At 35.9% G+C, this 72,089-nt stretch overlaps 3 protein-coding genes and 1 long non-coding RNA gene across 8 annotated transcripts in view; 2 read left to right on the forward strand and 2 right to left on the reverse strand.

Moving 5' to 3' along the window:
* Nucleotides 1-943: 943 nt before the first annotated feature.
* On the reverse strand, nucleotides 944-16,233 carry LOC126758840 (transmembrane protein 94). 5 transcript variants are annotated; one of them, XM_050473243.1, is made up of 10 exons: nucleotides 15,852-16,233; nucleotides 15,028-15,661; nucleotides 13,966-14,692; nucleotides 13,081-13,240; nucleotides 9,183-9,279; nucleotides 5,909-6,689; nucleotides 4,359-5,587; nucleotides 2,711-2,834; nucleotides 2,398-2,647; nucleotides 944-2,329 (listed from the first exon to the last, which is right to left on the reverse strand). In XM_050473243.1, the coding sequence occupies exons 1-10, from the start codon at nucleotides 16,028-16,030 to the stop codon at nucleotides 2,257-2,259; spliced, it is 4,254 nt and encodes a 1,417-aa protein (XP_050329200.1). In that variant the 5' UTR covers nucleotides 16,031-16,233; the 3' UTR covers nucleotides 944-2,256. The 5 variants fall into 5 exon arrangements, with proteins under 5 accessions (XP_050329200.1, XP_050329199.1, XP_050329197.1 ...); XM_050473242.1 differs by having other exon boundaries at nucleotides 5,891-6,689; XM_050473240.1 differs by having other exon boundaries at nucleotides 5,669-6,689.
* Nucleotides 16,234-19,434: 3,201 nt separating this feature from the next.
* On the forward strand, nucleotides 19,435-43,090 carry LOC126758850 (protein tweety-like). The gene is given in 9 exon segments (XM_050473261.1): nucleotides 19,435-19,627; nucleotides 30,244-30,857; nucleotides 33,141-33,318; nucleotides 36,203-36,510; nucleotides 36,594-37,357; nucleotides 37,417-37,586; nucleotides 37,788-37,799; nucleotides 37,842-38,619; nucleotides 41,892-43,090. Coding segments are annotated over 8 exon segments (2,988 nt in total). The 5' UTR covers nucleotides 19,435-19,627; nucleotides 30,244-30,716; the 3' UTR covers nucleotides 42,529-43,090.
* An 8,262-nt stretch (nucleotides 43,091-51,352) lies between these two features.
* Nucleotides 51,353-72,089, forward strand: part of LOC126758851 (uncharacterized) — a 151,397-nt gene continuing 130,660 nt past the window's right edge. The window contains exon 1 of the long non-coding RNA XR_007666902.1: nucleotides 51,353-52,924. This is a non-coding gene — a long non-coding RNA (uncharacterized LOC126758851). The remainder of the gene's footprint in view (nucleotides 52,925-72,089) is intronic.
* Nucleotides 53,241-59,273, reverse strand: LOC126758842 (pyridoxal-dependent decarboxylase domain-containing protein 1). The gene is made up of 9 exons (XM_050473245.1): nucleotides 58,853-59,273; nucleotides 57,887-58,783; nucleotides 57,307-57,378; nucleotides 57,029-57,232; nucleotides 56,010-56,078; nucleotides 55,733-55,933; nucleotides 55,153-55,668; nucleotides 54,804-55,000; nucleotides 53,241-54,748 (listed from the first exon to the last, which is right to left on the reverse strand). The coding sequence occupies exons 1-9, from the start codon at nucleotides 58,916-58,918 to the stop codon at nucleotides 54,436-54,438; spliced, it is 2,535 nt and encodes an 844-aa protein (XP_050329202.1). The 5' UTR covers nucleotides 58,919-59,273; the 3' UTR covers nucleotides 53,241-54,435.

Below are 72,089 nucleotides of genomic sequence, written 5' to 3' on the forward strand. Positions count from 1 at the left end.
AATATATAGAAAATTAAGAAAATTTTTTTTTGCTAAAAAAATTAAAATTAAGAAAATATTATTTAAAAAAATGAAAATGAAAAAAATATTTTTTTTCCAAAAAAAAATGGAAAATTAAGAAATTGAAAATTAAGAAAATGGTAATTTTCTGAAAAAAAAACATTAAGATATATAGTTTTCTACAATAAATGGAAAAATTAAAGTCATTCAGAAAAATTGTCTTTTGATTTTTGTGTATGTGGGCGTTATTTTTTTTCCAAAAATATTTTTGGAAAAACAATTTTTTGTATTAATTAATTTTTGTGAAGAAAATTGATGAACGAAAATATGAAAGCATTCGTACATATGTATGTATGTATATTTGTATGTAAAAAATTACGCACTATTTTAATTTTAAGAGTTTTTTGTTTCAAATTATAATTCGATTCTCAAAGGTTTTATAAAAAATAAATAATAATAAAATATGAAAAGATAAATTTCTAAGCACCAAAAAATCACAAGCAAACTCGAAAAATTATTCATTGATTTTATTTAAAAAAAAAATAGGTTTTTATGTTTAGAAAAAAAAGTCTGAAAATTTTAATTCTTGCTTTAAGTATTTTTTTTTTCGATTTTTCACATTTTTATTATGTTACCGAAAAGAAATAAAAAAGTTTTAAATGAAACATTATAGTACGTACATACATACATATGTACATATGTATGTATGTATGTATTTTTGTATGCACATTTTAATATGTATGTAGTATGTACGTGTTTTTTCTGTGAAAATTCACAACTTTTAAAAACAAGGTGGTTCCCAAAAAAAGGGAAAAATAATAATAAAAAAAATAATAATAATAAAAAAATAATAAAAAAATAAATGATAAAAAAAATAAAAATAATAATAATAAAAATAATATTAAAAAAAAGAAAAAAATAATAAAAAAATTAAAAAAATCGGTCGCAGTATTAAAAAAATATATATTTAAATATTGTAATTATAAATATTATTATACGTTTTGTTTGTTTAACTTGTCTTCTGCGATATCTTCTATTTTTGATCATCAAACATAGTAAATTCTACATAGCTGTATATGTTAGTAAGTGAAAAAATTCGTAAACACTTTTTGTTTCGTTAAATATATGAAAATGCGTTAAATATATACAATAAAATACAAAAATATGAACATAAAACACAACGGTTCATAAAAAAGTGTACACATGTACTTAATTGCCTTAACAGCACACACTAAAAACTATTTACTTAGAAGCTACGATATTTTACTTAATATGCCATGAATGTGAATGCGCGCGAGAAACAGTCGAAAATTTTAAGGAAATGCGTTTTTTTTTATTGAGAGCAAAAGCTGAAATCAATTCTTTTAATGGCACAGCACACGGTCAAAGATGAGTCCCAGGTTAGCGCCGTGACTTCAGAGAATCTTTACATACACATCTACGTATAATTTCAATCTGCAAGCTATTATTACGGGACCGTAACGGTTATTATTTTTACTTAGAAAAAACTACGATTTAATCGTTTTATTGGGTTGGAATTTTTCCTTTAGTTTTATTCATTTTGGTCGTCACATTCGGGTTTTTACTATTTCCGGTTATACTTTATCGATAATTTTCGATTTTTATTTTGAATTAAACCGATATTTTTGTGATTTTTATTATTTTGTCCAGATAAAATGGTGTTTTTTTCTAAAAAAAATATATGTATAACCGATATTAATCAGAACAAAGAAATATTTTTTAACGAAAAAATAGTAAAAATATGATAATATAGTAATGTGAACAAAAAAAATATTTTTTAACGACAAAATCTTCAGCCCGAAAAACTCAAAATAACCGTTATTTTCGGTGCCGTTTTCTGGATTAGAAGCTTTTTGCTCTTAAACTTGGAATATATTTAAGTAATAGGCAGTGTCAGCGACGCATTCACATTTCACTTTCAGCTTACGGCATACATAGTAGTTACATACAAATTTATGTTTAATCTTAATTGCTTTCGTTTTTTGTAATTTTCTTGCTTTGTATTAAGTTTTATAGCAACTTTGGCACTACGTCTTGAATTGCTTATCGTTTATTATTTAAATATGTTTTTATTTTGCCTTTTTAGTAAGTAATTAGGGTCTTTTTTATTGCGCATTTTGCAACGTTTTCTTATTTTTGTTTCTTTGATTTCGAATTAGTCTCTTTAGATTGTTTAGCAATACTCAACGCTTACATGTTCAGTCGCAATTGTTATTATGGTTGTGTAGTATGTGTTTAAAACGGTGAATTCATGCCCAGTTTGGTGCCAAAGTCAAGCCTCGCGCGGCGCTGATAGCGTGTGTTAACTCTGTAAAAGCGAAAACAAAAATAAAATATAATAAAAAGTAAAAAATAAATTCAATTTAAGAAACTCACTTAATCTCCTGCCATTTGCAAATCTCGGTGATTGCCAGACTTATAAAACTGCCGCCGTAGAGGAACGCGATCGCCGGCCACATGCCGCATGCCTCATCGAAGAAGTTGTCCTGCAGTACTATTTGCACCGCACAGATCACGATGTGCACGAGCAGCGTGCAGCCGCAGGTGAAAGCCCAGATGTGATTGCGGAAGGGATTGCGCTGCCACAACGAGTGATCGCGGTGCACGAAGCAGGCGGAAATCACCACTGCAAGGTAAAAATGCTTGAATGAGTATTGTATCTAGTAAATATGCTAACAAATGTGCTCACCGAAATGCACTAAGATGCCGAGAAACGAGAAGATACGCGCGATTTGCAAGTTGATATGCAATTTCTCCTCGTCAATGTCCATGAGCTCGATGGGATGCGCCATAAATGTGCAATAGGCGAAAATCTGTGGGAGAAATGAAATAATATTAGGCTAACAAGAATATATTTCCAGGAAATGTTTTCAACTAGAAACTCGGGTATAAAATATATATATGTATGTATATATATATATATATAAACTTTTATGTTAGAATTTTCATTACATTTACTATTTCTTCCTTGTTATGGAGATAATTTCGTAATTTCTTAACCATTTGCTTAGGTTTACTTATATAATCCAGCAAAGTAGAACTCTCCTTTGGATTATTTTTGTATTGATAAGAATGATGGAATGATTTTTTAGTCAATTCTGTTCTATATTATATTTTTCCGGTAGAGGGCGCTCGAAAAACTACACTCACTAAACAGCTGGAACGTGTTTAACGAGCGACTCTTATTGGTATCAGTGGTGCACTACGTTCAACACCAACAATGGAACTTAATGCAATTCTACATATAGCACCCGTGGACGTAGCCGCTAATCGCATAGCGGCATAGGTTGCTATGAGACTCTGGGAAGCTGAACACATTAAGAGCCCCATAGCGGAATATTCCGAAAATTTCCCTCACTTGGATTGCATCCCTGATAACTTGGATGACTGCGTCACGGAGCTTACTTCTGGCGACATCTGCAGATACCTCCGAAGGATATGTGTATAGGGCGGATTCGCTGCAGAAGAGGCGCGGTGAACCTTTTCATCGATGGACGGAGGTTTAAGGGGAAATTTAGAGGAGAGTCTTCTGTCGGGAACTCTCAATCAACTCTTGGCATTCTGAACCACATCACTTTAGTGTCTTTCAAGCAAAAGTGGCAGCCATCAAGGTAGCAGGAGATGCACTTCGCTCATATGCCGATTTTTTAAGGGAGGATAATGAGCTCAAAGCTGGTCAAGGAGTGTATGACCTCTCTAGCAGTAGTCTCAAGATACTCCTTATTAAACTTGTCGGGGTGCCTGGCCACAGCGAAATAGTCGGAGACTATTCGAATGCTGGATGTGCGGGGCTCGCGCGAGCTCAACAAGCATTAGTCAGCAACCAGCAGCTGTAAGGTTGCAAAAGCCTTCTGGTCGAGAATGGAACGTAAAACGTCCATTGAACAAGATTCACATCACCGAAACGACAGCTGTACTAACTGGACACTTTTTCATTGACACTCACGCGATGAGGTTGGATGATGATGGAACTTTTCAACGTTGCAACGAGGAAGATGAGATGATCTAGACAGTTTCTCGCCATCTTCGTTGATATGCTTTCGACGAACTCTAGGAATCGGCGGGAATTTACATTAGACACCTTAATAAAATTTAGGCTAAAATGTTCTAGGCGCTTTCTTTTTGATCCATACCTAGGAGTTCTAGCAGGCGTCTCTAGCTGTCCAAGTAGTATTATTCATGGCCTCAAATCAAATCAGCTCATTTACCTAATTTAACCTAATTTATAGGATCTCCTTCTGGGTGTTGCTAACTTCGTGACAAAAAAACTATTTTAAAGTATAACATTCATTATACTAAGGTCTTTGGATAGATTGCAAAACAAAATTCGTACTTACCATAATCAAAATGGGAGCGATGAATTTGCAGCCATAACACCATATCACAAAACCGAAGACCTTTGTATCATACTCGGTCTGCTTTTTGCCCGTGGCACGATTCATAATCTTCGGATCGACATCGATGTGCGCCAAGGCCAGCGCAATCAACGGTACTGGCACACTCATCAAATAGAGCACCATAAGCGGCGTCAATAGTGGCGGCAACGAGAGGCAAGCACTCAAAATATTGATCATCGAAAGCGCGCCGGCACAGCAAGCCCAATATTGTATGCAATTCCAAAGGCCAGCCGAAAAACGACGCGACAATTCGATAATGGACACCAGCGATAACGGTTCATCGCGACACACCGATATGGAACAGGGCAACGAGTTGAGCAGGCGACCTAAGTATACGGGAGACACTGTATTGCCGGCAGCTTGCATCGGACGCATTTGTGGCTCATCATTGCCATAGAAACCGCTTTCGAGCAGCTCTTCGGTGGTGTAGGGTTCATGACTGCCATACTTCTCCTCGCCATTGAGATCCTTCTTGAGGCGCAGCAGACGCAATTTGTTGTTCGTTAAGTTGCCCTCCGTATAGGCGGCAATATCTTGACACACTTGCGGATAAAGCGGCTCGACAGCTATACTGCAATCGGCTTGCAGGAATATATTCGCATTTGAATTGCTGGCCGAAGAACCGAGACAAACGACAATCTCACCGTACGACTGCATAATGTCGAGCATTTGGCGCGTCGCCTCGGGCGAACAGTCTGTGAATAGCGACACTTGCAATGGCACATTGTCTACCTGCTCCAAATGTGGACGTATATTCTCGATGCCGCGTGGCAATTTAGCGCGATTCGACATGTCAAAGTGCACGGGTGCGCTCTGCTCGGTACTCTCTGTTATGATGCTCATCGAGCGACAATTCTCATCCATGGCAGAGTCCTCCGATTGGCGGTGCTCATCGTCGGCGGCATCAGCAGTAGCTTTGCTGCCGCCATCCACCAGATGTAAGGGCGCGTCTTTGCCGTTGCCGTTACCTTCACCACCACAACTGACGCTACTGCGACGCGAGGGCGGTGTTGAGCTAAGCTGCACCGCTTGGTAGTCATCGGGATTGGAGATGGCGCCCGGTGCTGAGGAGCTCAGCGTTTTGGAAGACTCGAGATTGGGTGGCGGTAGCAGATGATGCAGATCGCTGCCTTCGTCGTCCGCGTCGTTATCGGTGCCACCTGTACCGCCTGTAATATTCGATGTATTTAGGTGCGTTTGATGTGTGGGATGCGTGCTACTAATATTACTACTATTGTTGTTCTGATTACCTATGTTGATGGTGGTGGTGGTTGTGGTGTTCTGCGTGCTGGTGCACTGATTTATGATTTCTACATTATGAGGCAATGAAACATTATTGGTGGTTGAATTGATGGTGCTTGTGGCAGTGTTGTTGTTTTTGTTGATGGTAGTGCTAATGGCTGTCTTGTGATCATGTGCGGACTCAACAATGTTGATGGTATTCTCATTATTACTCTGCAAACTTTTGTTACCCGAACGCCCGGACGTACCGCTGGTGTTGGCCTTATCCGCAGCCGTATTCATTGAGGCCTTATCATCCGCCTCATTCAAAAGGGATATGTGACAATTCCAACCGGACTCCAGACCCATCTTCTCGGAGAACACACGCGAGCGCAACTCGTTCTCTTTGCTGAAATGTACGAAACGTATGCAAGCGCGCTCCAGCCGCTCCACCAGCTGAACAATGTCCATCTGCGCTTGATACTGCATAGTTACCATACCGATGAATACCTGATGGCACTGCATTTCGAAACAGCCCTCCACATCGTTGATGTCATCGTCTTTGCTTTCGCTGAACAAGAGCGAATCAGTGCTGATGCTGTGGCTCAATTTCGTATGTATATGACCGCCGCTCTCGAAATCGCAATGCGCGCGATCGACATGCTGCATGCGGATTTTCGACTCGGGCGGTAGTTCTAAGTATGCAATCGGTCCGCCGGTGTGCTGTGCGCCGCTGAGCGCCCCAATGATGCCATGCCGTAGCGGACGATACGAGAAGGCCGTACAGTAAGCGGTGAGCGCGCTGCGTTGGTAGAAATCAAGCGCTTTCTTTCGATCTTGCGCCGACAGAGGGCGCAAGTCCTTGCCATCCCAGAAATCATCACAGAAATCCATTATAATGTCGGCGGTGCCTTGGGTGAAGAGCGAGAGGTAACCGGCAGGGTTTTCCCGCATCACCACCGACAGTGAGTGGGGAAAGGGTACCTTCACTTTAGACGACAGCTGCAGTTGACGTGCGAAGCGGATGTCACGGCGCACCACCTCCGGTTGCTGGATGTGTGTAAGAGAGGGAGCAAATATTCATAGTTTTGTTAATTGTATCCCACGATTTTTCATAAAATTTCATTTTATTACAAATAATTTTGTTATATGTTGCACAGAGTTAATAAGTGGAAGAGGTTCGAAACCACGAAATATTCAACCCGCAAACACAAAATACCCAGAAATAAAGTCCCCAAATTGAAACCGAAAATTATTTATGATATCTTCATGAAATCAGGTGCTCTTATTTCGAACATGATTTGATCGGCTATACAAATTAAAAAAATCGGTTCAAACCTTCCCTTAAACTCCATATAGTTTTTATACCAATTGCAGCCTATCTTCTTTACTTAAACTGTCTTCGATTCACCATTTCTCTGCCATAAAAATACATGTATCAGCTTCCAGGTGAGAATAATTTCTAGACGTGCATGGAGAAGAGGTTTAATACCGACCGGTCCGAAATGTTTTGTGGAGCAGGGACAGAAGCATACGTCAAGGATCTTGAAATATCTCTCCTCATTCGTCTACCAAACTGAGTTAACATCTTCCAAGCGGAAGTAGTAGGCATAGAGAAAGCCGGGAAGATAGAGAAAGCTACCTTCTACACAGATAGCCAGGCGGTTTTGTTAGCTTTGTCGTCGCCAAAAATAAACTCCAGCGTGGGCAACAAATTTAGAAAGGCTTTAAAGCGGGTGACAGGTCAAATTCATTTGTCCATAATTTGGTTTTCCGGTTTTAGAAACATTTTCGGTAACAAAAAGCAGACGAGTTGGCCACGTCGGGAGCCTCTCTAGACAAGTCAAAAGCGGAGACGAAATTGTGCCCGCTACGAATATTAAAGAGCGAGCTAAATACGCAATTAGAACAAATAGCTCAGAATAGATGGAAATCTACAACCAAATGTAAGATAGCGAAACAGATATGGCCAAATCTTATGAATTTGATATTCTACATATTCGTAAGATTGGCGCTTTTGGCGCTAATTGACCAGAATTAATATTGTGAATGGCTCAAATGAACTAAAAATTTATTATTATTGTTTATAGAAAACAAAACTAAGGCGTTACTAAAACGTTTTTGAAGCAAAAATTGGAGATAAGGGCGAGCAGAAAGAATGACAACATAATTACGCATGCGTCACACTTGTTTACGAAGGAATGCACTACAAGTGCTAGCCTCATTGTTATACTACTTTGGGCAAAAAATAGTATGACTTTTTAATTTAAAATTTCTCGCGAAAGTCCATTTTTTTAGGTTGGTATGACAGTCAGTCTGCTGCCGCAACATTTAATATGTTGGATTCGTGTTTGATTGGTAAAAATTATTCAAAGAGGGCCGAGAACGCGTTGACGACGAACCACGTCCAGGATCCCGTCAACATCAACTAATGATCCCCACGTCACTACAATAAAAGAATTGGTGCTAGAGAATCGACGATTAACAGTCAGAGATCTTAGCAGCACCGTTGGAATAACGGAAGGATTAGTGAAAACCATTTTGAAAGACCGAAAAGTGAACGCACGATTTGTTCCAAAATCACAAAATTTTTTCGAATAACAGCGTCGCGTGCCGACTACCAGAATGTCATGAAACGTATTATTACTAGCGTGAGATCTGAGTTGATCTTTGCTTACGCCCCGGAAACAGATGATCAATCGGCCAAATATCGAGGCAAAAGTGAGCCGAAGCTGAAAAAACACGTCAAAGCAGTTCAAAAATCAAGCTTATGTTGACAGTTTTCTTCGATTATCGAGGTGTGGTGTACTCCGAATTTCTTCCGACCGGCCAAACTGTCAACAAGGAATATTATTTGAGTTATGCGTCGTTTGCGCGAAGCTGAACGTAAAAAGAGGCCGGAATTGTGGGAAGACAACTTTTGGTTTTCGCACCACGGTAATACACCGTCACATACTGCATTAATTCTTTGTCAGATTTTCGCGAAATTTTCAACCAATATCGTACCGCAACCACAGTATTCGCCTCTTTAGCTCCGTGTGACTTCTGGCTATTTAGCAAATTCAAACGATCGCTTCGGGGAAACCGTTTTGAGTCAATTGAAGACATTAAACGTGAATCGCCACACGCATTGAAGGCTTTTCTGGGAATTTATTTTAACAACAGTTTTGAGGATTGGAAAAAAACGTTGGCACTGGGCGACTTTGAGGATGAAAATTTTGAAGAATAAATTAATAATTTTAAAATTATGAACAATCCTCTTTCATTAGGATATTTCAATTTTTACTAAAGTTACAGATGGATTGGATGAGTTACACACAAACATACACACATAGAAGTGAACTTAATAAATGTGTTAAAAAAATGAGGGAGATCGTTCCATAATCCATTATCGTTATTCACGTTAACGTTAGTCAAATTAACTTCAAAGTCGATATTTTCAAAGCCATGTTAAGTGAATGTATCAACTATTTACATATATTTATATTTATCTGAATCATAGTTAAAAGTACTGATTTTCACAAAAACATATTCACTACTCACCAAATGTCTGTAAGAAGCCAACTGACCCTCGAGTGAGAAATGATCTGTAGCAGAATCTTTAAAACCGATTTGTTTGGCCAATTCGCAGAGGCAACGTCTGCACACAATTTCACATTGCAAATAGTAAAATTTAAAATTAGTAAAAATCATTTTGGAGGAAATGCGGTTTTTTGAACGTGTAAGGTTGAATACAAGTAAATATGGGCTAAATAAGTTGCGTATGTAGAAATGTTCTATGTATGTAGGAATGTGCCAATGATGCGCTGCTTACATAAGTAACGGTAAAAACTAAGTGTGAATAATTTTCAAATACAAAAAAATAATAAGAAAATGTTCTATGTTTTTGTTGAAAAATTTGTAAATACACAAACACTTAGATAATCGGTGACTTAAATACGAAGCTATGATCACAAATGGATTTTGTAGAGAAGAGAAAGTTTACGAATAGAAATTGGTCAGTGTTCATACATACATACATATACAAGTAAGCTGCTTGGCATGTTAGTTAAAAAATAAAGATATTCGTATACTTGTATAAACGGTAGAAACTGAAATGAGTTTCAGATATAAGCATATAAAATAAATACATATATTTGAAAAGCGCTAGAACTAATTAAGGGGTTATAACCACTTGAAAATCAGAAAAAGAGGTTATAACGGGGTTTTCAATAAGAGCGCTACAAAAGTAAGTAAGTAATGTTGTATTCCTGTGAAAGTACATTCGATGGCATTATGCATGGAACTCGATTTCTTTTTCATGGTCATCATGGGCACTCTTGCAGAATTCCAGACGCTGAAACCAATTTTCAACGGTTTTAAAGCATAAATCGATCGATACTGCTGCAATTTCACGTTCAATATTCGCACGAAATTCATCAATCGCCACTGGCTTGTTGGCATATACCATAAACTTGACTTAGCTCTATGGGAAATAGTCTTAACGGCGTCAAATTGCACGATCGAGGCGGCTAATTGACTGAGCCGTTTCGTGAGATATCACGACCACCAAACTTGGTTTGCAATAAATCGATTGTTACATTCGCTGTGTGTCTTGTGATGCCGTCCTGTTGGAACGACATATTGTCCAAGTCCATATCATTGAATTCGGACCAAAAATATTCGGTTATCATTGAGCGGGAGCGATTCCCAATCACAGTAACATGACGTTCTTGGTCATCACGGAAAAAGTACGGCCCAATGACGCCGTCGGTCCATAAACCGCACCAAACCGTAATTTTTTCGGGATGCAATGGTGACTCTTGGAGTACGTTTAGATTGCTGCCTGACCAATAACGCCTATTTTGTTTGTTGACGAAGCCATTCATCTAGAAATTAACCTCATCGCTGAAGTTGAATTTTCGATGAAAATCCAGATTATTGTCAAGTTGTGGCTCAGCCCAATGCACGAACATACGACGATTCTGGTGGTCAATAGACTTTAGTTCTTGCGTCAATTTGATCGTGTAGGGATGTAAGCTAAGATCTTTTCGCAAAGTTCGCCACAACGACTTCACAGAGATGGCCAAGGCAGGAGAACGACGTGTGAGAGTCTGATTTGGGTCTTCCTGAATTGATGCGCTAGCGGCAGCAATATTATCGACCCTTCTTTGTCTCACTGACAGGGGAACATTTTGTACTGTGCCTGTGGATTCAAATTTTTCCACTAGACGCTCAAGTCTTGATCTGCTCATAAAGTTGAGGCCACTGACTCCGAATTTCGGTAGTAAATTTTAATAATTTCGACTCGTTGTTGGATCGTATATCTTTCTATGGTGAAATGGCAAACCTTACTGGAGAAAAATGTCAAAAAAGTGGGAAAAAATATGGTGTCGTTTGCTTTCCCTATCGGTCTACTTTTGTAGAGTCCCTATTGAAAAACTCGTTATTAGTTTGCAACGAAGTTTGTAATAACCAGAAGAAAGCGGCCGACGCTATAAAATATATATATATATATAATATGATTAGCATGATAACCTGAGTCGATTTAGTCATGTCCGTCTTCTGTACGTCTGTTCGTCCGTCCGCCTGTTAAGATATCGATCTGAAGTGAAGTGCTTGTATGAACAACTTTTTAATTGGTCGAAATAACTTCACGAAATTTGACATAGGTTTTAGTTGTTGTTGTTGTGGGTGGCAGAAAACATTACGGAAATTATTTCAAGGAATGGTGCCTAGTTGAGAGACCTTGACCGGATAATAATCCGGGTCCGTTCCGGTTACTTAGAACCAATTATCGTGGGAACGCACATGGTTAATTGTTTAAGGCAATTGCTCAGATCGGACCACTAAAGCAAATAGCTGTCATACAAACTGAACGAAAGAAATCCAGTGCATGAATGGTAAACTTTTTCATTTCACGAGATATCTTCGAAATTTTGAAAGGATTATTGTCCAAGATCTATGAAAGTCAATGGTATATATGGCAGCTGCCACCCAAACTGACCGATTAAAATTTAGTTCTTGTAAGAAATCTTTGGTATTTGTTATTGTAGCGGCAAAATTCTGCCGAGTTGACAGTACTTGGACGGATATAAATCCGGGTCCGCTCCGGTTACATAGACCCGACTGTCGTGGGAACGGTTCTTTGGTATTTGTAAAGGGCTTTGGTGCAACCGAAATCATATAGAGAATATTCTTCAATATACATACATATGTACATTCGAAATGTATATAAAAAAATCGATTTTTCGAAATTCACAAGTGGATATAACCTCTTAAACAAATATGTGATAAGTAAATAGTTTTTTTTGAAAATAGTTCTTTTTTAGAAAAGCAAAAGAAATGTATAGATTCCCCTTCTTTTTCTATTACCTACACCTTAACCGCTATGGAAGGAGAAATTAATTTTGATTTTTTTAAATACAATAAATAACGTTTTTATATGAAATCAATTTAGTTTCATAAAAAATAAATAATTAATCAGCGAATTGTTTAAACAATTACAAATGATTAAAATGGCGAAAATTACTATAATAACAAATATGAGTGTGCGACATGAAATAAAGTAATATTTTAACTGTTTACATACATATACATATATAAAATAAAATAAATAATGGTTATTGCAATAAAATATGAGCTTTTATGAAGCAGTTATTTACGTAAGAAATTTCACAACAATTCAAGATTTATAAAAATTTTGAAAAAAACATGCCGAAAGATTTTTAATTAACAATTTGGAAAAGTAAAGCGAATAAAAAACATGAGAAAATATACATATTTTATTCAGTGCAATTAAACCTGTTATTCATTTGTGGCGTTAAATGCTTCAGCGTAGCTTTTTGTATGAGTACAAAAGTTTTTTTCCGTTAAAAAAAACAAATTTGCATTAAAAAAGTATGATTAAATAGCGGCGAAAAATGTTAAATGGCGAAAATAATGCAAAAAACCAATTGGATTGAGTTTTGTTGCTGTTATTGTTGTTGTTGGGTAAGTGCGTTAGTGTAATGCTGTGGAAAATAGCTTCGCATCTTACATGAATTTCAACAATTCGGTCAAATGCGCAATAAAACTTGGCATTTTTGTGCATAAATCAGTTTATGTTGGCGCTTCAGTAGCAGTACGTAGCACGCTTTCTGCTGAGTTTGCCTTATTTCAATGGATTATATACATACAATATTTGTTTTTGTTAATTTGGAATTTGGCGCTTGATTTTCTTGTTTCTTTTGTTTGCTTTAAAACTGATGGTTTTTCAAAATTGTTCGCTTCATATTTGTGCAAAATACAAAAATTTTAATTGAGAAAATTGAAAATTTAAGTTTATGGAAAAAAGAATTTAGAATTAAATTGGTTTAATATTATAAATATAGGCAAAAAATATATATTTGGAAAATAGTAGAAACCCAAAAGAGTTGAAATCAAAAAGAGAAAAGGCAAGCTTCGAAAATGAACTACGTACCCATGCAAAAAGCTAGTCAAACTGGAGTCAACGTGGGCATACCGATTTGTGACTGGCACCAAATCTTTATCCAGCATCGCCACGGCGGTTACATGTCCACAGAATTGTGCGTAATGTGCATGCGTCAGCGGCGAACAAGTATTCAACAGTATTGCGAGACCTAAAATGGGGATTTTTTTAGATTTTTTTTATTAAAAAAAGATAAAACAGGGAAAAACTTTTACTTCGGTTGCGCCGAAGCTATAATATTCTTTACATATGAAGGAGTTTTCACAGAGAAACTTAATTTTGATCGGTCAATTTGTTAGGCAGCTATATATTATAGTGATTCTATCGAAACGATTTGTTGAGAGATTGTTGCGCTGTCTTGGACAATAATCCATGCCACATTTTGTGCAGATTTCTTGTCAAATAGAAAAGTTTTCCATACAAAGACTCGATTTTGAGTGATCAGCTTATATGACAGCGCTATGCTATAATGGTCCGATCTGAACTATTTCTTAAGAGCTGACTTGGAACATAACGCGTAACAAATTTCGTGAAAATATCTTGTCAAATAAAAAAGTTGTCCATACAAGAACTTGATTTTGATCGCTCAGTTTCTATGACAGCAATATGCTATAGTGATCCGATATCAGCCGTTCCGACAAATGAACGGCTTCTTGGTGATAAAAGGACATGTGCAAAATTTCAGATCGATATTTCAAAAACTGAGGGACTAGTCAGCGAATATACAGGCGGACAAAACTAAATAATTGTTAATCATTTATATATATACTTTTTAGAGTCTTCAACGTTTCCTTTTGGATATTACAAATTTCGTGGCAAATTTAATATATCCAGTTCAGTGTATAAATATGAAATAATTTTACATTCATTACGCACCCAATGGTTTAAGTGATGTGATATGCGACTTCCACTCATGATCATCGAATTCCAAACGAAATGGACAGTGTTGATCATGTGTTAGATCGAGCACTTCAGCAACAATACCACCGTTTTTACTCTCCGCCTGACTCGTATGATTACTTTCGGTATTCAGCGTTGAACAACTTGTGCTGCGATCGTCTAAGCGATCATTGTCGGTATCGTGTAGGAAGAATACCTTCTCAGCTGTTGGATTTGGCCATGAAAGTATGCCTTTCTTGTCAATGCAGCACAGTGCTGTTATGGAACCCAATACCTGTACTAAATTCGATGAACGAGGTAGTAGTTCACTATCACCATGCCACAGTTGCCACCAATTGCGAAAAACATTTGAACGCAACAGTGATATATTGTTATAATCAAAAGTTGGCGCATCCAAGTCTTCTTCGAACGATTTTTCCGAGTCTTTAGTGATGAGCACTTGTGGTATTTTGAGAAAGCACTGTAGTCTTGCCACACCCCATAAATTCATCGATATCCACATGATGGGGAATATGAGAGGCAGTAATGGTATAACTGCAGCGGCTGGTGTTTCCAGGAAAACATATTTCCAATAATGTTGCTCATTGGGATGTGTGCCGACATTGGGCGAACTGCTCAAGCCATTGATACGCAACATGCCGGCGAAAAGCGTCAAACAAAGTGCACATATGAAGCCCCATTGTTGTATGTATTTCGTTACAAGCTGTGTATGAAGAAATAGTTTGAGTTAATACATTTTAGGATGTAGTTTAAACTAAAAGAAATAAAATGTAAACAAAAAATACTTAAAAATTTTAAAAATAATATTTAAAACAATGAAAAGTGGTTAAGCACGGATTATTTTCATGTAAATGACATTATTTTCAAATGTGAACTACACTGATTAAAAATAATATCTTATTATAAAAAATTACAATAATTTTATGCGTCTGTTCGCGCACATGTAATTGAAATATAGAATTCTTCACATACACGTCATAATTTAATTAGCACTTCAGTGGAAAAGCAAACATTCCAATAGAACACTAGACTACCCACCAAATAACGTTGCTGATTGTATATCGTCGATGGGCGCTTCAATGAGTTTTCCAAAATCACACGCAAATTATCCAGAAAAGGCGTCGTCTGCAATGTGCATACTAAGTCTGGTAGAGGTGCACGCGCCAAAGGACGCACTGGCGGATCATTCACCTGTGTTGGGCCATATATTTCATGCATTTCAAATGTGCGCTTTCCATTCACTTCCGTACATGGACCGGGCGTTATGTGACCCGGTCGTAGTACAATGTGATCACCGCGTACCAATAAGGCCCACGGTAAATTCACAATATTACCATCGCGATATGTCCACTGCAGCGACACACAAGGTGAAACTGGACAACACAGATGCGGATAATTGCATGGTTGCCACTCGCCACATAGATCACGTTCAGCGAGTCGTATATCGGCGAGTGCCTGGCGTGTCTTGCGGTAGATTTCGGTGCGACGTAAATGATTTTCGCGCACCACCACGCACAAATCCAATGATAAGATAGCCGCAACACAGATCGCCGCCAGATATGCCTCAGCAATAAGCAACGCAATCATAGTGAATAACGTTGCTGTGATTGCAGGCCATCCCAATGGTGTGTCGCTTGGTTTGAAGAATGCCGAACGCAGTTTGCGATAGTAGCTGCAATAAACAACAACACGAAAATTTGGAAATTGTCCAAATATTATTAATAATTAAGTATGCAAACAGTCGCAAGCAATATGTACATAAATAACACTCTTGACTAGACTAAAACACATACATACACGTACATATGTATATTTACACAAACAGTTACGCGAAAGTCTAGCAATGTTCCTTTTGCACTTACCTCTCTTTGGCGTAGGTGGCCTCATGTTCACGCAACAATTTTTCAATATCGTCGTGCAGACGTGATAATGCAACACGCGTAGTTAAACCATAATTAGGTTTTTCATGGGAAACTCCTTCACCGGTCGCATTCCCCATTGTCTCCGTAGCAACGGCTTTGCGTTGTGACTTTACCGACATCGTTGCTACTAACCGATGCGTCTAGCGTTTACATTGAACTCCGCCGCAAACTGGAATTTTATTAATTTGTTTGTTTTCTTTTGGTCTTTGGCCTATTTAATCGGTCACACACTCTGTTGCAATTTAATTTTTCAGCGCATTTTTGGCAATTTACTTTACACTACTTTTCCAAACACAAATAAATTGAAACTCACTCACGATTATTGCTGAGAACAAATGAAAAGTCAAATTGGTTTGACAACTGTAATTTTCAGAGCAATCAGCTGTTGCCAATCTCTTATCAATTGCACAGGGTTGCCAAGGCTAAAAACGAAGTGTATGCCTTTGAAGTGAAAAATTTCTAATTTGTTTATAAAAATATATTATTTATTTATTTATATCAAAATTCTCGTATATTAGTTGCATTTTTAATTTTTTTAATAACTGATACATTACATTGCAGTAGTGGTCATTAGATGGAAAGTATATGCTTCAGATGTATCGTAATTCATGTTAATTGTCATGTTATGATTTTGAAATAAACAGTAACTAAACCTGAACCACGAAGTTACGAATAACAGCCAACAGGAAACGTCGGAGTCCTTACAAATATATAACTATATTATTATTAAATTCAACGTGTTATTTAGCATAGTTAGAATGAATCCAGTAGGATGGAGTCATGTGTAGAAGTTCATATATGTATATTCATTCAGGAATGTTCCCTGACTGCTATTCACTTGGGAATGGTTAGAAACAATTTACATATGGATCAATCAGCTCACGACTTCCGATCCTAGACCAAGTATCTTCTGGGTAGCCAAAGAACATCCGTTTGAAGAAGAGCTAAAGTGAGAAGGCGAAATATTCCCTGTTGTGCGCTGGGCTTGGGACCCGCCACCTAAAAAACGCCCCCAAATGAAAATAACAGCGGCTGCGCTGACTAGGTCGCACGTACGGACGAAAACATTCCAGCTCTGAAAGTATTCGATGCAAATCTCGCCGGGGGAAGCAGAGGAAGAGACCTCCACTCCGTTGGAAAAACGAGGTGGAGAAGGATCACTTCGGCTCGATTGCTTTCTTCAGACAATTGTTGACAATAGAAGTGCAAAGTAGATGATGCCTTGACCGGCCCACCACGCACATAGCAAAGCATTCTTCATTGTTCAAATCAGCATTCATCCGTTTCTGAAATTCCGTTCAAGAGGCTTTTCGGATTTGACGATTTGTATTATTTCACCAATATTTTCGACCTTAGCTTTCCAGAGTTTGGTGAGTTTTTGGTATTAAAATTATCGGAACGGATACGACGAAACCAAAATTACGGGTGATTGCCTGTTGCAGTATCAGCAGCATAAACACTATTCATTGGTATCGCTGATGACCATCTTTAACGCGGACTTGAGTATTTGAATAATACTGAGTCAAAAATGGTATCGAAAAACTGGACGTTGCTTCAATAGTCATAATATTTTAATATTCTACTTGGCGTAATATTTAGTTATCCAAATATAATACTTTCCTACTTGCTTATTAAATTCATGAATTATTTCTCTACTTTGCAACACGTAGTAAGCTAAATAACGGTATCAACTCTTAATTGCATCACTTTTGAGGTCAGCCCAAGTAGCATATTAATACGACTTCAAAGCGCTCCTTTGAAAGGGGAACACATTACTTCCGGCATTGCCAAAGTTTCCTTCCTGTCATCAATGAACAAAGCATTCGCTTTGTGAGAGAGAAACCGCACGATTACAATGGCTTACAAATACAAAAACTGCAAAAAATTATTTTGAAGCAATGCGGCGAATTGATAAAACTTGAGAAGAGAGCAGCAGAGATTATACAGAGGCTGTAGATATACAGAGATTGCGGCGTTGCCGGTCTGAATTTTTCGTGGCAGTTTCCAGCCGGTCCTTGTACACCTTCATTTAAGAGGTTCATTCATTAAACGGGTCTTTACTAGTCAAGCGGTCCAAAACAACGGCAAAAATGAAAATTCGCTGAAAAACATCGCAGTCGAGGCTTATAAAAAATGTATTGAAATTTGGAACAATAGTTTTATGTTTGTACTGGCTGAGAAGCCTTACCATTTACTGTCAGTACGAATCAAATTGATCAGAGCTAACAGGTTAATTGAAAAGTCCCCAGCCCGACACTTAGATAGCGCTACTAGAATTAAATCCATATGATTTTTAGTTAGTTCTAACCTTCTAAAACCGAGTGTAAGAATTTAACAGCTGTTGGATCCTTTGTTATGGTGGAAAGAAAAGATTGTTACCGACGGAAACGTTGAAAGGGCCAACAAAATAATTTTGGATGACCGTAAAGTGAAGTTGTTCTAGATAGCAGGCTCTTTTAAGATATCTGCTGAACGTGTACATCATATCATTCACGAATATTTGGATGCAGTGCTTGGAGATGCTCAAGCATTCACTCCGAAGTCCAGTCGACCGTCATTTGAGTGAAATACACACGATGACTCCGCTTCAAAGCGTGGAAAGAGGCTAAAGTTGGCTGGTAAAGTTACGGCGTCTGTATTTTGGGATGCGGATGTAATATTGTTTATTGACTACGTTGAAAAAGGAAATACGATCAACAGCGACTATTACATAGCATTATTGGACCCAAATCGTCGACAAACGGCCGCAATTGAAGAAAACGAATTTGCTGTTTGACCAAGACAATGCACCGTGTCTCAAGTTAGTGAAACCGAAGGCAAAAATCCGTGAATTCTGCTTCAAATTGCTTCCGCATCCAACGTATTCTCCAAATCTGCATTCCAGGGCCTATTTCCTGTTCTCTCATCTCAAGAGAATACTCGCAGGAAAGAAAATTAATAGGTGATCGTCGAAACTGAGGACTTCAAAAGTGGTATCGCTAAGTTGGAGGGTCGGTATAAACAGTGTATCACCCTTAAAGGGAACTATTTTAAATAAAAAAAGCGATTTTTTCAAAAATAAATGTGTTCTTCTATGATATACTGGGGACTTTCCAATTGATCTGTTAAACATTATACATTACTATCGTAATATAAAGCTCTATATAAATAATTTTTAATAAGCCATATTTGCACTTGTTTCCTCTTAAGCGAAATCAGGATACTCGTCAAGTACATAAACAAGTTGCAGTAAATTACATAGTTAGTGCTTGGTATCCTGTCTCTCACAAAATATTCGCTGCGAAACTGTTAACTATTGCTCTCGCTCGCATCTCTCACTCTTTCGCTCTCTCTCTCTCTTTGAATTTCCATTTGCACAGCGTGCTTTGAGTCCTGATTCCTGTTCCGTAAATTTATGCTCGTAATATCCCACAATTTGTACATAAAATCAACGAATACTCAAAGCTGAGCGTTCGTATGCCCAGCGATAGAGGGTGTGACCGGGTTAAAAGAAAAAAATTTCATACTTAGTTCGATGCTCAGAATGTGTGGTTCATGCGTTACGGTAGCCGTTTGAAATCGACCGTCGGATACAAAGCAAAGTGATTGTTGGAAAATTCACTACATTTCATTAACTCACGAAAGAAAAATAAATAATTATGAATTAAATATGCATAAATGGAGAATATGTGATTGAAAAAAATTGAAAAATAAAATCGTTTGTGTTTGGAGGAAAAGTAAGTGTTTGGCAAAAAAGGCAGCAATGGCTGTGAATTTATGCTTTTCCAGCTACACTACAAGCTTATACGAATATAGTTCATAGTTTTCTGCTTGCTGTAGTCGCGCTGAGTGCATTTTGTGGGGCGAAAATTATGTATCCATAAAAGTTTTGCGAATGCAAAGCACAAAATTACCATTAAATATAATTGAAGATGAAATAAAATGTAAAATAAAATGTAGTGAGTGTGTATAATTTCAAAAATATATAATGAAAAGTGTAACCAAATATGCAAATAAAATTAAAATCGTGCTGAAAATTGTGCAAAATAAAAATAACGGTTAAGATACCAGTTACATATATTGGCTGAGTGTGTAAAAACATATATTTTTCTGTTTAAAAATTATTTTCATGCCAAAATTTATTTAGTACACGCAGAAAAAGCTTGCCGCAGCAGCAAAATCAAGTTTAAAGTTCACACTTAAGTGTTTGCAATGTTGCCAGAAAAGCACTTTAATTGCATTTTTTAATTAAATCGCAACAACTACAAGTCCACTCCCTGTCTGCCTGTGTCTGTAGAAGATTTTCTAATATTTGTGCATTGCAGCCACACACAAAATGACTTACAAATGTATGTATGCGCGGAAATACACACACACACACATCTATATCTAACGCTGCCTCTAATGTGTGTGCTTGTTTGTGTGCGCGCAACGGTAAAGTCTATAGACAGTGCTAACCCTAAAGCAGCATCCATGCGAGCAACACACACGCACACTCCGAAAGCGCTTGCAATTACTCAACCAGCAAAGTTTTGTCCTTACACCCGCACTACCCCACACAATCACCACTTGCCACATTTATCCCGCAAACACAATGGCAACGCGCCTGCCGCAGTCTCAGCCGTGCCTCAGTCGTAGCCGTCATCTTGTAGGCAAGCAGGCGAGCAGTCAACCTCACTCTCCCTCTACACACACACATACATACAAAAGTATATCTGCATTTGCCAAACAACGGACTGACTTCGACGCCCGCCACCGTTAGTTGCATTTTACGAGACTCATACGTGTACTTGTCAGCCGCAAGCACGTCCTTATTGATATTTGTAAGCATTCACACACACACACATACATAAAAATATACAAGCGTATATGGCTGTGTGTGTGTCACGATTCGTTCGAGTCAAGGCGACCCTCGCGCAGGACACAATAGGAAGACACATTGAAATAGGAACAGGAATATCACTAGCAATACGCGCTGCGCATTCGAATACTTTAACGCCACCGCTGCTGTCGTCGTTGTTGTTATTGTTATTGTTGTTGTGTCGAACTTCAAACAAACAAAAAAGTGGATTTTTTAATCAATACATTTTATAAGAGCACTGAGCACTTGCCTGGCTGGCTCTAGCCCGCTGATATGGCAACTGTATGACAGGATAACCAGCCATTGTCGTCGCGCCGTCGTGCTCGTTCGCGTAGTCGTCCTCAAAATTGTTGAGTGAGAGCATAGCACACAGGATACGAGATAACTTTTTGGCACTCACTAACCGGGAGGCGTAGCCTTTAACATGCCGTCTAACCTCAATGTGAGAGCGTGGTCAATTAGAGTCAAATAAAAGTTAGTTTATCACAGAGCAAAAGTTATCTGCATTTCCTGCTCTCACAAAACGCTAACACAGGCACTCAGTTAAGGCGCTCGGGCCTGGTGCGGCGAATTCGCTGGTTATTGCGCAAGAATGCACTGCCAGTACGGGATAATACCGTTGGCGTAAATGTAAACAAACAAATGGGCGCGATAAAAATATACTTTGTGCATTTGTATGTATGTGTGTGTAAGTGATTTTAATTCATGTGCGCTCTCGGCGACTTGATTTAGGCGCTCTTTTTGCTCAGCATTTCATTGAAGTTTTGCTCGCTTCGAGTATTTGTCAATTCCGGGATGAAAATTGTATGTGCCCACATATACAAACAAGGTAGCTGGTGATTTGATTCGGCTTTAAGTACTATAATGAAATTATCCTTTTACACACGCACACACAGACACTCAATATATGTATACGGTTATAAGTATTTGGAGGAGGATTTATCCGCAACGAGACTAAACACACACAATCCCACAGACAGGCGTTAGACAAAGTTTATGTACTTAGATATGCTTTGATCTACATATATGTATATGGTAGGTAATTTTAGGGAGTGTAAAACTGGATTAATTTAAAATCAGAAATTGAAGTTCCTTTTCATGAAGAAGGCAAACATTTTGATTCTTCTACCAGCAGAAATATTTCAAAATAATATAATAAATATCATCGGGGAGTTCTATACATACATACTCGTATATGTGTATACGCTTCAATTAATGCTCTATTGTCAGCTGGTATTAAAATTGAAGAAAATTTATTACAATTGTCACTCTGAACAAAGTCCGGTAAAATAATGTCTTCCTAAGATCTTTTTTTATTTGTTCCGCGTATTCCATTTGACATTTTGTTTTCGACAATCGGAAAAAACATCCTTCCTCCAAGTCTTTGAGTATTTTATCTCAAAGATCTGTGCAAAATTTCATGAAGATCGGTTGAGTAGTTCTCGAGAATTCTTGCCAACCGATATCAAAAACACAGTTTCGAGAAAAACGCGTTTAAAGACGGCGCACTTAGCCTACCTAGCATCGAGCGCACAAGTTCTCAAGGCTGTATCTCTTAAACTATTATTCGGATCAAATTGAAAATTTAGGTAAATATTCCAGAGGTGTTGCAGAATTTCATAAGACAATAAAAAATGTCGATGTTTTGAAACCCATAAATCCAGTTAACGCCATAATGCACATTTTTATGCGAATTCTTATAAAGCTGATTGAAAGTGTGTGTATGAACCGATTTTAAACCGGGTCTTAATAATTATGACAAGTTCAAAAGCCTCTTATTCTTAAAGTTGAAGTTCAACCACATTTTTCCAACAGACGGCAAAGTAAACTGTATCTACGTTCTATAATTTCAATCGGGCTATGCTATGTATATGGGTATTATGTTATGTTAGATGGCTGAACAAAGATTGCACGTGGACTGCTATACAAGTATATAGTCCTTGGTGAAACCTTAGAAAAGAAGAACTCCTGCGATTAACAAAACGCTTAGTAGCCAAAAATTTGCACAGGCGTTTAATTTTTACTTCCGCCAGTTCGGTGGTATGTCTGAAAGTATGCGCTGCCAAGCGTTTAAGTCCTAACCTCCCAAATGCTGGACAGTCAAGAAGGAAATGCTCAGTTGTTTCCACCTCATCTTCTTCCATACAGCTTCTGCTGCTGTCTGGTAAGATTTCCAACCTAGACGCTCTGGTATGGACGCCAATAGGGCAACTAGGAAATGGCTATATCAAAGAGATCACTAGATATCTTGCGATCGATCTTGGGTCAAAAGGATTTTGCGACAGCGCATGTACCGATGGAGGCCCAGCTTCCCCCAAGCCCAGCTATCTAGTTGTAAGATATGATAGTAGTAAGATCAGATTTTTTACTAAAAAAAAATTCTTTGGGAGTTTTGTAATTGCTCGACTCAGTATTGTTTTAAACACCATAAGTTTATATAATTATTAAACAATATTCAATATTTCTATGGGCTTCCTAATCCATTATGCATATCTAGTACAGTCATAAGTCCATTATATTATACCTCCTTGATAATATACCCATACATAATTACATCGTACACCCTGTCCTGAAGCTCAGTTGATCACAAACTGAAATATATAGTTTGTACCCTAATGTAATACAAAAAAATATGGAACCTACAAGTTTTAAACCGATTCAGAAAATTTTGAAAATCTTCTTCAATCTAAAATACGATTGAATATTTAGGAGGGCCGACAGTTGTTAAGAACAACAACATTTTCGATAATGGTTGGAACAGAAATCGAAACCAGGTAAAACTTTTAATTAATGACAAAAATTTATCATTTATATCGAGTCGAGTTAAGTAAGATTCTAAGGCGCTTTACCAGCTTTCTGATCTAGGAGGATCAATCAAATCGATGGGTGTGAGATCTTCAAGATTTCAGGTATTCCTTATAACACATTCCAATCAACACACACTTCTAAATTTCCGTTTTTAAGGTTAAAATAAATCATTCGATTGTTGAAGCAACATTAGCTTCATTAGAGAATTATAGAATTATACATGGTATAATATGTTCAGACCGACACTTAATCACACGATTTCGGCTGTTGAATGGATTATCCCACTCATCTTAAAAATTTATCAAAATTTCGCCATACAAAAATGACAGTTCCAAATCACTTCATTGAAATGTTTTGAAACTGATCCACGCTAAATCTCTCTGTTCGACTCTGATTTTGCGCAATCTACTTGTTAGCACTGGAAATCTGTTACTATATCACAGCTTATTTAGACACTACAAAGGGAAAAAAATGTAAACAAACAAATTTTTTTTAAAGCAATGAATCTAATTTCATCAGAAAATCGACTTAACAAATGAAAAAATGCATCCATTATTTCTATTATATGGAAAATATTAAAAAAGCCGCCTTTTTATTTCAAAATACTATATGACAATCTTTTCTTTTGATAAATATTAAGCGATGTGAATTCTTGAATGACAATAACAGCTGTTTTTTGATCTTTCTAACGGCAGTGAGAACACTGTTGGGATTTCATAACCCTCTCGCTTAAATATAATCTAATCTTTTAAATTTTCGGTCTGAACATGGTATTAGAATAGAGGCTATGTTTTTATTGATTATCTTGTGGTACTCTAATGTTAAAGATTATAGAAAGGTACTGGTTATCTAATCGTTTCATAGTCGATAATTCATTTTAGTATTTGCAGGGGTAGAAATATGATAGTAAGTACTTATATATCTCTTTACTTATTAATTGCATTGGCAATTCTTATCTAATCATCCGAAATTATTCAATGAATACGTCACTTTTTAATAGCTGTAAATATATATCACGTAACTATAAATATGTTTACTAAGTTCCATCTATTTAGAGTGAGAGAATTGAAAATATTTTATAATACTCACTAGAGTTAGAGTGGCACCCTTTCCCCGATTTTATCAGATTGTGAAGGAATGGAATCGGGATCTATGAACATCCTGTGAACTTAACAAGCCCTGGTTTACAACTCAAAAAATTGTATGTGGCTGCAAGATCCGCAGAAAGGAATGCAAGAGATTCTCTGCACAACTTTTTATACGGTTTTACAAGATTTTTTCAGCTTTATCTCATCGCAATAGTGGGTCTTCTGACTGGGCACTATCCAAAGGCTAACTCGTAGTGAAATTAGATGGAAGACAACATTGAATCGTCTGGGTATTTTCTTGTCAACTGTCCAGCTTTTTTCCACACTAAGTAGACAAAGCTTCTGCGAACTTGCTGAAGTGGCTTGGACTGATATTTGCAGTCTTAAAAGTTTTGTGGTAGGCTCAAAATGTTTCGTCGATCTATAAGGACCTGGTAATCTGTTTCACATGGATCAGCGTTTACAGCTATTCAAGTGAGATCCTGCGTTATCTTTGATCATAGGATCAGCCCTAGCCTAACCCAGCTATATACTAAAAAAACATGTATGCTTTATTAAAGCTTAATCTGCTAGACTCTCAAACGTTTTATAAACAGATACTTTGTGGTATTAGAAAGAAAAAAGTAGGATTGTAATGGAAGTTTGCACATTCAAAATAATCACGACAGAAAACGTAAAATTTACTCTTTCATTTTGTGCTTTATATCACTTGCTAACTCTTCTAATCTCTTGTTAAGCGCAGCCAACTTCATCTTTAGTCTTTAATAAATCCAGCATCTAATTACACAAATAATGGCTGGAAGTTATTGTTTACGGATGGCTCCAAGTCCACCGATTCCACTTCGTTAGCAGTTGTCACTGCCACAGGAGAAATTATTTGCAATTGGATAAATTAATTCATTTACCAGCTGAAGGATCTGTTCCTTCATGCAGTTACATTTAAATAGATTCCTCATCTGTACAGAATGCACCGCAAATCGTGTATGTCTGCAATAACGTCTCCTTCCAATCGCAATCCCAAATCGAAATCAGAGACGCGGTCATTGGTACCCTCAGAAAATCCAAGTATGTGGATTGATAACAGGCAACCAATTTAATGCTGGATCCAAATACTACGTCTTATCCAGAGCAAGACATTCTTAACCTTATTAAGCAAAAAGGCATCAAAAACTGCGATGAAAACATTTAAACATCACTCGGTCATAAACTTAGTCAGAAATCGTATAATCTACTCGTCAGCAGTTCCAACTAGCACAATGAATACATATACTCTATTAAGGACTGGACACACTTACTATCGGGTAAAAGCCCATCCATTTGCCCCCTTTGCGAGGACACCGCTACTATCAAACACTTACTCACACTCTGTCCGATGCTTCACCCAACAGCCCACAACTCTGGCAACATTGATCTCATAAAACTACTAAGTGAACCTTCAGAAAAAAACGTGATGATTGTATATAGATTTTTAAAAACTAACGATTTGTTAAAATATATTTAAGCAAATTACATCTTTACTAACCCTTAGCAATTAGAATTTTTCACCTAGTTATAATTACAAGACAGCTGAAGGCCTCGTAGCCAGTGCTGCGTTTATGTATTTATATAATAAAACTCTTTTTGTTATATGAATTATTATAAATAAAAATAAATAAATAAAAAATCCAGCAATGCCAATAAGAAAATATGAGACTAAGGTCCGCATATTTAACGGACCAATCTAACTTAAAGGATAAATTAATTCATCCAGCTATCTGTTCATAGCAACATTTAAATAGATAGGCGAGGAATGCACCGCGACCTTAGGTCTGTTGAGCCCTCTCCTAAATCGCAAAGACTCACCTAGCTCCAGCATATTGATAAAAACTAATATAATGCTGGATCCAAACGCTGTTTTCAGAGTTGGTAAGAAAATTTCTAAGAAACAGCTGGACTGATGACTTGAAACAACTCTCTTAGTCAGTTGCCTAATGATTTAAGAAATATAATTTTAAAAACGATGCTTTTAGAAAACCGCCACTTGGCCAAAAAACACATACAATTTTTACTAGTACCTGATCATTACTGTATTTACTTTTGGATTTGAGATTTTCGGAGGTCCTCATGGAGATCGGTTACAGCATTAAGGGATTCCAAAATTTTTAAAATCATGTACCTCTTAAGGGGTTACATGGTTTTACGGGTTTGAAAAAATCGATTTTTTTATTGTCTTATACACCTCTAGAATATTTTCTTAAATTTTCAAGTTGATCAAGTTGTAATAGTTTTGAAGATACAGCCTTGAGAACTAGGCCCCTCGAATCTTTAAACGCGTTTTTCTCGAAACTGTGTTTTTGAAGTTAGTTGGCAAGAGTTCTTAATTAAGGTTTTAACTAAAACACGTACTTTAAATGATTCCTTAAGAAGTTATCTTAGCGCATCTTTTTTGCGAGGGGTCAACGGAAATGGCGTCGCAATAGAAGTTTAATTTTTTTTCAAAAATTTCTGAATTTCTTTTGTTAATAGTGTGCGTTTGTAATAACAAAAGATTCTAATAAAATATTTCGTTTTTCATGAGAAAAATTTGTTGAAAAAGGATGTATTTTACCCGAGGAAAGCCATGTAACCCCTTAATAAAGTACACTGAGTTCTATAAATTTTATTTGAAAAAATTTTGCGAAATTTATTTATTTTTTACTTACAAGTGAACATAACCCCTTTAACCGCCATTTATGCTGACTGGGATACTGTTACACAAGTGAAGTGTTTGACCCCGCAATGTAGGCAAATAAACTCGGCAGCCTTTCAACCGAAGGGCATATTTATTTAACTTTCAGATTCAGGCTTAGAGCTGCTGCTGCCTCACTTGGGTTGCTCTTTGCTTTTGAGCTATGCGCCTGAATAACTGTATGTGTGCATAAAAAGTAGAAAAGTAGGTGTGTGTGTGTGTAGGTGGGTGGTTAAATCTATTCACATTTCCATACCAATTTAGCCATTAAAGAATGCATGCAATAAATCTCAGTTAGATACAGCAAAGTGGGCTATTTAAATAGCAAAGTAAGCAGTAAAGTGCGAGAAATATGAATTGGAAGACGTCCAAGTAGTATGTAGTAAGCAGTTAAGATGATGGAGTGTAATATTGCACTGACACACACATATATATCTATATACATACATTTTTGCTCCAACAATAGCGTTACAGCACCTTCATTCATGCGATTCGCTTTAATGAAATGCATTAAGTGCTAATGAGTGTATATACTGAGTATATAAAATATGTATGTAATCACGTTTCTATCAGCGAAGAATCAAAGTTAATGAGTGCCGTAGTGAGTGTCATTTAAATGCATCACAAGCGATAGTAAGGGAGCAAGACGTGCACCGTAACCAACGATGCGGCGGATACCTGTCGACGAATTGGAAGAATAGAATGTCAAAGGACAGCTGCGAGAGCGTAAATGAAGGAGTACAGATTTCGAAATGCTGCTTTTACAGCGGCATATCTAGGATTATTTTTTGGGACCATAATTTTGAAGAAAAATATTTAGGATCATGGGTCTCCTCGGGTACAAAACAGTCTTTTTCCAACATTTTGTTCCATACAAAAAAGAAATGCTAAAATTTTTGGAAAAAAATATTTTAAACTCGGCCATTGCCACGCCATTTCCGGTGATTCCTCGGAAAAAAGAAGCGTCCGCGTTGGCAGGATAATTCCTTACAGGATCATCTAAAGTGAAAAAATACGTCGTTTAGTTAAAACCTTAACTAAGAACTTGGTGGAAGAAAAAAAAAACTTAAAATTGAATTTTTAGACAGACATTTTTACAAAAACAATGCAATTGCCAGTGAAAGTTTCGGGACTTTTTTTTCAAATGTTTGTAATCGAAAAAAACAAAAATCCTTCAACCAAGTCTTTAAGAATTATATCTCAAAGACCTGTGTAAAATTTCATGAAAATCGGTTGAGTAGTTCTCGAGAAATGTTACCAACCGACTTTAAAACCACAGTTTCGAGAAAAATGCGTTTAAAGACGGCGCACTTAGCCTAGGTAGCCTCGAGCGCCCAAGTTCTCAAGACTGTATCTCCGAAACTACAGGGTTTGTCCGGAAAGTAATAGGACTGAGTCGATTTAAAAAAATGTACTGAACCAATTGTTACAAAACTTTCAAAATATGCTCCTCCTGCGTCGATGAAGGCATCTCGCAAGACATTCTCTGGAATAGCCTTGAGAGCCGAGGTGCATGCTGCTTGGATCCCTTCTGTCGTCTTAAAATGCTTGTCTTTTATCAGCCTTTTCAGGCAAGGAAACAAAAAAAGTCCGGGGCCACATCTGTAGGGCGGCTGCGGAAGCATTGGAATGTCGGCCTTGGTTAGGAAACTGTTCACAAGAAAGGAGGTGTGAGCCGGGGCATTGTCGTGCGCAACTTCCAATCGGCTGCGATGTCCTTTCGTTTGAGTCTCTTGAGGACTTCCACGTCAAACTTGGCGTTGACGGTTTACCCAGGACGAACAAATTCATGGCTGACGATGCTTTTGATGTCAAAAAAGACAATGAACATCGTTTTCACTTTGGATTTGCTCATTCTTCCCTTTTTTTATCGAAGTCGCAGTTCTCCCAGCACGGTCTTCATCAGCGACCTCTTTCCGGCTCTCCAAAAAGACCTGGTGCCATCGAAACCACACCACACACCACATTTCTTGCTAAAGCAATATCTGGGTAAGCCTGCTTGATCACATCAAACGTCTCTGTCGCAGATTTACAGGATTTTACACAGAATTTAATCTCGTACGCTGCATTTTCGGCTTGCACCACTCAGAGAAACACGGCGCGCGAAAATGATGAATGACCGCTTGAGCTAACCTAACTTAAACTATCCTAAGCTATCCCTTTACTCATCTTAATTTCAGAAGAAGTTTCTCTTGAAGTATTATGATTTAGAATAACCTAGATGCGGGTTCGTACCCTTGGTCAACAGGATGTTGGTCATAATACTATACTAATCAACGGTTAAACAGTTAGTTACTTCATATCGAGGCTGAATTATAGTTCTGATCTTAATTAGATATGGACCGATGTCACATTTTCAGCTACAATTATAAGAAAAATCTTGCAAGAAAAGTATAACGTAAGTTCGCCTTAAATTTTAAACAACAAATTTCAAAACATCTCCGGAATAAGTAATTGCACCCTTTCAGCTCTTTGCGCAGTACTGTTATATACGCATCTTACATCTAATACTGATATAAGAAGGAATCGTGAACAGAGCGACATGTTGAGGACATGACTGAATGGCAGTCAAGCGACGCCGACACTTCAAGTAGCACTCGAGATCATGATCTCAGGGTGTCTTGTGGTTGTTGCCGTACATCTTTTACTAGAATTTTGTCTTTGCATTTGCTTTTCTTGTTGTTTTTACTTTGTTGCACTCTTGACACACTTCCGGTACTTTGTCAAACACAAGTACATGTGTGCGTGTATGTGTTTACGGGTATGGGGGGTTTCAATTTGAATATGTGTAGGTGTGCTCCAATTCACCAAAACAAAAGAAGTTCTCTTTTTAAATTTCATATTTTTTTCCTACCTTTTCTGCTTTCTTCCCTCCAACAATGTAACCAGTGTAAAGTGTTTCGGTGTGTGGCTTCATTTCCTTTTGCGAAAAAGGTTCAGCCATTAAATAACACAACGACAACAACAACAACAGCACACCCATCTACCACACAATCGCAGCATTAGCATCAGCATCGGCATACAGCACAGGAACCTCCTCTGCGCTTTGGCTTGATAACATCGGCGGCGCTAACATTGTCACCTCGGTTTATTTGCTTGCGGAACGCCGCGTCTCCGCACTTCACCACCGAACGTCACGTACGCGTGTACCCTCTCACCTATGCGCCTCTCGGACCTGATAGTCACCGTGTGTTAAAGTGTGTTGTTGGTTTTGTGTTTGTGCATGAGTATGTACTTAAGCTCGTAAACGGATTTAAGAAACTCACAAAAGGGGAAAGTGGCTAGCGAGTGAGAAGAAACCGTAACGTAACGAGAAGACGTTGCGCAAGAGACATTAAATTAATTGGGGCTTTTGTGTGAAAATGGGTGATTATCATCATGAATATACGGACCAATATAGGGTGCCGGTCATCGCGAAGCTTTTGCATGCATTGCCGCACTACAACATCACTTTCCACAAAATCAACAGCACATTTCGCCCGAATGACGAAATCTATTTGGAGGTGAGTACGAATAACTGTATTTATCTTTCTGATTATTTATGTGATATAATTATATGATAAGCAGAATAGGGTAGGCTTTTTGTATCATAAACTCTAAAGTTCCATATTCTATGGAGAGGATAACAGTCATTAGGCAAGGTATTTGAACGATGGTCTTTTTTATATTATACGGCTACTGGCAAAATTCGGTATAACTCAGTACCTCAGTAGTTTTTATGGACATTTTCAGTAATTTTATGAACCATTTCCATATACTGAATCCATTGCGGATCCCTATCTCGATATTATCGTAGAATCTATATATCCTATCATCTGCCCTCCCAAAATAAATCCTTATTAAAAGACCATTGGAGATAATTTTCTTCCTCTGCTATCATCAACATTCATCGACGTAAAAGTAGTGATGAAGGTTCTAGTCCAAAACCACTGCAATATAGTAAAGATAACCCACACACAACGACCATATATACCATTAAAAAGCCAAAAAGCCTTCTATCGTGGGTTGGTCTGAGCCAAGAATACAAAACTTCGCCAGTTGTCCTTTGCGACAATATCCCATGAGCAGGCAGGTTCCTATGCACTTGGTCCTCTCATTGAATGTAAGGAAGTAGTTCACTGGAGCGTACAATATAGCTGAAGCAGCACATTCGTTGGATTTTAATGAATCTCACTTCATATATCCGTGTCGCATAAACTTGCTCACGCAGACAGCTTTAAAGACCTTGCGGAGAGCTGTTCCCTCGAATGCTCCAAGTGTTTTATCATCTCGGTTCGTTATCGTTCTTGTTTCTGTGCCGTAAAATAGCCCAGGAATGATACGTAACTTATAGAGTGTGTTTTTTTTTCGTCGAGAGTGGAATCTGCTTATCAATTGCCAACCAATTTCAAAGTTACACTTGTTGTTAAGAGCTCTTCTGTGCTTATCTCCACATTGTCAAATTTAGAGCTGTCAACAGTGACTAGTTCACAAGGCTTGAAAAATCTATGTTTGTAGCCTCTGGGTAATCTCAGGGTGGCGTTTTCCTTTCAACTAACGATTGACAAAAATGGTATTTGGCCGACAGGAAACTGAAAATTTTGGCGAGTGCGTAGCAAAAGGGGTGATTTAATTGGAACGTTATATCCGTTGGTGGACTAAAACTCTTTTCGACAATTTTTTTTTGGATCACCAAGCTCGGTAGGGTTGGATGACGTCATGGGAAGAAGGAAGGATGCAATAACATAGGTCGCAGTACATACCTTGGAATTAACTCAACTATCAATTGAGTTCATTCTGGTATTCTAGATGGATAAATATCGTAGACCGCTATCATTACTATACTGGCACTATCGTTAATTTGTATTACAAAAGATAAACTATCATAGTCGAGTGAACAGCGCGCCAGTCGTTTCTTCTTTTCGCAATGTGGCGCCTATTGGAGATTCCAAGCGAAGCCAGCTCCTTCCTAACTGGTCTTCCCAACGGCGTGGCGGTCTTCCTCTTCTTCTGCTTCCCCCCGTGGGTACTGCTTCGAATACTTTCCGTGCTGGAGTGTTTTCATCCATTCAGACGACATGACCTAGCCAGCGGAGGATGAAGTCACGAAGTTAACGCAAGTGAGGAAAGTTCTCTGAGGGCCATTAAGTGGCCAGAAACGATTCTTTTGCATATGGTTCAAGCAGCTCACGACTTCCGATCTTAGGCGAAGTATCTTCTGGGTAGCCAAAGAGCATCCGTTTGAAAGAGAGCTAAATTGAGAAGGCGAACCTTCCCTCCCCAGGGTTGTGCGCAGGGTTTGGGACCCGCCACTTAAAAACCCCTACCAATGAAAAGGAAACAACAGCCTCGGACCATACTACAAGTAAATACTGCTCTTAATCATACCACTCAATAAACCGAAAAAAGTTAAAGGTACAAGAACACACGTCCATTTTAGTGAAGGTTTTGAATCAAAATTTAGTAGAGTTGATGCTTTTGACGTACTATGTGACAACTCTCTCCCAAAAATGATGGAAAAGGATCGATTAATATTTTTTCCTCAACTTTCATAATAATAAGGTTTTCTATCCTCACGATCGTCCAGTATATGTACCCCATTAAATAAATTAATAAAGATATTACTCTTTTCGTCATTAAATTAGGGACCATAAATAGGTGACTAAATAGGTAAATTTAGCATAATATTAGCCTAAAAATCTAATCACAATGTTACCTAAAAAGTTTATGATTTATTTTATGTATAGTTTAAAAAACTAATATTATATTTCTACACAATAAATACACCTTATTTCCCTAATTTACAGAGTTTGGGTATATTGGGTTCCGTGCCGGCCGCGCTGCTCATCATATCCCTACTTGGACTGCTGCTCTACTTAATGACACGATGTTGTGACAGAAAACCACGACCAGCACATTCCATTACAAGTTTGAAAGTTGCCCTCTCCATTGTAACGGTAATGTGCTGTGCGGCGATAGGACTCGGTAAGTGTTTTCGAAATTTGAATTTCTGCTCTCTCAACTTAATTAAAACAAAGGTGGTGTCACTTGTGGGTTGTATGACAGAAAAGCCAGCAAATAATAAAAAGCTGAAAAGTTTGTCTCTTCCACAAAAGCTCGAGTTTTTTTGTCATAATTTCATTAAATTTCCATAAAAATTGCAAAGTTGCTAATAAAACTAATTAATGTGCACTTTGTACAAGTAAACTTGTTACACATTCTTTTTTTAGTTTTAGTTTTATTACATAAAGTAGAGTGAGTGTTAAAATTACAATTATGTTTGGTTTGGGTGTGTCCACTTTGGTAAGGGATTACTTTGATGATTGGCAGTGGCACTCCTTTCAACGGCACTACCTTACAATAACAACTCAAACAAAATATATATAGAGAGTATGTAAATTTATTGGAGTATTAGTATAATGTAACTAATCGCTTAATAGTTGAAGTATTGACTGCCTACCTTAGGTAACCAAAGGCAAGTATACTCCAAAGCCAACCCTTACAATTCAGCCAAACATGCGAAAAGGCTTTCTTTGATACTGAATCACCTTTGAAACATGAAATAAAAGTACAGTTATTTATTTAGCAATAATATATGAGGCGTAGTTTGGCCTTATCGATGATTAATATGGCAGTGAAGCGTGTTACACGCCATTCGATAGTCAATCATCAAGGAATACAGGATTTTGTATGCAGAATTATATTGCTGTTGGGAGACCTTAAGGGTGTTGGCCGAATGCTTACTGATTTTTAGGGAAACTCATAGAACGAAGTCAGCAAATGTGTGAGATGATTTATGAGGCTATACCATACACGAGGATTGGGTTGAATGTATTCGTATCCATTTATAGGTTAAATTTGGGGAGAATTCTCGAAAATCATTTTTAAACTATATAAGTAAGTAGGAACTGAAATTAAGTGAATACTACTTGGGCTCATTAATTTTAGTTTCTTCCATGTGTGAGTAGTCTAATTTGATTAGAGATTTTAAATCTTACAAAACCTCAAAACAACTTTAGTCATTAAAAGGGAGGAGAATCTCAAGCCGGCCTTCCGTTTGTGTTTTCTGTAGCAGTTTAAAATGTTTTCTTTTCGAATTCGAATATAAAGTCGCATTCGTTTCGAATACCTTGGCCCTTCATCGAAACGGACAAAAGTTTGGGATATCAACGAAATTCTTTATTTCTGTGAAAGTATATTCAATGCCATTATGTCTGAAACTCGATTTCTTTTGCATGACCCCCACGGGCACGCTTGCAGAAAGTCCAGACGCTGAACCCTATTTTTGAGGGGTTTTAATCATAAATCGGCCGATACTGCTGCAATTTCACGTTCAATATTCGCACGAAATTCATCAATCGTCGCTGGCTTGTTGGTATAGACCATACACTTGACGTAGCCCCATTCAAAATATTCAATTGTGATTGAACGATAGCGATTCCCATTCACAGTAACATGCGGTCTTGATCATTACGGAAAAAAGACGACCCAATGTTGACTCATGGTGTGGATTGCTGTCTGACTAATAAAGCATATTTTGGTTATTGACGAAGCCATTCAGCCAGAAATGAGCCTTATCCTTAAAGATGATTTTTTGATGAAAATCCGAATCATTTTCAAGTTGTTGCTCAGCTTATGAACATAGTATGTATGACAATTCTGGTGGTCAAGCGGCCTTAGTTCTTGCGTCAATTTGATCTTGAAAGGATGTGGGCCAAGATCTTTTTGCAGAACTCGTCACAAACACGTCACAGAGATGCCTAACGCCTAATAACGACGTGGTAGAGAAGCGCAGCGGCAGCAATATTCTCAACGCTATGGGCACTTCTTTGCCTAACTGGCGCGGGAATGTTTTGTACTGTGCCTGTGAATTAAAATTTTTCCACTAGACGCTCAATTTTTGATCTGACAGGACGATTATGACGACCATAAATTTGACGTAACACTCTTAACGTTGACGCCACTGCCTTCATTTCGGTAGTAAATTTTAATAATTTAGACTCGTTGTTCGATCGTATATTTTTCCATGATAAAATGACAAACCTTACTGAAGAGAAAAGTCAAAAGTAGCGAAAAAATACGGCGTCATTTGCTGTCCCTATCGGTCTACTTTTGTAGGGTCCCTATTGAAAAACCTGTTAGAATCTAGAATTTAGAGCAATAGAAAATATGGTCACTAGTCTATACTCTTATTCAACGAAAGAAAAGATAGAAAAAAGAACTTGGTTTGGAAAATCATTAAGATCAGAAGGGTTCGGACACCTCATTAATGACTTTCTGTACGAAGCTGCGAAAATAATGAGGGTTCCAATAACGTACAAGTATTTCTCTTACGAAAAATCTGTCACCAAATATCAATAGACTAAAGTCTAGTGATAACCTAAAACTAACGGTTAGGATCAATAGAAAGAGAATTTCGGATAAATATTCGTACTTGTCTAGATGTTTTGTCAAATAAAAAGCTTTCCATGCAAGAATTTGATTTGGATCATTCAGTTTGTATGTCAGCTATATGCTTTAGTGATCCGACATCGTCTTTCGATTCCGGCAAATGAGTAGCTGCTGGGAAGAAAACAAATTTCAGATCTATATCTCAAAAGCTGAGAGACTAGTTCGCGTGGATACAACAGGAAAGAAAGACAAATCGACGGACTATGGTGTAAACTTTAAATCGACTTTTTTCTGGTGTTTTTTTATACTAGTCATATGTAATTTTTAGTTTTAAGTAAATATATATACACATATATACATACATATATGTATATAATTTTATCGTATATAATATAACCAGTATTCAGAGTATTTCGTATGAAACATAAAGATGTTTTCAATATCCCCATTAACAATTACTTCCATTTAACTTCCTCAGGCTTATATGGCAACGATGATCTCCACAATGGACTGCTAGAAGTGCTGACTGCCGGGCGCAAGGTTGATAATTTGGTTACCACCATACGAAATCAGACTCACATACTAGAGAATACTTTAAAGAATCGCATTCGGCCTCAACTGGTTGAGTTGGCCGACATTTTTGACCAACCCGTCGCCAACCAGACCGCGCTCTCCATACTCTTCGTATCACTGAACATTGTGCAAGGCAATGTGACGCTGGCCACTAATGCGGCTGGCGACATACGTCGACCATTGTTGGGTATTTCTATGACACAGTTTTTGTCGGTATGTTTGGACTTATAAAACACATTTCTTGTTTACTTCCACAAACCACTAGAATCAATTTGATGTCTTAATATATTTTACAGCGTGGCGATCAGTGGGAACTCATACGCTGGCCGGGTACTGTTGCTACTTTAGCGCTGCTATTAGTACTTTGTGCCGTCTTATTGGTGGGCGTGGCGCGTCATTCACGTTGTGCACTCATCTTATTCAGCGTTTGTGGCCTACTTGCGGTTACCGGTTCTTGGCTAATGTCTGGTCTCTACCTGTCATCATCCGTTGCAGTAGGTGATCTCTGTATTAATCCGGCTGATTTCCTAGTCTCCACTTCGCCACGTGATCTTCCGACTAATGTTCTGCTCCATTATACGCAATGTGAACCCGGTCACACTAATCCATTCACACAACGTTTGCGTGAGTCGCAAAATTCGCTCAACAATGCACGCAGCGCCATGGCTACGGTTATGAAGATATCATTGGTGCTCTTCAAGTCGTCCGGATTGCAACCGAAATTGGGCGCAGTCAATGCGGATTTAAATAGCAGTGAGCGCTTGCTTACCCAACTCACAGCTTTGGTGGATTGTAAGGCTGTGCATCACAACTTCTTGGCCGCTGCCAGAGGACTCTGCGAAGGTGGACTGCTCGGTCTGGTATTGATGTTGATTGCGAGCTTTATTGCTGCGATCCTCCTGACAATTATGGTTTGGGTTGACTCGCATACCTGGATCTATATACGTAAGCGTAATGACTATGCACAGGTCGATGAACCGTCGTATATTTCACATCCGGCACCACAGAATCATCAACAAATGATGAATGCGGCACGTACATTGCCGCGCAACCACAACGGGTGAGCATGTCCCTCATGTGAGATTTGTTTAAATTTGTTTGTTCGAACCTCTTTTGCAGGCACTTCAGTCCGCCGGTGATCAGTGGCTCACACACCTTGCAGCATCCGTCTAAGCGACAGCAGCACGAGATGATGGCGCATGCGCACATGCAGCAGAACATGAGGGCTATGGGCACGCATACGCTGGGTCGTTTGCCGTCGCACAATCATAGCCCTACCCACTTGACTGGTAAGTGTGTGAAGCCAAAACGTTTCTCATTCGGCCATCACTCGACCTCCATATCTATGAATTCTTCAAAGTAGTATATATTCCATTTCCAATTTTTTTCACTGATCAAAAAGTATCACGCTTTCACGTTATATTCCTCACTCACCTCCACACCCATCCGCCTCTCATTCCTCACTAACACAATCTACGCCCAAATTGCAGGTCCCAATAACGGTAAATATGCTACATTAAGCAAACAATGCAAAACTTTGGAAGCCAATGATTTTTACTGAAAATCACCAGTAGCCTGTAGCGATCCAGCACGAAGTCAACCGGCACTCCAGCAGCAACAACAAGCGGCACAGCAACAACTCGCCCAGCAGCAAGCTCAACAATTGGCCGGCCAACCGATCTATTGTCACCATCCGCATCCACATTCGCATGCCGCTGTCGCTGCCGCGGTACAACACCAACATGCGATCTATCATCAACAGCAACAACAGGCAGCTCAACAATATGGCACCTATGCCACAGCAGCTCATCCAGCACATCACATGACAGCTGCTCAACAAGGCCAAATCTATCAACAGATACCGGCACACATTGCCGCCCTGCAGCCGAATGGCAATCCGCATTCGATTTATCAGCCTCTGGTAGCTGTTAGCCAGGGCTCAATTTATGTCTCGAATATGGCAACGATGCGTCGTCAGAATTCGCAGGGTCAAGGTCACCCACAAATACCCGCACATCATGTACCGCCACATCAGCAACAGCAGCCACCACCACCAAATCAACCGCAACAACAGTCACACAATCAAATGAAGTCGCCACAGGATGGTTTGCATCATCGTGATATACCTGCCACATCGGGTATGGATACGGCAATCTATGATCGTGATAAACAGATCTACAAGTGTTCGACACTGCGTCAAGGTGGCAAATTCGATCCCAAGTATAAACCTTCGATCTTGAATTGCCCATTGCCAGAGATACCGAAGGACGCAGAGCCACCCAGGGTTGAGTCAATTTATCAACAGCAACAGAGCTACTCAAAGTAAGTGGTTTATGTATTTGAGAAAAATTGATATCTGTTCATTGTAGTGTATGTTGTATGCACAATGAATGTTTATACTCTTGAAACATGTTGCTACAGAGTATAATAGTTTTGTTCATCTAACGGTTGTGTGCATCACCTAAAAACTAATCGAGATAGATGTAGGGATATATATACATATACATATTTAAATGATCAGGATGACGAGACAAGTTAAAATCGTTTGTCCGTCTGTCCGTTCGTCCCTCCGTGCAAGCTGTAACTCGAGTAAATATTGAGATTATAAGTTATAAGTTAAATGTACATATATACATATCTCTTAAACCACTTAAGCTAAAACTACCAAATTCTCCTACCTCATAAACTTTAAGAATTCCTATCGACAGTGTGAAAACTAAATCGTATAATTATCCCATTCACTCCGCATACAAGGTGCGTTCCAAAGTAAACAGGACTTAAAAAAAAAATAGAACAAATAGTTTTTTTGGCAAAATCAATTTATTTTACTCAAAATAGTCTGCTTCTGCTTCAATACAGCTTTTTGCACGGTCTTAAAGCATGTCGGACGAGTGTTTTAGCTCGTTGGCCGGTATGGCCGCCAGTATGCCAGTGCAAGTCTTTTGAATGCCCTCTACGTCTGTATAACGCTTTCCTTTCATGCGGAAATGCACTTTTCCGAAAAAGAAGAAGTCACACGGTGCCATATCAGGTAAATACGGTGAGTGGTTAATGGTTAAAATGTAGCTTTTGGTGAAATAATCGTCCTGCGAATGTTGGATTCTAAGCAATTTTTGGTCGTCAGTCAATTTGTGTGGAACAAACCGTGCACACACCTTTCGTAAGCTCAAATGTTCGATCAAGGAGCGATAAATCGATATTTGGAGATGTTCAATTCCATTTCAATGAAGTTAAATGATGATTTCGGCTGATTTTTAATCACGGATTTTGATTGGCCCATATCATGTATGTATGTCCTCACGACCACTTTGAAAACGTTGAAACCACTCGTGCACTCTGCTATGGGATAGGCAATCATCGCCATAAACTAGTTTCATCAATTGAAACGTTTCGGTAAAAGTTTTACCAATTTCAAAACAAAATTTAATGTTGGCTCTTTGTTCAAAGCGTATTTTCGCATCGATAACACAAACATACTGACACTTAAAAGTTAAGTTAAAAAATAACCACTTCCTATTAATGAAATATCATGAAATTCTCACTAGACAATCGATAAAAATAGCAGATTTTAACGCACCAGTCGACATATAGATGGCGCCACCAGGGGGAGCTAGATTCAAAAGGTCCTGTTTACTTTGGAACGCGCCTTGTATAACGTTGCTGTTAAAAACTACTAAAAGCGCAATAAATCAATATCTAAATACGCCAGAGACATTATATTTTCCTCCCGAGATGGTATGACAGGGCTTTAATGGAATCAAGAAGAAATTAATATAACGGGAACCTTATGGTCAAAAATTGACTGAATTCAATAAAAGCTATTCAAGGTACCCTTAGGTACCAAATATTTGGACCCCAATACGATATATGGGATATACATAAGAAATTCAGAGAAAATTTTGTCCTGTGGTACAAATGGCTTGAATCGGTTCAATACTTCTCTTAGTCCCTATATACCTAATATAAAGATTTCCGGACATCAGGTTTACTTTATACCGCATATAGCGGATAATGTGATAGTTATCTTAATAAAATTGGGAGAGCCTGTTTTTATTGAAAGGGCGCATATTTTTGCTTAGAATGAATAATATCGGGTGAAAACTCGCTCTAGATGCCGTAAAACTTGCTAGCCTTATGTACCAGGGGTATTTTACTGGCTTTAATCCTTGCAAGTTGTAAGGATGTTTACTTGTTGAAAATTAATATTATACTCCTCTTCGGAAACTCTTGTGACAAGCTCTTTTGAAGAGCTTTTCCAATTTAGAAAGCTTTCAGTTCTATTTAAGTAAATTTTATAATACATGCAATAATTTAGATAAATTTTTTATTGCAATCTTTTGGGAGATATTTCATATTTTTAAAAGCTTCCCTTTTATACAGCTCAAATACACCACTTCAATATTGTCATCAGCGTGACAAGCTGAGCCGACTTGGTCATGTCCATCTGGATATATGCGAACTAGTACCTCAGTTTTAGAGATATCGATCTGGAATTTTACATCCGACATTTTTAGACCAATAAGCTACTAATTTGTTGGAATGGCCGATATCGGTTCACTTTAGCTTTTAGCTGCCATACACACTCAACGAAATGTCATGAATTATTGTACAAGGCAACGGCGTGATATCCGACGAAATCGTTCAGAATGAGACACTATATCATATAGCTACTAGGGCTGAAGCTATGGTGCAAATGAAGTTAAGATTTTTTCTTATTAAAAGCTTTTTACAATTTTCAATATGGATCTTCTAGCCAATGTCTATTATCAATCAAATTGTAAAAGTGATACATATCAATTTCAAATTTGGAACTGTAACATAGCCTATGTAAATATTATTTGAGCAGGACTTTTACAAAGTTTGGTAGCTCTTTGCTTCTGCTTTCGTAAACTTGTGAGAACGGACCACAATTTCGTTCCTGTCAGATTATCTTGGAACTGCACCTCTTTATGAAGCCTTAGAGCTTTTAAAGATGTTTAAATGTCATTATGAAGGCTTAAAGCTTTTAGAGATTCTTAAAACTTAGACTTCATAAGTTTAGCTCTATTTTTAAAATAGTTTGTCTAGTAGGATTTCTATAATCGATATGAAGTGTTATTGACAGATCTCTTAAACATTTTCAACATAAACAATATGGTCTTTTCCTCAATTACTCCTTGAACCGAAAAATGGACTTTGGTGCACATTTATTTAGAAAAAGTAGGAAAGTATTGGTCTTTAAGGTAGTTATACCATAAATGGAAGAGAAGGTTCTGATTATTTTCAACGGAGTCTTTTGTCTACCGGGGACCATTACGTTCGTAAATCATTAGCTCCTGCTTTATATGGGAGATCTACAAAAATTCTTTAAACAGATCAACTAACAATTAGCATTCGATTACCACAGCACTCATTCAGCTTATTTCAGAACCATCACAAATTTAAACAAACTTCTTAAAGAAAGACATGTGGCGAAAAAATGCTTTCTTTACTACTTTAAGTAATTCTTAAAATGTGACTAGTACGTAATTCATTCCCTCCGTTTCTGTCTGCCAATCCATAAAATATGACTAATGATTAAAATACACACCATTGTGTAATTTATTGTGTCACAGGACGCTGCAACGGCCACCCATGAAGTTGCCACCACAGATGAAAGCCATACCACCGCCACGAATTGGCACACCCACCTCGCCGCCGCCACCGAACGCCAGTGCGCACACTGACCACCCACAACATGCGGCCGCACAGCAACAGCAACAACAGCAGCTGCATCAACAGCAGCAGCAACAACAACAGCAAATGCAAAATGGTGCAGCGACAACAGTGGATAATCGACAGGCGAACGACGATTCGTCATTACCCCTGCCACCGCCACCACTCGAGGCCACAACGGATGTGGGTAATGTCGGTGTGAGTGGTGGTGTTGGTGGCGGTGGCGGTGGCATCGGTTCACCACCCAAGCCTGGTCATGGTTTGAATAATAACAACAATAACAACAACATCAACTCGAAAAGTAACAACAGCAATTGCCAACCAAACAACAGCAACAATGGCAGCAGCAATGGCAGTAGCAACAACAGCAGCAACGGTGGCAACAATGCCGGCAGCAACAATAGTAACGGCGGCGCCAATACATTGCCGCTACACAATGGCAGTTCGGCGAATAATATGGATGATGACGACGACTTGCCGCCACCACCGCCGCCCGCCATCACCGACGACTCCAACTATGCCGTGACGGAACTGTAAGAGGCAACGACCTAAAAACATATGAACAAAACAAAAAAAAAAAAACAAAGAAAATGAAAACACAAACAAAAAAAAACAAAAAACAATTTCTTTGAAATAGTTTAAGTGAGACTTTTGACTTCAAGACTAATTGGTCGTATGTGGGGGACGTCGGAAAGCAATAAGTATGCCACTCGTAGTTTCGCGCGCGGGTAGCGGTGCGGTGTGGCGCTTACACACGCACACACACACATGCACACTGCCGCTGTGTTGTGTCGTTGTTTCATAGTTCGTGTAGTTGTAGATTTTAAGATTCCAGTTAATGTTGTTGTTACGAATCTGGGTAATAGAAAGGATAATGCTTAGACCTAAATACATACATACATACAAACATACATTGAAATACATGCAAAAATAACAAAAGATGAGTAATACTTAATTCGAGTAGCTAAGCGCGCATACATACATATATACTATAGTAAGCATACATACATACATACATGTATGCATATACATATGTGTGTGTGTGTCGTATTACACAGTAAGCAAATAAGTAAATAAATAAAAAGAATATGTAACTGAATAGTTGAAAGGAATTAATGAGATTTAATGGTGCATTTAAATTTAAATTTATTACAAGTATACAAGGACGCGACGCAATGTAGACTATTGCCGAAGCGCAATTCGTGGAATTTAGCGAAAAAATTGAAACGAATATTTGATTGTGTTCAGCAATGCTACAGGCTAAATGCAAATGGCGAGAAATTGAGATAATATTCGTCAATAGGTGAGAATTGCTTAAATAAATTATGTGTAAGTAAACGGAAGCAACGGTGTAGAGATGAGCACTTTAGTGTGGGCTTAGCGGATCTGAAGGTGAAGCTAGATATTTTTTACATAAGCATATTATTGTTTATATGTATATATTTTTTATTTATTAAAACAGTTTGCTTTTTTATTTCTTAATACAGGATTGCAAATAATGCTTAAAAATGTAATTAATACTGAAATCAGTTTTTTTTATTTTATTTCAAAAATTGATATAAAAAAATTATTTTTGAACTTCAAATCCCAAATATCGGTTTAAAAAATTAAAAATAAGTTTTTAATCATAAAAATAATCACATACATATATCGAATTGAATACTAAAATATATTAAGGGGTTTTAATTAAAAATTAAAAAAATTATTGTTTTGTCTGATATTTTTTAAATAAGCATATTACTTTTTATGTATTTTTATTTATTAAAGCATTTTTTTAATTCTTTAATATAGGATTGCAAATATTGTTTAAATATTTACTTAATATCGCAATATTTTTTAATTTTACTTCGAAAATTTTAATTAAAATCAGTTTTCGAACTTTGAATCCCAAATATCGGATTGAAAAATTAATTTTTAATCCCAAATACCGGTTGAATAATAAAAAATACCAAGAATTAAAAATATTTCTTTGTTTGATATTTTTTAAATAAGCATATTATTTAAAAATATTTCTTTGTTTGATATTTTTTAAATAAGCATATTAATTAAAAATATTTCTTTGTTTGATATTTTTTAAATAAGCATATTACTCTTATTATATATTTTTTTATTTATTAAAGCATTTTTTTTAATTTTTTAATACAGCATTGCAAATAACGCTTTAAAAAATAATTGTTTTAACATTTATTAATTTATTTTTATTTTGAAAATTTTGAATAAAAATAGTTTTTGAACTTTAATATCGGATTGAAAATTAAAAATAAATTTAAATTATTTTTTTTTATTTCGAAAATGTTAAATAAAAATAATATCGGTTTGAATAATAAAAACTTTCATATATAGTATTTTAATTAAAAATTAAAAATTGTTTTTTTTTTTGTCTGAATTTACATTTTTTTGATCTACCATTTTGTACTAGTGCTCGCACAGATGCATCATATTCAACCCTAGAGCACTGGTCGACAGACTTACATACATATTCAAGAGATTTATATTTTAACAATTTTTGTATTTGATTTTGGGGTTAAAAATTAAATTTTCAAATTTATAGAATAAAAACTTAATTTTTAAATTTTTATTCCAAAAGTTTTTAACTAAAAAGTTGGCAACCTTGGTTATAAATATACATACATTGTATATTCTTATTTTGCATTTGTATTTTGTATTTAATTCATACCATTTCCAAGGGAAACCCTCGATGGACGCCTAAAACTATGCAGCGACTTTCTTTCCACGCACTTAATATTAAAGAATCTCGCGCCAGCATTTCCTATTATTAATATTGTATTCATTATTTCATTAAATTATTTTGGACTTTTAATATTAATTTGTTTTGACCTTTTAATATTTATTTAATTAATATTTAATTTTTCTGGCAAGTATTTTAACACAAGTCATGTATAAAAACGATGTGAATGAAGAAGAAATCGCGTATGTAAAAAGTAAATGTAGAATTTTATGAAAAATATTTGTAGCATAGCACGGTTTTTAATAGAATCTATGTACATATATACATATACCTATTTACATATAATATACTTAGATATATTACATATACTGTAACTATAAGACTAATGCTAAGTAATCAGTATAATTATAGTATAGGATGTAACAGCAGGAGCAACTCTTTTTTTATGTTTTTTTTTAATTAGATTTTTTATTGGTTAAAATCTTGCACGAGGAAACACAACATCGTACCATTGCCCTAATATATTAAAATTTTCCGTTTATCTCGGTGCGAGTGTGGCATTCTTACACGTATATATGTATATGGTATACGATGCCGAGCGCTATTTGGAATCTTGATATTATTTTTTTACTATTCGTCATTGTCATCCTTGAAGAAACTTGAATTTTCAAATAGATCCTGGTTTTAAATGCGGCAAATTCTGCTGAGACACCACTTTTTATAATCCAAAATTAAGTAAGAAAAAGTAAGAATATATAATACTTTTGGGGAAACACACACATTGATTATGAAACTATGATTCTTAAAGTCACGTCTAACTAAAAAAATTTTAATTTGGTTAATATACTTGAATTTAAAAAAAATTAATTTCTTAAAATTCTTGAGAGCACTTTACATGCAAAGATTTTCTTTCGGGTATGCATAGCATGCTGGTTCAGAAATTTTAATTTAAGAGAAAATTTTTTATGCTAATTTTTTGTAATATGAATCGTAAGGAATAAAAAACACAATTTCGATTATTTTGATGATATGTTATTTTGTATTTTAGGTGACGATAAATGTATTTGATATATAAGCAAACAAAAATTTTTGAAATTTAGAAGTAGATATAAACGCTTAAACGAAATCTTCAGTCAGACATCTAATGCTTTTCGTTAGACAAGCACTTAAGTCTGTTCCTATGGCAATTTTTTGGGAAGAAATTGTGTTGAGGAAGGAGAGAACATCGTTATCGCCATCTTTTTGGCCGTTCAAAGCCACTTTTTCTTCTTTTAAATCCTATTTCAACACTGTTTCGACAGTTTAGTAAAAAAAATTCGTGACTTTTTACAGTTATACTACAAGTATATTTATATTTAGTAAGGAAAAGCGAAATCTATATCAAAAGCTTAACTTCGGCAGATGTGTAATAATATAATATATAATTGTAAATTCAATATTTTTGATATTTATTTCCCAATATTTATTTTGTCGGCTTCAATACATTTATGCCAACGATTTTTTCAGTCCTCGAAACACTTTCAATAAGCACTTTTTGGGATGACCTTCAGCCCCTTCAGCGAATTTTGTTTTACCTCCTCGATCGACTGAAATCGGATTCGGATCGGAGGGATCGGTACTGCACGATCAAGCGTATCCAAAGAAACCTGTTTACGTTATTCTTTTAGAAAAAAAATTCAGCTTTATCGGGTCGAGTGGAGCAAGAACACGTTTCATACCCAAAATATCCACTAAAATCATTCGAATGGACTCGCGAGAGATGTCGAGCGTTCTAGCCACATCTCTAACTCTGGCTTGACGATTCAGGCATCACATCTTTCACTCTTTTTATATTTTGATCAGTTGAAGAGATCAAAAGTCCTCCAGAACGAGGCTTTTTACCACTCGTAGCTTTGTGTTTTAGATAAAACCTTATCTATTGTAAAAATCACAACACACACACTGAAGTGTACCGATTTAAGAAGCGTGTCTTCCTAAATTTGGGTTGCTAATACCGAAAATATGAGGAAAAATTTCCTAACACGTGGGATTTTTTGTGTTACAGTCAAGGGGCCAAAATGAGAAAAATAGTAGAACGTGATGAAAAATTTTGGAACTCAAATTCCTAATCAGGACACCTCATATACCCATAGGCTACTAAGTACAAGTCTTAAAATTTTCCTTTAGATTTCTTTATTATTGTTTTATTTTTCAGATCATGTGTTTTTACCCCAATTGTATAAACTTTCAAAACTGTAAATAATGAAAAATGCATGCATTGGATACTCTTGCATTTTCTTCAAAAAGACCCACTTTAAATAAGTATGGTAAATAAATAATAAAAAGCAAAACAAAGTAGCCAGAAACCAAATACATACTTCTATAAATGATTATATAGAAGACGATTAACTTACAATAATATTATGTAATAGAAATAAGTGTATGTAGCAGTTTTAAAGGGTCTTCCAATTGTAACAGAGATCCAATGCATTTAAAGGCAAACCAAAGGAGCAAACGTAGAAACATAAATATATGCAATAACAAAAAAAAACAATGCAACGTTCGAACTGTCTTCAAAATTATAGGCAACTATAAGAAAAAAAAACAACAACAAGAAAGTATAAGAAAAAAAATTAAAAAACGGTGCAAAGTTTGGCGCGAATTGGGAGGAATGCGACTTGGTATGATGAGAAAATGTACTAATTGCAATAAACTGATTATGTAACTGAAACACAACACTGCTAAAGACGTTAACGAATGACTTTTGTATATAAATATACATATATGTATACAGTAAACAATTTATTGATATTTATAGTTATACAATTATTATGATGGCGCATGCTTACATAACTAATATAATTAAATTTAAATAAAATGTAGCACTGCATAATTAATTAACGAAAATTTGAAGAAATAATAATTTTATTAACAAATTCTTTTGATAAAAGCCTCACACACAGATATACCATATATATACAACACACACACTAACAAATAGTTAAACCAATAATCTCACACATGCTCACACATATTATATTGTATGTGTTTTTGTATAAAAATTTTACATACTTTCATAATAATATATACAAACATACAAAGTAATAAAAAATATATACAAACAGCAATACAAAACACATATAATATATATTATATTACATTAGGTCAATCCTTTTTTCTAAACGAGTGTCAAAAGAAGACGTACAAGTAGGGAAAATTTTACAAAATTTCCCCAAGGATTTCGAACAAAACAGTTAGCAATTCGGAAGTCGATAATTTTGGAAAAGGCAGAGATGCTTTGAATGCTTTTTAATTTTTAACGAGTATTTTTTTGTCACTCGCTTACAGACGAAGTTGGCCATTGTATACCAAAATACAGACAATTATTTCCACGAATATTTTTGAGTCTTTTTGATTAAATTTTTGAAGTATATACTATTGTACATACGTTTTGAAGGCCAAAAATACATATGTATCGAAAATTTTGTAATTGATTTTTTTTTGGAATCTTTATACAAATAATGAACACATTGTGGAAACAAATGACAGAAATATTGAAAGCAGGCATTTTTCATGTGGCATAAGAGTCTTTAATTTGCTATCAGATCATAAATTTTACACCCTTAACAGATTTGCCAGCAGTTTGTAACATCAACAGTAAATCCGTTGCCACGACAGTCGGGTCTAAGTAACCGGAGCAAACCCGGATTTTTAACCGGTCAATTACTGTCAACTCGGCACCATGTCACGAAATTACTTCAACGCTATTAAAAAAAAACACAAACAAGTAAATGTCTGAGATCCTTTTATATAAAAGTGTGTAAACTTATCCGTCTGACTGTCAGCATAAATACAAATTAGTCCCTCACATTTTGAGATATCGATCTGAAATTTTGCACACGTTCATTTCTTGGTGCCAAAAAGATATTCATTCAAAGTCGTTGCGACGAAGCTGCCGATACTACTATAGCATAAAGCTGCCAAACGAACTGACCGAGATGGAAATGAAGTTTTTGTATAATTTTTTATTTCTGAAGGGTATTTTGGTTACATTTCTATACTTGAAATAATTTTCAATATAATCATACAAATAAATTAAAAATGTGTTCATTCAATTTCATAAAACTTTTGTTCATACAATTTTTGCTCATTCAAATTCATAAAAGCGAGTATTTCGTAAGCAACGATTGAAATTATATTTTTCAATAGTATGTTTTTTAATATTTGCTCAAATATTGACTCATATTACAACCAAGGCAATGAAACCATAGCAATCATGAATATTTACTATACACAAACAAAATAGGCTGATCCATTTCAAACTTTGAAGCGCCAAGAATTTTTTAGAAGAAAAATGTAATAAAAAAAATTAAATAAACAAAAATTAAGAAATAAATATTAATTAATAAATAAATATTAATTAATAAACAAATATAAATTAACAAATATACAGAAAAACAAAAACTTATTTTAAATAAAAAAGGAAAACGTCGCTAAAATATGGCAATACTCAAATTGTAGCATTTGCCGCAAATCCATACTTTTCATTCCAATATTTAAGCGAGACAACAATTTTAGGCGTGTCTGCAACATAACGATGGATTAAGCAATCCAATGGCTAACAATAAAATGTACAAAATATTTTGTATAAAAACAGATAAATTAATAAAAATAAACACACAAAAATAAAAAATTCAAAAAAAAAAAACCAAAAAAAAAAAAAAATTATTCTTATGTATCACTTTTATATTCGCTTTATTACGAAATAAGGTTATGTATTATGCGCAGAAATGGTAATTGAAAAGCATGTAAAATAGTTATATAATTAAAAATGGGGATAAGGAACAGTTAGACGCGTTAAGAAAACATTTAAAACAAAGTAGAAGTAAATATGTTTGGAGACGATTGCTATAAATGTTAAATAATCTAGAAGAATTAGGTAAGCGAAGAGCAGAGGCTTTGAAAAAATATATTTTCATGTGACAATGCAAAGCAAGCGTATATTTCTATTAATTATTTATGTAAGTGACAAAAGAACTGATTTTTTTAAATAGCAAGATTTTTCAGTTTTGTAAGTTAATAAATTGCGCACAGTTTCATGTCAAATTTTTTAGTATTATTTTCTTGTGTTTTTGTTATTCACAATACATTAAAGCAATTTATATTAAGCGCATATTACATAAGTATGTAATCGCAAAAGTTGCATATATACATATACACACACATATATATATTATACAACAATGTAATCGTAAAATCTGTGTTAAGTGTTGTCGTGCTCCTTGTATTAGTTATAAATTATAAATAAATACAAATAGATAAAATATAAATTTATTATAAGGAAAGGAATTAAAGCTGCGCAAACGAGTATATACATATATAGTTCATATATATAAATATTAAATTTAGGTACTTGTGTGTTTAACTACAAAAATTGAGTGTAATAAATAAATAAAAATTAAAAAAAAAATATTTTTAAAAACCAATAGCTAAATAAAATCTTAAATACATATTCTTTTTATACTAAGCCAAAATATTTTATAAAATTAACTATTTTTTGTTACTTTTACTAAAAATAATTTTACAAAGATTATTTCCTAACAAAATTAAGGCTTCTCTGTTTTTAAATTGCGTAAATTAGTTTATATTTTCTAACTTCGAATAGTATGTGTGTTATAGTAGTTATAAATACATACCTACATATATATGTATACAGTAGTATTTTTGTAACATTATTTGTGTGTGTAAAAAAATATCCTGTTTTCGTGTGTTCCTTAAAAAACTAAATAAATACAAAATTTTAGATATCAAAGTAGAACCAAACAGCTACTGCTACGCTATTTAAATGCATAATGTAAATATTTATTTCAAAAAGACTTATTGAGTTTAGACAAAGGCTTTTGTAATGCTCAAGTTCAAGCTTCCTCGATTTTTTCAACAATTTAGTATATAAAAATTTTGTATAACTAATGTCAATACATTACTTTTAATATGCATGTGTTCATGCGTAAATTGACATACATAGATACATACATACATATAAATGCAATAAACTAAGTTGTAATAAAATTTGGCGTTTCAAAAATATAGACATGTAAAATGTATGTACGTAAGCAGTTTCCGTATTTAATATAAAAAATAAGTATGGAAAAACGATTAATAAGCACAAACTATATTAAAATATTGAAGAAAAAATTCGGCAAACAAAATGTAGCAGTAAATTTATAAATAAAATTATAAAGCATATACAAATCATGATTTCTTTAATTATAATTTTAAGTGATTATAAACACAAAAATAAGCAGAAGAATAAAAACAGTACAGAAAGTGTTGACCGAACATACGCATTAATTATAATAATGAAAAACAATAAAACTGTGAAAAATATGATAAATAAAGAAAAAAATAATACTTACAAAGATTTTTGTCTTATGAGCGTAATGCGTTATAAAATCCTTAGCTTTAGCAATTTGCTGTTGTTGTACGTGTATAAACGTTTTTGCGTCGGCCGTCTACGAATCATTTGAAGTTCGAGTACTTTCGATTGCAAAAACTTCAATAACGAGAACACACACTTTACACTAACCATTTAACTTTTTATTTCATTTTATCTATCTTACAAATCTAAATTATTTTAAATTATGTCAATTATTTATTTATTTTATTATTCGATTTAGGAAGCAGGCAATTTGCAGGTGCAGCTTCATGTACCGCAGAGCTGTTGCAGCTGCTATGTACATCCAATTAGCTTTTTCATTTTATTCACAAAAACTTCAACTGTTTACACAAAACTTACACTCACTAAATTTGTTTATATTAAAACATTTCCGTAGAGCATTAATAACAAGTAAAATTACTACATTAGTTAAGAAAAATCAAAATTCGTGCAGATTACTCGTGTCGTGTGGAATTTAAAATGGCGGGTGCAGATAGGAAACGAGAATAAAAGCAATATGAGAAAATATGTGGATGCCATGACTAAATTTTTTGTATTATTTAATTTTTTTCAATAAATTTTTATCTTTATTAAAATCTAGGATTAGCATCCCTCAAGTCTAAGAAGTTCGCTTAGAAACATTTTTTACATTTTTTGTTACCACTTGGCGTTCAATTAAAAATTACCAACAAATTTTTCTACTTACCCGAACGATTTTAGTATGTTATATAACCTTAATAACTTTCACATAACTTTCACCTTTCGTTATCATTTGCATTTAAAATTTGTTTACTTTTGTAATTGTTTTTATATATGTTTAAAAATATTTTAAATTAATAAAAAGATTCAATCGATCTGGTATCTTTATAACACAGGAAAGTAAAACGCGAACGCAAATAAAAGTAATCTCCGATTTCCGCATTCACGCCTATCCGCCAAAGTATTTTGAAGTGCAGAACACATAGAGCGCGACAGACTGCAAGCAACATCTGTCAAATATTAAAATACACACGTTCTTAAGGACACAGTTATTTAGATAGCTGCCGACTACAAAACTGTGTCCATAAGAATGTGTGTATTTTAATATTTGACATATGTATGTCGCTTGAAGTCTGTGTTCAGCACATGAATAAGTTTAGCGAGCAATTTCAATTTTCGATATAGAATGTGTGATAAAATATATATATACATAAATGTATAAATAAAAAATTTAAGTAATCGCTTTCAGTCTAAAAACTGTTAATATGGTTGTGCTAGCTTTAAACTTCATTCACATAACCGCCATTTATTTCTGATGTGCATTCGCTTCGCGGAAATTGCTAGAATAAGCGAAAAGAAACGGAAAGGAGTATTAAGCAAGACCAGTGTTGCCAACTGCGCAGTATTTATTTTTTACATTTTACATACCAATCTTTTCTAATACGAAGTTTTAGAAGTTGTCAGTAATAAACAATATGTGTTTGTTTTTGTATTTTTCTGTTGTTTTGTACGTATTAATAAAAGTCTAATATTAATAAAACTGATTTAAAATCAAATTATAAAAATGCTATTTATATGGCAGTCCGGCAACAATTTGACTGCTTTTCCATCGTACGGTTTCCTCCGTTTCATTCGGTAAACCGCCATTTTCAATTTCAATAAGCGCAGTTATGTTTAGTGAGTGCGGGTTTTAATAAATTTCGGAAAGTGATTAGTGTAAGTGTTTTTATTTATAGATTAAGTGTTATAATAGAGTATATGTGATAGTGAATCCATAAAATATAGTGAAAGTTAGTGAAGTGTTTAATTTGAAGAAATTCCTTTAACGTTGGAAGTGCAATCGAGCTTGGGTAAGTTTGCCTATTAGAAAATTACGAATTCTTTTAATTAGTACCAAAACCTATAAAGATTATACTGTACAAATGTACATTTAACTAAATTTATTTGCCATCTTTAAATTTTGTAATCGTTCAAAACGCTAAATAGTAAGACTGAATGAATGAGTTGCATCTTAGGTTATGTATGCAAATTTGGTTGGATACCTATCCTGGTTCCAATTATTCTATACATATGTGTAGTCATTATATACATTTCTTCCTTCGTTTTACCTATTCCATGGGGATGATCACCTGCAATTTAAACTTCTCTCCAATAAAATAAAGTAAATTGTGCACACTCAGCTGAATTGTTTCGCTTTATTGTTTGTATTTCGTTATCCGCACTGATTCATTTACTATTTAAATTTAAAGAGTAGATTAATTAAATATTTTATAATTATATAATAATAATGATTTACTATAATACGGTACAATTGGTATTGGTGTTGTTTTCTTCTCAGCGTGTGGAAGAATATGTAGAATAAAAAATTCTTAATTGCAATAAGAAAATAAGAATATTAAGTATATTGTATTACATTAAATAATAACAATAATATTGAGAAACAATAATGAAATATATATTATAATATTAGGTTTAATAAAAGGAATAGATGAAATCACAATTAAAATAGCATAAAAGTTGTACTCGCCTTACAAAGACAGATAGTTAGATAAAATTATTTTACTTTTTTTTAAAGAAACCGATTTATATTTTCGAATTTGTTTAGTCCTTAATGCAATTGAGAGGAATGATTTTATGTATGTTTGACGTAAAGCATACTAAACGACAATTATTTGTTATTTTCGCATTTGTAAGCAAAGTTAAACGAATTTTAAAATAAGCATTACTTATTTTTTACATACTTAAAGAGTTGCTTTAAACCCTTTTTCTATATACTATGTTTACTAATATTTCAATTATAAAATTAAATTAAAATATGTTACATGTAAAATAATAAATGACATAAAAGAAAATAGAACAATTTTTTAAATAATAAAATATACATTGAATTTTGCGTGTACATGTTAATATTGGTAGGTAATACATTACAAAAGTTTCGCGATCTATATTTTCTTAACGATTTCTAACGCACCAATTTTATTGGACCTTCCGGGCACTGAAATTATTATTTATTTACGTTCATTGTAGAACTTGAAGAATTGCACGCACTGTTATTTTGGAATTTTTTACTAACAACAGCACCTCTGCTCTTCATTGCCATTTATATATAATATATATTTTTTTATACTGCACATTTGCCAAAAATACAAAAATGCTTAATATTGTGTTCCACGCTTCCTTTGAATAACTACGACAAGCATATTAAATATATATAAACACGTTTTAATTTGAATGTGTCAGACACAATTTCAAATTTTAAATATTTTCAGTGTTTTGTGTTGTTTTAATCGTTAGCAACTTTGGCTGCTAGCGCATTACATCGCTTTATTTTTAATTCGAAATTATCTTATACCCTACATATTTATTTGCCGCTATTAATTGGATTTGCATTCACAATAACATTCGCATTAACGGGCACTAACTCAGGCACCGATGAATGATTACTACTTTGACTTATGTTGCGTGTATGCTTGTCGCTGCCCTCATTGACACTATTCGAATTTGAATATTGCGCTTGTTGTTGCAATTGTTGTTGTGGCGCTTGTACTTGTGATGTTGGCTCCGGAAAGACGGGCGGTACAGTATTGGCTGTCGAAATAACAGGTGTTTGTACCATTGGTGTGGGTGGCGAACGTCCCATTTGATGTGGCGAACCCGACATTTGCATGTGATATCTGTGTTTGCAGTTTAGTATCTTTTAATTTAGTAGTATAGATCATTAATATTTACCTATAAATATTTTCTGTGCTTTCGACGACGCCTTGTGTTAGATTTAGACTGCGACCTTTAATACCGCCAGCATCTTTCGGTGGTGGTGACCACCAATTAAACACACGCCCTACAACTGGTACATGCCTCAATATGCCTTCTTGCCACATTTTCTCTTCGGTTTCGCGCATTAAATCGGCAGTGGCAGCCTCTATGCCCTATATTGGAAGAAGAGAAATCATATTACTAAATATTTTGCAATAAAAATAAAATTATAACAAATAAGTTAAGGAGGATTAATGAAAGGAAAAATAATAATATATAGTGAACTAAGAAAATAAAAAATAAGAAATTCAAAATTAACGCTCACCTTCTTTACAATTTCTGACATTGTATCCAATACTCTAGAATTTTCCTGTACACTCTGGCCCACCGAAACAACTAAATCCAACAGCTCTTCCACCTCGGTTTCATGCGTAACCATACCGAAGCGCACACAAATCAGCCCATCTGCGCTCTCGCCCAGCGAGAAGGCATTGTCAGTGGATTTCAATGCTTCCACGAGATCGGCATTTAGCTTATTCAATTCAGTTTTGGCTTGATCTGTGAGTATAGACTCCCAACCCTCGGGTACAAAACGCACACCACCCATACCGGCCCACTCGGGTAGATCAACCAAACGCAACACATCGCTCTTCCCAACCCACTCGATAAATGTCGCTTTATGCTTTATGGTTGCACGTAAAATATCAACGTTGCCTTCGAGATAATGTGCGAAGCCCTCCAAATTTTCTGAAGTTGGTGGTTGCTGGCCTAATCCCAATTCCAACGGGCAATAACGTACGCATGTGCCTTGTGTAGGATGTTCAATTATTTCGAAATCGAACTGGGTTGAGAAATAAAGTTAAACTTATTAACAAAATAAAATGAAAAGCAAAATATTTGCTCACCATTGGACAATCACGCTGCATTAATTGCCCCAACCACGAATTCAAGCGATCAAAGTATGTGGCATTGTCAACCTTCTCCAACGCCTTCTCTCTGCTTTCTAATGTTTTCAAAGGTTCGTTATCGGTTTTTCCCACTGTCGCTATAGATGTACTGCCATCAAATTGAAATACGACTACAGGTGCAACGGTCTCGAAAAGCAACTATTTGTGGTGTTGTTAATTATAATTAAATTTGGTATGAACTTGAAAAGTAATTTGTTTTTGAAAAAATACTTACATTAGCGTCTAGCGGCTTATTGATGACATCGTTAAGTGTAGTGCCTGATTGGCCGCCCGGGGCACGACTCTAGAAAGCGGAAATATATATTAGAGGAAGTAATTTTAATTATTTAAGATAAAGTAACGAATGTTTTTCTAGTATGGGAAATTTGTTTAAGTTTGTTGTTGGTTCTTAGTACAAAGAATTTATTAATAGATGTGAAACAAGAAAAAAAGATTGTACCCTTTGTATGACTGAAGGCCTAGTTCAGGTATATGCAGACCGATAGACGGACAGACAGACAGACATTGTTAATACTCTCCAAATCCAAACGCGGTTAGATTGCCGAAAAAACAGCCCGTGGCCGGATAAAATCTGGGTAATTTCCGGTGCGTAGAACCGGCTGTCGTGGGAATTGACAGACAGACATTATAAATCAACTCAGCTCGTCACACTGATAATTCATTTACATCTTATATGTATTTAATAAAAAGGTCTAGGGTACAAAAATTCAATATTTATAACTAAAAGTATTATTTGTGTATCCTTCTGGATGCCAGAATTTTCTAAATCCAAAATCATAGCTTTTGGAAACTTTTAAGTCACGTGATATGCAAAACCTCGACTATAACTGCGTAAACAGTGTCTACGTCAATAAAGAAGAAGAATATATGCAAACACATGTTTATCTTATGACTTTGATTTAAACTTCTTTTTTTCCAAAATAACAAACAGCTTTATTAAACTTAACGGAATTTTAATTATAACCGAACATAGTCACTTAGCGTACCATGTACAAACAAAAAACGGAACCATTGCTTGGCGATAGTGCTTATCAACACTTTTGGTTTAACCCAAAAACAATTACCTTATAATTATGCTTTTCGCTCAAACAATAGAGATAAACTGCAATTGGTAAATCAAACAATAACACGTTTTCTTTAACAGTTTCGCGATAAATAACAACACACAAACCGATGAATTTGCGTAAAATTTAATATGACTATTAACATCATTATTCTTGTCTCACAACTTACCACTACACGCATACCCTCACATTTGGACGTGATCTCGAAGAGAATGCTACACGTTTGGAATGCAACATGTATACGTTCCGCTATCGCATCACGTCCAAGCGCTTGCAGACTAGTCCATAGTGAAAGTGAATGTAGTCGACGCGATAATATCGGATCCGATTCGAAGGCGGTCAGTGCAGAGTTTTGCAATTGACGATGTAGCAGCTGAGAATGGGGAAATATATGATATTTTTTATCATTAGTATGTCTGCTTAAAGCAAAATTGTCATAAAACTTACCACTATCGGTAGACTTGGTACGCCCAACCAACTGCCCAAATTCAAAACAATTGAGTCAACAATGTCACTGATCTATGAGCGGGAAAGGGAAATAGATATGCAGATAAGATTATTTGTAATAAAAATTTTTGTTATCATAAGACAATTAAATATAAATCATGCTATAAATATATATGTGCATATAGTTACGTGTCAATTAAATATTAACTTGCATTGAAATGAAGAGTTGGATTTTCAAACGTTAAGTGGGTTTAATTTGACAGAAAATTGTTTTGAAAATGATTCATAAATTGGTATATAATCATAAAGTAAAGTAAATAAAAAAAACACTTTGATAAAAAGATGTTTTGTTAGCAATTGTAGCTCTAGTTTTAGTAGACAACACCTTTACGGACGTAAGGATAGATAGTAATGCGCACAGAAGCTTCCGTGCAAAATTTGTGCTATATGTTTGTTGTTTGTGTTCTAACTTGAAATTTGTAAAAAGTATGTTCCACCTCCTTCACTACTATACTCAAATTTGATTTTTAGCCATATCTATTTCGATTGTGATCACCGAAACTATACTAAAACTACTCACCGTATTTGGTCCTTGTGCACATGCCAACGCCGCTAAAGCATGCCCGGTGGCATGTAACCATATATTGTGCGTTCGGCAGATGTCACTCATGCGTTGCAAATTATCCACATAACCACTTATTGATGCACCGACATCGGCTACCACCATTAGTGGTGTATGATTGGCACTCAAATCAACTTGTACTTGTTTGAGCAGCAATGACAAATCCATTGTGCCGAAAGTGCTATTGGTCGGTATTAATCGTATCGCATCCAATGGTATACCCAGCTGACGGCAAGCATATTGCAGACGTATTGGTGTTATATTTTCGGAAATGTAGAAACAGGGATGCGCCAATGCTGGTATGCCACCCTCGAGATAGCCAGGACAACGTGCCACTATCGCTAAGCGCACAGCGCGTAGTATAGCGTCAGCGTTGTCTGTGTGAAAACTACTGGCCGGATCGAGAAAACGGAAGAGCGCACCCAACCAGCGTGTGGTATCGCCGGCAATGCTGCTCGAAACACGTACCAAATGCTGGCGATCCAAATGTGTCAGATAGGCGACAATGCTGTGTGAGATGAGCGCCAATTGTGCTACATCATCAAGGCCGGGTAGCGGAAATACTGGATCATTATTAGAGTCTGAATAGGCTATGAGATTTTCTAGTGAATTCAATATGTCGGTTGGTGGTATACAATCGCCATGCAATAGTGTTGTGTGCTTTGCCGCAGTCGGCATGTCGAGTGGTGCGTCGGCGACGATACCTATGTTAGCATTGTGACCGTCAACAGCATCTGCGGCGCCAACTTCCAGCTGTGCTTCAGCTGCTTCTACAACTGGCGCTGTCTTGACATTTTCCAAACCGCGTAGCACTTGCGCTGACTTCAATTCGAGTTCAGCTAGACCGGAACGAATCTGCGTTTTTTGGTTGGAAGTTATATTAATCACGCATTAAATACAAAGTTCGAATATGTGGTAACTTACACTGGAGGCGGCTATTTCTGCCACGCGTGGCTCTTTTACAAGCTCATCACCCGCGCCGGACGACATACTTTTTGTATTTTCGACTTTTTACTTTTACACAAACACTGCTCCACTTTGCACACTTCAGTTTTATAATCTATCAATTATTTTGCGGTTCTCAATTGCACCACCTACTTCGTGGCACCATAAATTGATTGGCGAGTCTTTGGTGTACTTGGTACGTTCTTTTTTTAATTAGTTATGCCGTGGCGACAGCACTTTACTGTTGTTTTGTGTTGTTGGATGGTTTTATTTGTCCAGTTGGTGCTCCGTGGCCCAGTTATAATTTACTCTAATCGCTGCTGTGGATTTTAATTTCTGCACTAATTCTATTGCTGTCGTCGTCAGAAATTTCACTTATTCTAACTATTGCTTTTGTTCTTGCTTTATGCTGACATTTCCTTTGGAGATATTGTTGTGTTGTCATTTTTTGACATTTCTATTTTGATTGCATATTCGTTGAGCGAGAAAACAGAGAGCATGTCGGCGAGTACTTTTCGTTAACAGAGCGCGTAAAGTCATTGTAGAGTTACCCAGTTAGCAATTTTGCTTGTTTTTGATTTAACAGCTTATAATGCTTAGTGAAATTTTGAGGTTTTAATCATTTTATATAAAAATGATGTATAATTGCATTTTATATAAAAATGAAATTTGCATAAGTGTATTTGGTTTATTTTAAACATTTTTCGTAGATAATTGTAACTGTTGAGATTATTAAAATATTGTTTTGAAACATGACATTTAATTTGAAAGGTTTTGTGTTTCATTGATACCGTACGCGCTTTGTCTACTTAAAATTATCTGCAATCCAAAATTTATGTAAATTTATTACTACAAAAGAGTAATTTGGAAGGTTTTGTGTTTCATTGATACCGTAGGCGCCTTGTCTTCTTGAAAATATCTGCAACCCAAAATTATTATTAAATTTGGTTATACTGGCAGGATGTAGCGCAATACATAGAAACGCTAGCTTAATTTGAGTTACAATTTTCGTCCTACAGGTCGCTAACGCTTTTAGCGAAATTTAAAAACTACTTGCTTTCTAATTTTGATACTTCAACTGCCTAGTTCCGTAGAAAATGCTGGATAGAAGACTAGGAAATGTTCCAGCGTCCTTCTCATGCCTACTTCCCCGCATTTTCTGCATGTATTTTCCTTACAGATACCCATCCGGTTCCCATCTGAGGCCAGCAGGCTCTCACCTGTGAATATGCCAACAACCGCTTCGAAGTCCTTTCGAGACCGTGTGAGTAAAAATCATACGTGTTTTTCTTCGGAGCTCTTGCACTTGATCTTGGCGATCCTGCACGTCCTCCAGGCATTCCAACTCGCCCTGATCCGTCCGTCAGCCTTTTCAGAAACTTCATTGTATATCGTTTTTAGTGATCTGCGTATTTCTTGTACTGGTTCGGTAGCCAGACGCATGGAATTTTTGGCAATTTCATCATTTTTTTCCTGGAATGTTTTTGTGGCCCGGGATCCACTGTGTATGTAGCTTTTTGGCATGCCCTACATTTATTGTCTCCCTGCTTCTAAGAACATTTCCTGACATAATGCGGTGGAAATTATTGCCTTAATTGCCACCTCGCTATCGACATATAAGTATATTGGATATTCATTATGTTGTTTCCAGCAGTGTTAGTTTTTTCAGCCGCCTTTATGACGCTAAAGGCTAATGTATAAGGCCAGGTAAAAGGCACCATGTAGACCCTAGAATCTTCTTACATGCAGATAGTGCACCATTTGCCTTTACACTCTCTCCTCCACAATGAGTTTCCCCATCAGTTCGCTATCCAAAAATACTACCAGGTACGTGGTTTACGCTTTAATTGTTAACTCAACCACGCTGAGTCTCGGAGGTTTCCATGTCCAGATTCTGTACCTCCATGTAAAGAGTACAATATCCGTCTTATGGACTTTTATCTCTAGGTCGGCCGATATCGTCTATCGTTGTATTATCCTTAGATCGTTGTTTATTACGCTATTGATTATGTCTGGAAACTGCCACGTCACTAGTATAGCTATGTCGTCTGCAAAGGTTATCAGTATACAGAAGGACTACTGAAAATTAACATTTTTGACAAATGGCGGCTTCCTAAAACAAAGTCGAGATTTTAGAGTGGATTGAAAAATCAAATTGTTATTAATAATCTTTTTCCCCCGATAAAAAAATATCTTATATCGGTCCAGTCGTTTTGGAGAACCTTTCTTCACCGACTCTACAAATAGCTGTTCAAGTAAAACGTGCTTAAAGATTAGACAGCCAATTACACTAACATTTTCGGGCAATTATTTTTTATAACTTTCGTTGTCAATTAACTCTGGAGTAGTGCATCAATGGACTCAATTAAATTTTCGGCAATGAAGCTCCATCCAGTGTTTATCGATGGTATGGCGAATTCGTAGATCACTACAGGAAGAATTTCGTGAAAGTCGTCCAAAATCAATTGTTGTTCTGGGAACTATTGATGCTGTGCGTAAGCTAATATTGCATTAGTGAACTGTTTGGAAGTTACCTCAATCAGAGTGGAAAAAGTAGATCTTAATGGAGACTAATTTGAAAAACAATAAAACGATTTTCGATTATTTAAATTTATTTTGTTTTCTTATCCCGACATATAAAAGACTATCTAAATAAGAGGTTTGCTTTCAGAAACTTAACAGAAACTTAACCTCCCTAAAGTCGAGCTTTGTCGTTTGTAAAACAATTAGAAATATTATTATTTTAATCCAGGAAAAGTTCTGTATCATACATATTTTGGGTAGTCGAAAAAGTATTTTCGTATTTCTAATCAAACTTCAACTTATTTTTTTATATTTATAACAATGAAATGAATCAAATATATACAATTTTAGTCGACCACTTTTTGCCATTTTTCCGCTAGAGACATTATTCCATCAGTGTAAAATTTTCTGGTTTCTCGGCAAAAAATTGCGGCAAGTAATTTTCACAGGCTTCTCTTGAAGCCAACTTTACTACTTTAAGGGAGCATTAACCGAAACAAATGGTAGTCCGATGGGGCAAGGTTAGGGCTATATGGTGGATGAAAGATGTGTGTGGTCTTGCGTTGTTCAGATGGAAGACGAAGTCTTTTCAATTGATCAGTTCTGGCCGTTTTTTTCAATTGCTTCCTTAAATCTCAATTGTTGACAGTAAAATAAAGAATCAATCGTTCGACCAGGCTGGAGCAGCTCAAAGTGTATGATTCCTTTCCAATCTCACCAAACACTCAGCATAACCGTTTGAGGCGTCAATCCTAGCTTTGCGACCATTTGTTGAGCTTCCACGCTTAGACCATGGATCTTTTTCGCACATTATTGCCGTATTTGATCCGCTTTTCGTCTCCTATTACCATTCGCTCCAGAAATGGTTCGATTTCATTCCGTTTCAGCAAAGAATCGTAGATGTTAATTTGGTCCATTAAATTTTTCACAGACAATTCATGTGGTATCAAAACATCGAGCTCCTTTTTGCAAACAGCTTTTTTTTAAATGTTTCAAAACCATTTGATGATGAATGTTAAGTTCCTTAGCGATGTCATGGCTGCTTATGTGTCGGTCCTGGTCAATCTTTTCCATAATTTCATCGACTTTTTCAGCGATAGGTCGACCAGAGCGTGGTGCATCTTTCACATCGAAATTTCCAGAACGCAAGCGAGCGAACCATTGTTGTGCTACACAAACTGATACAGCATCGTCTCCGTAGACTTCACAAATTTCATTGGTGGCTTGCGTGGCATTCTTCCCGTTTTTATACAAAAATTTCAAAATATAGCGAATTTCTTTATTAATTTCGCTCATTTTTGAACAGCTGTAACTTGTTTTCAACTTCCTCGATTTATTTTTTTTAGCTAAATGAAGCTTTTCACCTTTCCAACACTATATGGTATGACACAATGTGATTGGTAGCACTGGTAGCACTGACATACAACCGCAACGACAAAAATTGACAAAATACGAAAATGCTTTTTCGACTAGGTCTAATAACACCTATAATTGGACAGAGATATTACAGCAGTTTGGATTTAATCCAATTTTGCGAAAAGTTAGATGGTTTCAAACTATTCGTATTTTAACATGATTTCACTGTTTGTTCTTCCTTAGAGATCTTTAGGATAGGGTTATATGACAAGTTATAGCGTGGCGATCTATATTCCCCGACAAAGTTTTTCGCCAGTTTTTAATAATTCCCAAAAATTAAAATTAAACGAGAAAGCCTACCTTTCAAAGGGTATAAATCGGATTGAAAAAGGAAGTCGGAACTATCACGTGACATTGGCACACGCACACACACACATGCATATGTTGGTCTGCCCTTTGTGCCTAACTTTTAAAAAATAAATTTAAAATACCTGCTTCACGCTACCGCCGGAATTCCCACGAAGCATATAAAATTCGAACGCAAACTCCCGGTTAAATCGACGACGACGGCAGACGCAGCGGCAGACGAAGTGGCATTGCAGCGGTAATACAGAAAATCTAATTAAAATCGAGTACTTTGAAATGAATTGGAATGCACTACAATGGAAATAAAATTCGGTCGAGCGCATGGCGGACCAGCTGAGTCATTATGAAAATTCAATGGTGCCGGCCAAATGACTGGACACATAACGGCATGTGCATACATAAGGACATCAATGAGAGCGTGGCATACAGCAGCTGAAGCGTCGTGTAGTTCAGTAAACTATTTTACATGCGCTTATAATTGATTCGAATTCTTTTTCGCTATCAGCTTTGCCACTGCCACAGCGCGCAACATGCTGTGGCTATGATTTTTAACGCTTTTTTATACTCTCGCAACATGTTGCACAGAGCAGAAAAGTTTTATAAATTAACAGCTCTTTGTAACTGAAAGATATTGACACCTAAAAGTCTTGTATGGATATGGATCAGGTCAAAGAATGCATAATTGTAAGTATTCCAGTTACCCTGTTTGATCCGGAATATATCGGTCAATATGAGAGATATCTTAGTAAAACTAGGTTGAAAATTTCTTTTAAGCATGGTGTGGTTTGGTGTCAATATCAGTTCATATCTTGCGCTGTCAATAATATGATGATTAGGAAAATCATATGATCAAATTTGACCCGGACTGTTAAAAAGTCATATCTTGTAACAATCTAGTAAAATTTTCTTTATCGGTTCATTTGTGAGCATAGTTTAAATCAACCAGTCCGGGTCAAATTTGATCGGGTGCCATAATATCAAAAGTGAGGCTTCTCGGTCAACACCTGGCTCGCCCTTAGTTATTTAAATCCTTTTTACTGTTGCATGCTGTAAATTACTTTGGTCTAACGCCAAAACTATAATGAAGTGCAGTCGGTGGCACTCACACATACATACATACGCCTACAGGTTTGTGTGTGTATACGTTTATTGCTCGAACAATCAAACTTTTCTCCACGATCAATTAATCATCGCTTGAGTTATTGTGTAATTTGTGTTTTTCTAGTTTCCTTTTGAATTTAGCATTTTTAATGATTCCGCATTTTGCTTTCTTCATTCTCCCATTATATAATTCTATTTTTTTTTTTAATATTGCATTGCAAAGCGACTTGTTTATATTCAGAAGTGATTTCAAATTTTTTCATTGAAAATCAAGAATGTAATCGATAGTACTCATTACTATGAAACGAATGATGTGAAGAAAGAAAGACTCGCAAAATGTAGTCTCTTTAGAACTTTCACGGTTGATCTTTATGAAAATTGTCAGTTCAAAAATGTGACTGTGGATGTGATGCTACCATTTTTGTCTACAATTTTATATAATATAACACAAACTTTTCCGCCGATATTTACCCTGTTGAATTTCATTATTCGGAAGATCTCTCAACTCAATTTGAAGAACATGTAAGCCACGCCAAAAAAGCGGAAGGTCAAAAAATATCAGGTGCTTTGACTCTACAGTAAAACAAAAAAATATATATAGTTTATCTGATGTTATAGAAAATAGTGAAATTTTGCCAAACCTCCCCCTAGCCACTGTATACAGAATATAGAGATGGTCTCTGTCTCAAGCAGTTCGATTTATCGAAATGCCTATTTCATTCCTCCGTTTCTACAAGTATATAGCAAATAATCTGATTTTTGTTCCATCGATGAACTTAATATACATATGTATAATAAATCGGTCGATATATCCCACAAATCTAAAAAACAGAAGAAAAGATAAAAATGTCTGTGATCTCTTTGAATTCCTCTGTAGAGCATACAGATGTCTGATTTCGAAGTACCATCTGATTAATTTTGCCCAGAATACCATTATATAACTTTTTATGTTTGCTTTCAAAAAGGCATTTTTTCAATTTTGCGTTGTTTTTGCAATAGTTTCAGGTGTTTTGGTACGAGTCATACCCCGTTTCATATCCAAAACATTAACCAAAATGTGCTGAGTCGACCCATAAGAGATGTTGAGATCCCCTTTTATCTCTCTGATACAAACACGACGATTCTCTAGCACTGCTTCTTTAACTTCCTTGATTCATCTCGTTTAATAACGAACAGAGGTGGATGGACGTCTCACATACGGCAAGTTTCTAATGGCTTCACGATCTTCACTGAATGCTTTCCGCCACTTGAGGGGTTTTACGGTTTCCTCGGATAAAAAACAGAAAATTTCCACAATTTTGTTCTTATATGTATAAAAAATGAAAGATTTTATTAGAATTTTTTATTGTTACAAACATACACTATTAAAAAAGAAATTGTGAAATTTTTGGGAAAAAATATTTTAAATTCGGCCATTGCGACGACATTTCCGATGCGTCCGCGTTGCCAGGATAACTCCTTACAGGATCATCTAAAGTGAAAAAATACGTGTTTTAGTTAAAACCTTAACTTGGAACTTGGACGAAGGAAAAAAACTGAAAATTGGATTTTTGACAGACATTTTCACAAAAAAATGAAAATTTCGCGACATTTTTTTTTCAAAATATTTGCAATCGAAAAAAATCCTTCATCCAAGTCTTTTAAAACTGTATGCCAAAAACCTATGTAAAATTTCATGAAGATCGGTTGAGAGTTCTCGACAAATATTGCCAATCGACTTCAAAACACAGTTTCGAGAAAAACGCTTTTAAAGATGAAGCACTTAGCCTAGCTAGCCTCGAGCGCACAAGTTCTCAAGGCCGTATCTCCGAAACTATTAATTATTATTAAACTTGAAAATTTAGGATAATATTCTAGAGGTGTTGTAGAATTAAATAAGATAATAAAAATATCAAGTTTTTGAAACCCGTAAACCCCCGTATTTGGTATATTATTTTTCAAGGTATAAAATCAAATTTTTTGATATTTTCGAATCCTTCCTTAATCATTGAACTATTAAAGCTGTTCAGACTTCTATCGATAATTATATTCATAATTTCTATCAACTCTAGTAACCAAAGATTCTAATTCCTAAAGAAAAAATGGAACCAAAATACTCACATATATGTATATCTACCGCAGCAGCAGCCATCAATCAGGGTGCACCATGTCGTATGAGCAACACAATAATCAGAGCACCATTTACTTTGAACGCCATGTGCGCGTAACTAACGGGATATTCTTGCACAAATGCAAATACCGAGAATAACATTAAATTGCTGTTGTTTGCTTACATTTTCGCTTGTTGTTGTTGTGTTTCGTTTGCTGCAATTATGATTTGCGCGTGCAACGGCGCATTGACCCGTCGTGGCAAGTCATTGCACCGGTTGCAAGCAACTATTGTTGCCATAATTATGATTATCGCTTTTGTTTTCTAAGCAAATTCTTTTTGTTTCATTAGAACACATATCAAATGCATACATAAGTATGCATATATCCTTATACGTAGACGCCTAAGTATGCATGCAAGCGCATAAAAAATCGTGCCACTTGTATAGGAAGTCTTTGCAGTCTTCAGGCTTCAGCATTGCGTGGCAACTCTCACGCCGCGCTCCGACGAAGAAAATTTCTGCTGGAAAAAGTATTTAATAGAAGAATTTTCTTTAAATATTATATATGGAACTACAGTCTAGCTACTTGCTAGTTACCTAAGTGCAGCGCGAAGTATGCGTTTGCATGTATGTGTGAGCGTGTTGGTATGTGTGCTTTGCAAATTGTTGACTTTCGTTTCCTGCGTGCGCGCTCTTTCACATGTATACGTGTTTGTGTAGCGGAGTATTCGTATGTTTTCATGTGTGTGTGCGCATATGTTGTTTCGCCGGAAACGCCATGCAAATGCGCTGCAAAAAGTTGACGGCGACGGAAGCGACTCATTCGCCAATTCAAATTTTATTTATTTATTCAGTTTTCCTGCAACTAAGTAAGTTTTAATTTCGTTTGAATTATTGCGACGCTCATGTGAGAAATTCTATGTATATACATATTATATGTACAGTGTGCGACAAAACTAAAGCACGGAATCTGCCTTGTCGGTATTTAACCGAATAAAATCATAAAGTAGGCATTACGTGATGTTTTATTGATTTGTATTATTAGTTCATGTATTCTTCTTTTAAAATTAGTAAAAATTAAACAAATTAACTTACTAAAATATTATATAAAATTAAATATATGAAAAACTCCAAAAATCTGGTGCGACAAAACAAAAGCACATAACTAAGAATTTACATTAATTGCACATTAATTGTTTGTCAAACGGTTTTTAATGATCAAAAATGTTGGATATGTGTAGTTATTACCTAATTAGAAAAATATTAATGCATATTCAGATGCAGTTCGTCATTCAGTACGGTTGGTTGTATGGGCTCGAAATAAGTATTCTGTTCATTTTAGAAAAAAATTTGTTAAGGATTTTAAGAAAAGAGAATCGGTTATGACTATTGCAAAAAAGTTTGGAATAAATCATCCTAATGTTTCCCGAACATTTAGCTGATTTGGCAAATCAAGCTCTTTGGTTACAGCGCATAGAGGTAGACGGCCGTGGAGAGCAACCGAACGAGAGGATAAGGGAGTCATTCGGGCAATAAAAAATTACCCTTTTATATCGGCAATATCTATTGTAAGACAATTACGGTTAAATACATTACAGAGATCCATACAACGTCGAGCTGTCGATGGGGAATTTTCATGCTACCTGTAGCAAGTTATTGCAAAAAAGCCGTATTATTTATTTAAAGAACAGACTGGCGTGATTGGAATTTGTGAGGATGCACATGAATTGAGCGATTACCAAATGGCAAACTGTACATTTTTCTGGCGAATCGAAGTTTAATATCAAAGATTGAGATGGGCTGAAGCTGGTAGGCAGACCGAAGGGACAACGCCTAAATCAACGTTATAAAACAAGCGCGGTGAAACATGGTGGAGACAATGTACTAGTGTGGGGTTGTTTTCCAGGGAATGCAATAGGATAAATTCATCATATAAACAGTATAATGGACAAATATAAGCATAAAAATATTTCTCAGAATATTAATGCTGCCACATGTTGCAGAAGAAATGGCTTTAAAATGGAGTTATCAACATGACAACGACCAGAAACACACTGCTATTTGTGCAAAACAGTGGTTTGTTGATAACAGGAATGAGGTTTTGAAGCGACTCGCACAATCACCTGATCTCAATCCCATAGAGAACCAATGGTAAATTGTAGATCAAAAAATCAGACTTGAGAATTGTAAAAATAAGGCCGTTTTATACATTCAAGTGAAGGTAGCATGGAAAAGCATTTCCTGGGACACATCAAATAAATTAATTGAGTCCATGCCTAGCCGATGTGCAACTGTATTGAAAAATAAGGGATACGCAACCAAATATTGAAAGACATAAATTTTTCAATCATAAAACCATTTCGTGCTTTTGTTTTGTCGCACCAAATTTTTGGAGTTTTTCATATATGGTATTTTATATATTTTTTTAATAAGTTAATTTGTTTAATTTTTACTAATTTTAAAAGAAGAATACATGAACTAATAATACAAATCAATAAAACATCACGTAATGCCTAATTTATGATTTTATCCAGTTAAATACCGACAAGGTAGATTCCGTGCTTTAGTTTTGTCGCACACTGTATATGTGTGTGTGTGGTATATGTTGGTATGTTTAGTTTTTGTTCTAGTTGTAAAGAGAAACTTTAATTTGAACAATAATTTTTTATTAGGGCTTGTTGTTGCTGTAGAAATTTTAAATACTTCACAGATATGGAAATACTCTTCCAAAAATACTTCTAGGTGAAAGGGTTAGAACCATTATTTTATAATTTCTACATACTTAGATATACAGTGTCGGACAAAACTCATTGGACTAACTCGAGTCTCACACATGTTCCGTCATAACTTTTTACATAGATGCATTAGAAGAATAATTTTTTTTGCAAACGATAGATCACATATTCTATATTAAGAAACAATGCAATAATATTTTTTAACTTTTGTGTAAAATTTATAAATTATAACGGAAGGGAAAAAAGTAAAAAATTCGTGCGACATAACTCATTGGACTAACACTTTGGATATCGAAATAACCACTTCCATTGAATTAATTTACCGTTATGTGGCGGGAAAAGAATTTTGCAGGTACTTACAATAATTATAATTATTATAAATCGTAGATCACACTTATTCGAGTTGTTTGTTTTAATGATAACGAGTGTGTTGTGAAATATTTAAAGTTGTCCCGAATAATGCTACTAAAAAATTATTTTTGATAAAAATATAGACAAAACACATTCAACTGAACTTAAATTATTAATTGTAAGCAAATTCACAAAAAATGTGTGGAAAAGAAGCTTTAAAAAAATTATTCTCTGGGGAAAACAACTGTTTTTGCTATTTTACCCAAGAACAAAGCTGAAGGAACCGTTAAAAAACTTAATATTGGAGGACGTCCCAGAGTCAATTCGGTAAAGTATGACTTGCGAATAGTGCGCGAGTTTATAAAATATCCCCAGATATCAACAAACAATGTTGTAGATAGCTCACAACTAAGAGAGAGTACGCGTACAATACAACGGCGCGTCGTTGATGTTGGTCTTTTTAGCTTCCGTGCAGTAAAAAAATCTTATATTTCCAAAAAAATCGGTTAGCACCTTTGGAATTTGCGAAACTGCATATAAATTGGTCTGAAGAGCAATGGAAGCCGATATTGTTTTCAGATGAGTCCAAATTTAATTTACAGAACTTAGATGGAATGACAGGTATACGAAGACCAACATGAAGCGTTTAGAGTGTCGATATTCGCAGGGTGCAGTAAAGCATGGTAGGGTAATATAATAGTGTGGGAATGCTTTTCTGGTCAGGGTGTAGGACCAATTTACAGAATAGAAGGGAACATGGATGGGTTCCAATATAAAAATAAACTGCCAACCCAAATGTTTCCTCACGCTATCCAAAAAATGCTGCCTGATTGGCAGTTTCAACATGTCAATGACCCCAGGCACATCCTCAAAGTTGTGAAGGATTGATTTTTGGAATAATAAGTTTATGTTATAAGATGGTCCGACCAGTTTCGTGACATGAATCCGATTAAAAACTTATGGGAAATTGTCAACAGGCAAATTAAAGAGGAACAGGTCCACGGTTATAAAAACAAGCTACTTGATGTATTAAAGCGAGCCGAGAATGGAATAAATGATTCATATTTTAGTAATTAAATTTCATTTATGCATAAAAGATGTGTTGCAATCAAAAAAAATAATGGCTATTTAGTAAAATATTAATTTAAAACTAATTTATTTTCATATTTAGCTAAAGTCCAATGAGTTATGTCGCACGAATTTTCTGTTATAATTTATAAATCTTACATAAAAGTAAAAAAATATTATTGCATTGTTTCTTAATATAGAATATGTGGTCTATCTTCTGCAAAAAAAATTATTCTTCTAATGCATCTATGTAAAAAGTTATGACGGAACATGTGTGAGACTCGAGTTAGTCCAATGAGTTTTGTCCGACACTGTACATATCTTTGGTGAAGGAGTGGAAAATGCCTTCGACACAGCAACGGTATGTGTCATTTGCAGGTCACTAAAAACCCCCTCTAAGGAACCGTCGGCTACCATGGGACCACATTTGCATTACTTCCGGGTGGCGTTCCATTTTTGTCATTCACAGATTTACATCTGCACACCAGGGTCCAGATCCCTATTTTTGCTGCGTAGCAAAATTCCTGCGAATTTCTGGATAATCTTCCAGTTTGCTTCACTCTCTAGCATTACGCTAATTAAATTGTCCGCGTTTATTGGTCCAACCAGGTTTTCTACGGCGGTATTTTCACCTTGCCGTCGCACACATTCAAATAATGTGTGTTCAGCGTCGCTTTCTGTCGCGTCGTTATATAGACATGACGGCTTTTCGGCTTTTCCCATTCTCTGGAGATATTTTTTGAAGTATCCGTGACCGGATAACAGCTGGGTTGTGTAAAAGTCGACTTCTCTTTACGGCCTGCCCATTATTAGATCCCTTTATTAGTCTGGCCGTCCATCTGCCGCGACTCTCTTTCTCCCATCTTCTTTGTCATATTGTGATTGTGTCATTTTTATTTGTTCTAATATTTTCTTTAGCTGTGGAACTTTTTCCTTTCGTATGCTAGAATATCAATTAGCGCATTACCGCTTATAACTAATATTCAATAGGACCTGATACTGTTTGTCTCTTATATTGGTCATTAGTCTGCTGATGATTTACATTGCTGAGGGCTGGAGCGGTGCACTTAGCCACTACCTTACGCCTGTTTTTTTCTTTTTAAAGGCTTATTCTGCCCAGATCTCAAGCTCTGTATAGACGGTTGATTGTCGTTATGTTTTAGGAGCTTTATTTTTGCTTATAAGTCTCTTATCTTAAAGTCATTAATCTTTTCGTTCAGCTGGGAAGTGATTTATGTAGCCTTTCCTGTGGCCTGCTGGATTTGTACCCAGAATGTTAGTCTGGGGTCTAGTCTTACGCCAAGGTAGTTTACTGGTTATTGTGTCTTTAGAATATCAGACCTTCTGAACTTATCTCGAAGGGATATTCGTCTTATTCGTTTTGAAGGTTTGTAGCTCTTGTTTTTTTCCCAGTCAGCGATGCAAAAATTATTTCTTTTGTAGTGCTCAACATTGTAGCATTTCCGACATGTCGAGCCGTGCATTTTATGTTTTGTAATTTTAGATATCTTTCTTCATAAGAAACATATCTACAAATAGTTATTATTCATTCTATAAGCAAAGTGCCTTTTTAAAGCAAAACATTTTCCCATCTTTCCGTCAATTTGTTGAGTCCATGCCAAGTCT

Source organism: Bactrocera neohumeralis, chromosome 5 (genome assembly GCF_024586455.1).
Source record: "Bactrocera neohumeralis isolate Rockhampton chromosome 5, APGP_CSIRO_Bneo_wtdbg2-racon-allhic-juicebox.fasta_v2, whole genome shotgun sequence".
Taxonomy (NCBI): Eukaryota; Metazoa; Arthropoda; class Insecta; order Diptera; family Tephritidae; genus Bactrocera; species Bactrocera neohumeralis.

Bases quoted from the DNA above. Each gene is read 5' to 3' on its own strand.
- LOC126758840 (XM_050473238.1), bottom strand. From the start codon at position 16,030: ATGTCGGTAAAGTCACAACGCAAAGCCGTTGCTACGGAGACAATGGGG. The intron at 6,690-9,182 runs GTGAGTAGTGAA...ACACACATCCAG, and splicing joins TGGCTTCTTACAGACATTTG to CAACCGGAGGTGGTGCGCCG. The intron at 2,330-2,397 runs GTGAGTTTCTTA...TCGCTTTTACAG, and splicing joins TGCAAATGGCAGGAGATTAA to AGTTAACACACGCTATCAGC.
- LOC126758842 (XM_050473245.1), bottom strand. From the start codon at position 58,918: ATGTCGTCCGGCGCGGGTGATGAGCTTGTAAAAGAGCCACGCGTGGCA. The intron at 57,233-57,306 runs GTAAGTTTTATG...CCCCATTCTCAG, and splicing joins TACCAAGTCTACCGATAGTG to CTGCTACATCGTCAATTGCA. The intron at 55,669-55,732 runs GTGAGCAAATAT...TTCTCAACCCAG, and splicing joins TGCAGCGTGATTGTCCAATG to TTCGATTTCGAAATAATTGA.